At 42.6% G+C, this 55,971-nt stretch overlaps 1 protein-coding gene across 1 annotated transcript; it reads left to right on the plus strand.

The window, feature by feature from the left end:
- The first annotated feature begins 806 nt into the window (after positions 1-806).
- ddx46.L (DEAD-box helicase 46 L homeolog) lies at positions 807-50,601 on the plus strand. The gene is made up of 23 exons (XM_018252018.2): positions 807-963; positions 4,278-4,472; positions 17,473-17,610; positions 19,211-19,313; positions 25,808-25,973; positions 26,056-26,198; positions 26,321-26,434; positions 26,597-26,762; positions 26,906-27,026; positions 27,894-28,069; positions 28,289-28,410; positions 30,462-30,540; positions 34,713-34,795; positions 41,438-41,602; positions 41,695-41,857; positions 42,124-42,317; positions 44,994-45,131; positions 46,095-46,244; positions 46,573-46,803; positions 47,514-47,732; positions 48,225-48,369; positions 49,780-49,853; positions 50,303-50,601. Exons 1-23 carry the CDS (start codon positions 947-949, stop codon positions 50,348-50,350), a joined length of 3,150 nt encoding a protein of 1,049 aa, XP_018107507.1. The 5' UTR covers positions 807-946; the 3' UTR covers positions 50,351-50,601.
- Positions 50,602-55,971: the final 5,370 nt, after the last annotated feature.

Genomic DNA, 55,971 nt, shown 5'->3' on the forward strand with positions numbered 1-55,971 from the left:
AATCGAATTCGAACTAAATTCCAAGTCCTAGAGGCACATTTATCAAGGGTGGAATTTGGGGGGTTAATAAACCCTTGAATTCGACCCTCGAAGTTAAATCCTTCGAAATCGGATATCGAATTCAAAGGATTTAGTAAAAATCGTTTGATCGAACGATAAAATCCTTCGAATCGAAAAATTCGAACGATTTTAAGCGATCGATCGAATTATTTTTATTCGATCAAAAAAATGTAAGAAAACTGCTGGGGAAGGTCCCCATAGGCTAACACCTCGGTAGGTTTAAAGTGACGAAGTAGGTAGTCAAAGTATTTTTTTAAAGAGACAGTACTTCAACTATTGAATGGTCGAAGGATTTTTACGTTGAATCGTTCGAATCATTCGATTCGATTGAATTTGATCGTATTTGACCCATTCGATGGTAGAAGTACCCAAAAAAATACTTATACTTAGAAATTTGAATTTTTTATCAATCAAATCTTTCACTCGAGCTTAGTAAACGTGCCCCGTAGTAACCTATTCGATGGTCAAAGTATCCAAAAAATTACTTTGAAATTCGAATTTTTTTACTTTTAAAATTCCCTCAAATTCACTTTGACCCTTGATAAATCTGCCCCTTAGTATTTAAATGGTTTTCAAGTATTGGCCAGATTATTGTTCGGGTTTCATAAGGCTGAGCCCAGAACGGGCCTTATAAAAAACGAATTGTTCGGGTCAAAACCGACCAGGTGGCAACTCTAATGTAAAATGGGGGTTCTACTGTATTGTATGTGTTGTTGTTCACTTGTGCTTGTTGTTTTGGCCTCCGGCCGCTAGGTGGCTCACTTCTGACTTCGCTCACTTGTTCCGGCACAGCAGATATCACTATTCCGGTAACAGAAGGTTGAAGCGTGAGCTGAGCTCGGTGAGAGCGGATACAAGTGCTTGTGGTGCTTAGGCCTGTGCAGCCATGGGAAGGGAATCCAGGTGAGTGGATGTTCCGGCTCCTCTTTAGTTGCTGTTTTATGAAGGGGAAGTTGTGCGTACAAGTTGCTCACGCTCTTATCATGAGACACGTTGATGCTGAACGTACGAAAGCGGGGGAAGCGTATACAGGCCAACAATTCTAGAGGCACTGGATGTGGAACGTAGAGTGTAGGAGCCATGGTTTCCTTCAGTGCAGATTTAGCTGGAAAGCCGCACGCTACACGCCTTCTGTACAAACAATAATGGAAAAGTTTCCATGTTGTGGCGCAGACTGTTTACGTGAGCGAGTGAGATTGTGGCAGCTATACAACGTGTGTGTTTTGCTCTTTTCCCTCCTGTTTGTTTTGCCCCTTGAACATGTGTGTGTGTGTAATGGCTTCTCTCTTCTCCTTACCGTATTGAGGTGTAAATGAGTCTAAAATAAGGCATCAGAATATTCCAACTGCGATAACTATTCTGGTTTGTTTTTTTTGTTTGTGGGTCCCCTGATCTGTCTGCAAAATAGCTGTTTGGTTAAAGTACTTGTTAGCTTTTAGTATGTTATAGACAGGACAATTCTAAGTAATTTTTCAATTGGTCTTCATTTTTTATTTTGTAAATTACGTTTTTTTCCTTTTTTTTTTCCTTACAACATTACTTTTATTTTTTACAATTATAAATCTGTATAGTTTCTAGGGATTCACCGAATCCACTATTTGGGATTCGACCGAATCCCCAAAATTTATGCAAATTAGGGACTGGGACGGAAAAAAATCTTAATTTGTGATGAAAATTCATGTGATTTCCCTACCTGCCCCTAATTTACATATGCAAATTCGGACTTGGTTTGGCCAGGGACAAGGATTCGGCCGAATCCGAATCCTTCCGAAAAAGGCAGAATCCTGGATTCGGTGCATCCCTAATAGTTTCACATATCAGAGATATACACGATATGCATTGGTGTATTGTGAGTTAGTACCTGTTAGAGAGAACGGGGAAATAGTCACATTAGGTTTCTATCGCCTGTGAATGATAGATGGTGGCAGCGAATGAGTTTTGTGGGTGTTGGTTGGTGTTTGGGGTGCTTTTGTGTTAGTCTAACCTGTGTGCAAGGTGGGTGAGAGACTTAGTGAGTGACCCCTGATAGCCACACCTAAAGTCACGTGCGGTTGGAAGTACCGTGTCCGTGACAGATTGGCACTGCGTATCTTGACAGCGCTATATAAATAAATGATATACAATAGAACCCCCCCATTTTACATTTATTCAGGGGACCAGAAAAAATTGCTGTAATATCAGGGAAATGTGTGATGTTTAATATACAGAAGGGACCACAAATAAACAATGTAAAATGAGGGGAAACTTAAAATCAGGGGACTTAAAATACGAATTCTACTGTATGTTACAATTGTCTTACTCATTATCTAGGTACAGAAGTCTTATAAGGGTTAGTTCACACGAGGAGATTTTGTCGTCTGGCAACTAATCGCCTCATCTTCTGAGCGACAATCTTCCCGAACTGCCTCTATGGAAAACGCATCGCCACGTGTGCATTAGCGCAGGCGACTTTTCATTACAGCCTATGGGAAAACACGCTGAGGCAGTTCGGGGAGGTTGTCGCTCAGAAGACGAGGTGATTAGGCGACAAAATCTCCTTTCTCTTAGTGTGAACTATCCCTAAAATGCAAATTATACATAACCGTATAACATGGGGTATAAAGGGATGAGGATGCAATTGTATATAAGTAATGCCATTTTAATTAAGACGAAAAATTAAAAAAAGAGAGAAAAAAAGGGGGTGGAGATGGATTAAAAACCTTCCATTAACTGCACATAGTGTTGCTTAATCAATACAATATTAGTTCAATACGGTAAGTATTAGTTCCATTGTTATACAAACAGTAGAAAAAATTTGCCGAGCACTCCATTCACCCGTTCGATTAAAAGAAGTAAATATTTATTTCAGCATGTTAAAAACATATATTCCCTGACGCGTTTCGCATCATCCGTATCATACGTAGTCATAGGTATTACAAACACTTGCAGCCAATGGCTTTTTAAACTAACGTTCTGGACATGATCTCAGCAGTTGAGTTCAAAATTAGGGCATGTTAACCCTTTTGCTGCAAAAAGGCTATTTAACAAGTGAAAAAACTTTACTTCAATATTTTACATTTGGAATAATAAATATATTCATTGCATTTTAGCGTTGTCTTCTTATTTCTGATGCGGTAAACCTTCTAATAGATATTCATTGAGGTAACAATCTCATCAAATAAATAAATAAGTAAATTCATTGCATTCTTGCGCTGACTTCTTATCTCTAATGCCGTAAAAGATTTTTTATGTGACAGAGGTCCATGGAGGTTACGATTCCATCCACTAACATTTCTTCTAATTACAGTCCTTATAAATTAAGTTTCAGTTAAAGTAAGCCTTATATAAATTACATTTTCCTCCTGACATGTTTTTCCTGACTTAACCGATCTTTCTAAAGCGTTTAATTCATCAAGTATTTTAACGTTAAGTATTTTAACAAAGCGCAACTTAAAGTTCGTAAAATATTGAGGCACTAGTGAACCCAGGAGCCGGACTCGGGGTTTATACACCTGGGTCACCATCTATTTTGGCTGAGCGGTTTAAAAGTGCATTTTTGAAAGAGCCCGCTAAAGAAACCTGCATCATTTAGCATAGGCTTAAATACAAAGGTGTTTTGGAGCATATTATTAGCGTTGTTTATCTGCGTTTAATATATGTAAATGGAACCAAATTTAGCACACAATCTTTTGTATACGCCATTGTTATCCAAAGCCTTCTAATATGATAAGTGTTCCGATCAAATCTATTTGGATAGGGATATTGGTTGTAAAGTTTTTTTTTTTTTAATTTATTTGATTTCTTCTTTTGACTCTTTTCCAGCTTTCAAATTGGTGTCACTGACCACATCTAAAAAAATAAATACTCTGTGAAGCAACACATGTTTGATATTTCAGCAATCTGGTTTCTGGGGTCCAAATTACCCTAGCAACCAAGCATTGATTTCAATAAGAGACTTGAATATGTATAGGAGATGGCTGAATAGAAAGATGACTAATAAAAATTCGCAATAACAATACATTTTGTAGCCTTACAGAGCATTTGTTTTTAGATGGTCAGTGACCCCCCCCCCATTTGAAAGCTGGAAAGAATCTGAAGAATATAGCAAATAATTCCAAAACTATAAAAAATAAATATATTATGAAGACCGATTGAAAAGTTCATTAGAATTGGTAATTTTATGACAAACTAAATGTAATGTAACCGTTAAGAATTTGAACCTCGTTTTCTATCCATAGGCATTACCGAAAACGCTCTTCGTCAAGGGGACGATCTGGCAGCCGGTCTAAAAGTCGCTCCCCACCTGATAAGAGAGCTAAACGAGGCGATGAGCGTCGCTCCAGAAGTCGGGATCGAGAAAGAGATCGTCGGAGGGAGCGATCTCGCAGCAGAGATCGTAGGAGATCCCGTTCCAGAGACAGAAAACGCCCAGGGTAAAGCAAATGCTGATATTATTACACTTATAAGGTAGCAGGTAAAACCATACCACATACAGTTCACACATACAATACATGAAATCACATAGAAACTGATACACACCCATCTATTATGCTAATCCGTGTCTGGCCCTGCTCGGTTGAGTTCTTGCCTAAAAGAATTAGGGAGTAAGCTATAAGATGGGGATAACCTCTGTGCTGTGAGAGATCCTGTCCCTTGAAAAAAAGTGCCAGGTTGGCCTGAAATGTTGCTGTGCTGACCTTCAATATATCATATTTTAAATAAATACAGGTAGTCCTCAAGTTACATACACCACACTTACATACTTACAAACGGAGGCGATTACAGTAATGTGCTATTGTTTGCTTGGCCTTTATTAGCATTTACCTTTAATAAACCACCTGCCCCAATCCCCTCTGGTGTGTGTTGTCTTCTGCAGAGCACAGAAAGGTAAAAATACATATGCACAGAAATGTTTTAAAGGGGATGTTCACCTTCCAAACACTTTTTTCAGTTCAGTTGATTTTAGATTTTTCTCCGGAATAAAGACTTTTTTCCAATTACTTTCCATAATTTTTTTTTTACTGTTTTTCCAAAATCAAAGTTTAAATTTGAATGTCCCTGTCTGGTGTTTCTGTCTGGCAGCTCAGTAATTCAGGTGCAGACTGAACTGTTACAGTTTTGCAACTTTTAGTTGATACATTTCTCAGTAGGATCTATAGGGAATATAGGTGCAACTATTGTATCAATTCTAACAGCTTGTAATAATGAAACCTACATATTCTGCTCAGCAGGGACAAAGATAAGAAAAGTATCAACTAAATGTATCAATTTAGAACAGTTTACATGGTCGGCGACCCCCCCCCCCCCCAGAGCTGCTTTAGAAGGTGAAAAATGAAACTTTATACTTCAACATTAGAAAAACAGTCAGACGTAGAAAAGTGAAAGTCATTGGAAAAACTCATTATTTCTGGTGATCTATCTGAAAACAACTAGTTGTTTGAAGGTGACCAACCCCTGTAAAACAAACATCTGTGTGTTGCATTTAATAACTTAATGTATATGTTTCAATTTACATTACATTACAAATTCGACTTAAACCTACAGACTCTATCTTGTACCTAACCCAGGTACTGCCTGTACAGTTTTAGTTCATATTGTTACTTTTCAGTGTTTAAGTATGACCAGTGGAAGGTGGCTGCTATAGAAGGTGCATTGGGTGGACTATATTGCTAACTACTACTACTAGTACTACAACAGCTACGGGACCTGTTATCCAGTATTCTCGGGACCTGGGGCTTTCCAAATAACGAATATTTCCATAATTTGGATCTTCATACTTAAGTCTACTAAAAAATCATGTAAAATCATGTAAATCTACTAAAACATCTTGTAAACATTACTTATATCTTAGTTGGGTTCAAGTACTAGCTACTGTTTTATTATTACAGAGATGTGGATTATTTGGATAAAATGGAGTCTATGGGAGACTGTAATTCTGACTGTAAATCTGTAATTCGGATCTTTCTGTATAACTGGTTTCAAGATAAAAAGATCTAATACCTGTTCTAGTACTGCTACAAATACTAATACTACTACAAGACATGGAGATAGATATCCAGTCAGTCTTCATTTTGGTGTAGGATTGCAGAAAAATCCTAATATTGGTCAGGGCTATCAGCATAATAAAAGGTGTTGTCATGATGTAAACCGTTTAAAGGAGAACCAAAGCGTAACTAAAGAAGTAGCTAGAAATGTACATTATAATGTTATAAACTTCGGTACCAACCCAAGACAACCACAGCCCTTACTGAAATTAGGGATCAACTCACAATTTAGTATTCATAGTATATTAATGTCACAATATAAGGCTGATCAGTAATTAATATAGATAATTAATGCATGGCAGTACAGAAACCAGTGCAACAAGCATCAGAATTTAATAATCAGCCTTATAGCATCAGTTTATATTACAGGCCAACATAATTTTCTGCTTGATCATTTGCAACGACCCCTACGCTTAGCTTCTCAACAGCTGCTCAGAGCCCACTGAGCATGTGATTGTCGCAGACACTTTTCAAGATGGAGACTCCCTATGACAAGCTTGAATTCTGGATCATTGCTGCTATTGAGGAGCTGAAACTTTATGCTGGTACAATAAGTATATAGAATACGGCATTTTTAGCCACTTTAATTGTTAGGGTTTAGTTTTCCTATAAGTGTGCATAATTGTCTGGGATGCACCAGATCCATGATTTGGTTAAATTCTAATATTTATCGCAGGATTCAGGCCCAATTTCAGTGGTTCAGCTGTAGTTCCTAAATTCAAGATACTTCAAAGGTCTGAACAAGATATTTTGTTTGGATTAATTTTACCATCCAGCAAAATCCAAAATCATGAAAACAATCACAAAAATGATACATTAAAAATGGGCATTTCTTAGCCATGAGATTGGGGGAAGTAATTCATCACCTGGTCCATGAAGACCAGACTGGTTTTATGCCAGGCAAATCCACTGCTCTGAATAGCCGTAGACTCTACACTAACCTTTCCCTCCCTCATGACAACCAGGGTCAGAGGACTGTGGTTGCGCTGGACATTGCCAAGGCGTTTGACACTGTTGAGTGGCCATATCTTTGGCAATTACTAAAAGAATTCGGATTTGGCCCAAACTAAATCAATCTAGTTAAACTACTATATAATGCTCCCACTGCATCTATTAAAACAAGTAACATGTCTACCCCTTCTTTCCGCCTCTACCGAGGTACCGGACAGGGCTGTCCACTCTCCCCTCTGCTATTCGCATTGGCTATTGAACCCCTTGCCTGCCTCATCAGATCTCATAACAATATAACTGGATTCGTTCTGGGTAACAGGGAGGATCGTATTCAGTTATACGCGGATGATACACTCTTGTATCTAGGGGACAGACGGGACTCACTGGCCAATGTCCTAAAGGTCTTGGCTGAGTTTGGCGCTGTTTCCGGGCTGGTAATCAACAAATCCAAATCCACTGCCCTTATGCTAGACCCACTTACAGAGGAAGAAAGGATGACTACCTTTCCTTTTAAAGTAGTCCCCGAATTTACTTACCTAGGAGTTAAGGTCACAGCCCTCCCTCAACACTACTTAGCCCTTAACTTAGACCCGTTAAATGATTGGTTATCCCAAAAGCTTAAGCCGTCGGCTAACCTTCCGGTAGGCCCCGCAGGGCGGATCCATCTTATTAAAATGATTATTTCTCTGTCGTCTCAGGGGGACACAGGGACTCTAGGGGTTTAAGCTCCACCCTCCAGGAGGCAGGACACTTAGAATAAAAAAACTTAAGGGGCGTGCCAAGGAACAGGCTTAACCCCACACACTGTAAGCATACCCCAGTTTTTAAGTGTCCTGCTTTCAAGGAGGATGGACTTCGCATGCTCTTCAGCTGCATTCATCATTCTGGGGTATCTCCAGGTACAGGAATGCCTGTTTACTCTGTGAATTCCCCCTTCGCGGGATTCTTCACCGGGGTCTCTACCCTAGCCATTCAGGTTATATCCGACCCACACAGTTACTACCTGCCACCCAATAGGGACAGCAGTTCTGTACGGTGAAGCACCGGGTGAGTACCATGGCAGTGTTCATGTCTATCTCCCCGGGTTGCTCTCCCTTCCCCCTTCCTTCTCATTTATTTCTGGCCTTCAGGGTATTTAGGCCCCTAGGGGAGTAATTCCCTTCCGACCTGGCTGATTTTCACAACGCGCCATTCATTGCGCCTCTGTCTCTCCGTCTCCCGCTCACAGACGGCTCGCGCGCGCAGCTCCTTCCTGCGCTTCAACCCTGGAACGCATCGCATTCATGCGTTCCAGGCGCCATTTTCTTTTAGCGCGAACAGGAGGAGCTGCGGCGCGCGATCACTAAGCGCGCCATTCTCTGCCAGGAGTGGGATAGAGAGGGACACGGCACAACGGTTTTTCATTAGATTGTTTAGTGAAGCCCCCCTACTTCTTTTAGGGTTCACTCACCCCTTCAGGAAGCAGTCCTCTACCTGATCACTGCAACTTAACCCCTCCACAGCCATTCCTCAGCAGGTACCATTGACACTGCATTATGGCGGAAGGTAAGTCAGGGGGACTTTTCCCAAGGGCGGGGGGGAGAGCACCAACAGCACAGGTTACCTATTTTGCCTGCAAAAATTGTCAGTCCAAAATACCAGGGGGTCAGGCTGAATCCCTCTGCAGATCTTGTTCCAAGGGACAGGGCCCTGCACCTGCCCAGGAATCTACTGCACCAGAGATTTCTCAATTTGGCGAATCCTCACAAGATAATTCTGCACACGATGGGATCGCAGGTACATCATCCGACCCCCCAGCTCCCTCATGGGCTATCCAGCTCTCACAGTCTCTAGCATCCTTGCAGAGTTTACCTTCAATTGCTGACAATCTAGGCAGGGCCATAGCTAAACTAGCCCACAAGCCTAGCGGGAAGCGTAAAAGGCCTTCCAGTCCCAAACCGGACGACGACTCCCATACCTTTTCTGAGGGCTCGTCATATGGAGGAGCCGCCTCCCATTCAGAGGGCGAACTTCCACTTTCTGATATTTCCTCTGATGAGGAGGGAGAAAATGAGGGGGAGACCAAGGACAGAGAGGTCCCTCATGATGTGGAGCACATAATCAAGGGAGTGATGGAAGTATTGAAAATTACACAGTCAGCAGAACAGCACACTTCTTCTGCAAATCTGTTTAAGAGGAAACATAAATCCTCAGCTTGTTTCCCATCTCATGAACAACTTACCAGCATTATTCACGATGAATGGAATTTCCCTGAACGAAAATTCCAGGCTACTCGTAAATTTTCCAAGTCCTATCCGTTTAATAAAGAATCGGTGGAAAAATGGTCTATGCCGCCAGCGGTAGACGCTCCAGTCTCTAGACTCTCTAAGTCCACTGCCTTGCCCGTTACAGACGCTGCAGCCTTCAACGACCCATCTGACAAAAGACTAGAGGGATTCCTGAGGGCAGTATACTCATCTGCTGGCTCTACCTTTCGCCCAGCACTGGCGTCCGCCTGGGTAGCCCGAGCCATACAAGCCTGGTCCGAAACTCTAATTTCAGACATTCAAGAGGGTGTCCCCAGAATAGACCTCATGTCATCTGCACAATCCATCGCGGAGGCAGCAGCATACTTGTGTGACGCAACTCTTGATACCACTCAGATTACCGCTCGCACCTCAGCACTATCTGTGGCTGCCCGCAGGACGCTCTGGCTTAAGAATTGGACAGCTGACATCAGTTCCAAGAAATCCTTAACTTCACTTCCATTCAAGGGACAGAGGCTCTTTGGGGAAGAACTTGAAAAGATCATCTCCCAGGCCACTGGGGGGAAAAGCACCTTCCTCCCCCAAAACAAGTACAGACACACATCGTCCTCTAGACGGGGTAAGTTTTTTCGTGGCCCCAGTGGAAGATTCTCCAGACGAAACAGCCCCCCTCAACGCTCCCAGTTTCGTTCCAAGCACAGTGATAAGGGCCGCACGCCTTGGAAAACCAACAAGTTTCACAACAAGCCTTCAGCCGACAAATCCACTTCCGGTTGACGGGGCACCCCCTCCGGGGTCTCGGCAATCAATAGGGGGCAGATTGCTACGATTCCGGGAGGTTTGGAACCATTATTCGTCAGACGCTTGGGTCACCGAAATAATTTCCGAAGGCTACCATCTGGACTTTTCTTCTCCCCCTCCCAGAAAATTCCTCATGTCCAGACTCCCATCCAAAATCGACAAAGCTCAGGCCTTTCTGGACTGCATTGCCAACATGGAACAGATGAGTGATCATCCCTGTTCCCCCGTCAGAGAAATTCTCCGGTTTTTACTCCAACCTGTTCCTAGTCCCAAAGAAGGACGGTTCTTTTCGACCAGTACTGGATCTGAAATTTCTCAACAAACACATACGCTCAGTACGGTTCAAGATGGAGACCCTTCGCTCAGTCATCAGAGGTATGGAACCGGGTCAGCTATTGATGTCCCTGGACATAAAAGATGCCTATCTCCACGTGCCCATCTGGCCTCCTCACCACCGCTTCCTCCGTTTTGCCTTCAAGAACCGCCACTACCAGTTTGTGGCACTGCCATTCGGATTAACCTCAGCGCCCCGAGTCTTCACCAAACTCATGGCGGTGACAGCAGCAACCCTCCGACTCCAGGGAGTCTCGGTGACTCCCTACCTCGACGACTTGCTCCTGAAGGCCAGAACGGCAGAACAGTGCAGAGCACATCTTCAGACCGCAATATCCCTGATCCAGAGTTTCGGCTGGACCATCAACTGGATCAAATCCAGTTTGACACCCAGTCACCAAATGATGTTCCTAGGCCTTCATTTCAACACTTTAACGCAGCGGGTGTCCCTACCCCCGGACAAGCAGAAGAAGATAAGGGACCAGATCAGGCTTCTTCGTTCCAGTCAACCTCCCACAGTCCACCTAGCTATGCGGGTGCTGGGACTGATGGTCTCGTCCATCGAAGCGGTACCGTTTGCTCAGTTTCACCTACGGCCTCTGCAAGCCAACATCCTATCGGGATGGAAGGGAGGACCTCTAACCCAGAAAATTCACCTGCAGCAAAAGACACGGGAGTCCCTCCTTTGGTGGCTAACCCAACACAACCTATCCACGGGCCAGTCCTGGGCCGTCCCAGACTGGACCGTCATCACAACAGACGCAAGCCTTCTGGGCTGGGGAGCAACGTGGTACAAGCTCTCCGTTCAAGGTCAATGGGCCCCCAGCGAAACCAAGCTTTCCATAAACATCCTGGAGCTTCGGGCAGTGCGACTGGCCCTCAGACACTGGTCTTCACAACTCCAGAAACAAATCGGTCCGAGTGCAGAGCGACAACTCCACCACAGTCGCATACATAAACAGACAAGGAGGGACCCGCAGCAAAGCGTGTCTAGCGGAAGTGGACCAAATTCTGACGTGGGCGGAAGCCAGCTCAGTCCGACTTTCCGCCATACACATCCCAGGTGTGGACAACACCCAGGCGGATTATCTCAGTCGCAATCAGCTGGATCCGGGAGAATGGGAAACTGCATCCCGAAGTGTTTGCGGATCTCGTGCACAATGGGGTTGTCCTCAAATCGACCCTCATGGCCGCCAGACCAAATCGCAAAGTTCCCAACTTCTTCGCTCGTTCCCGGGATCCGATGGCGATGGGTGTGGACGCCATGACACAAGAATGGCGGTTCAGACTGGCTTATGTATTTCCTCCAATTCCCATGCTTCCTCGGGTGCTGAAGAAGATCGACAGTCTCCCTCAACTGTGATCGTGATAGCTCCATATTGGCCCAGGAGAACTTGGTTTTCGGACCTTCAGGAGATGTCCATTGCACACCCACTTCGACTTCCAGCCAGGGACGACCTCCTCCAACAAGGTCCCATCGTTCCACCACAACCCGGGGCTGTTCGCTTTGACGGGATGGCTGTTGAGGCCACCATTTGGCGAAGACAGGGTTTGACAGAAGAGGTCATTGCCACGATGCTCAGATCACGCAAGGCCACTTCCTCCAAAGCTTATCATCGGGTGTGGCACAATTACTGGAAATGGTGCAAGGAAGCCCACTACTCCTTCCTTGAATGCAACGTTCCCAGAGTTCTCTCCTTCCTGCAAAGGGGACTTCAGCTAGGTCTCAAGTTAAGTTCACTGAAGGTTCAGGTCTCAGCTCTTTCGGTCTTACTCCAGACTCGACTTGCCATGGATGACTCGGTCCGCACATTCCTACAGGGAGTGGCCCATATTGCTCCGCCATTCCGTACCTCAGTACCAAGATGGGACCTCAACCTGGTGTTGGAGGCTCTTCTCGACCCTCCTTTCGAACCATTGGCGGTCATTCCAGAGAACATTCTGACTTGGAAGGTGGCGTTCCTGGTTGCCATCTCTTCTACCAGGCGGGTCTCCGAACTCGGTGCCCTTTCATGTGACCCTTCACTACTAGTCTTTCACAAGGACAAAGCAGTACTTCGTACAGTGCCTTCCTTCCTCCCCAAAGTCGTCTCATCGTTCCACATCAACCAAGAGATTGTCGTCCCGTCCTTCTGTCCGGATCCTAAGAATGCCAAGGAACGGCGTCTTCACAGTCTAGACGTGGTCAGAGCACTTCGCTGGTATCTTGAACGCTCCAAACCTTTCCGACGTTCTCAAGCTCTCTTTTTGCTTCCATCCGGCCCCCGTCGGGGCATGGCAGCTTTCGAAGACGACAATTGCAAGATGGCTTCGGGAACTCATTCGTCACGCTTATCTTTCCAAGGGGAGACCTCCTCCAACATCCATTCGAGCTCACTCCACGAGAGCCATGGGAGCTTCCTGGGCATGGCGTAACTCGGCTTCTTTGGACCAGATCTGCAGAGCAGCCACTTGGTCCTCGGTTCACACATTCACCAAATTCTATAGCCTTGACACCTTTTCTTCTGCGGAAGCCGCCTTTGGCCGCAAAATACTGCACTCTGTGGTGCAGTAAGGTGTCTTAATTGCTATTCTTCCCGATTTCGCTCCCTCCCTGCTGTTCTGGGGCTGCTTTGTTAAGTCCCCTAGAGTCCCTGTGTCCCCCTGAGACGACAGAGAAAACAGGATTTTTTGTTCCTCACCGTTAAATCTGTTTCTCTGTAGTCGATAGGGGGACACAGGGCTTCCCGACCCTAGCGAAATGTTGACCGTTTGGTCTTATGGAAAAGTTTCCTTGGTTTACCTGTTGCCAGTTGATTTTAATTTTTTCTGCAGTCTCTTTGGTACCAACTGAGGTATGCTTACAGTGTGTGGGGTTAAGCCTGTTCCTTGGCACGCCCCTTAAGTTTTTTTATTCTAAGTGTCCTGCCTCCTGGAGGGTGGAGCTTAAACCCCTAGAGTCCCTGTGTCCCCCTATCGACTACAGAGAAACAGATTTAACGGTGAGTAACAAAAAATCCTGTTTTTTGCCCAAGCTACTCTATGTACTACAGCAAGCCCCCATATGGATACCCAAATCCTATCCTATTTCCTTAAACTTAATGCTATATTTAGGTAACTGGTGTGGGCTCATTCCAGGCCAAGACTAATGTGTGCTAAAAACAAAGCTGATTTGGCCCTTCCAGATGTGTATCTATATTATTTGGCAGCACAACTGTCCCACCTCACTACATGGGTGGAAGGCTCGCATCACAAGACGCTACATTCACTTTGGGCTCACTTAACTGGCTTCACTGATAACCCAATAAGCTGGATCCTAGGGAAATCTGTCAATACGTCTGTCATTGCTTCCCCCCCCCATCAGCTCCCTACGTAAGGTGTGGAAAATGGCAAATGCACTTCTGAAATCTCCTATCACTGACCCACTCACACCATTATGGAACAACCGAGACTACCCCTTGTTGGTAAAACTGTGTCCAATGAGTCTTTGGTCGGGCTGTGGGGTGAATACCCTTGGTGATGTATGGCGTGATGGCAAATCTCCTTTGCACAGTTGAAAGATCAATTCCAGATCCCACATAACCAATGGCTGACCTTTCATAAGTTCAACCACCAGAAATAATCTGGATGGGTTACGATCTAAATGGGAGGTGGATGTGGGCACAATCCTAGACGATGAATGGCAGCAAGCGCAGGAATCCCCTCAGCTAGTATCCCCCAACCATAGACTACGGCTAATTCAATTATATATTCTTCATAGGGCTTACTACACCCCTGTCAGACTTCACTACATTAATGCCAGCACCCCGGATGTTTGTACTAGGTGTGCTTTAGAAAGGGGAACTCTGTCACACATGCTGTGGAGCTGCACTAAGCTTTCCGCATACTGGAGGGGAGTACTGGACGCCTTAGATGCGGTGCTCCAGGTGACTATTACCAGGACACCAAAAGTATGCGTCCTGGCCATAATTCAAGACCTAAAGCTGTATCATTGTCAGTCACTTTTCCTTCTTGAGGCATTACTACTTGCTAAGAGCTTGATCACCCAGAATTGGAGAGCTGTGGCTCTTTCTACCTTCTCTACCTGGAAAGCAATTATGTAGAATACCTGTAATACTGAATACTTAATGTACCTAAAAAGGGGAGTCCCCGCCAAATTCCAAAAAATTTGGGGACCCTGGACTGACATTTACCCCCCAACATCCAAGACAACTTCCAGCAGTTTAGGTTAACAGGGTTCAGGGAAGGTGAATGGTGCATTAGCTTTACTCGTCCAACTAGGTCTGAATCCTTAGTTGGAGGAAGACCCTGATAAGGTTGTAAACTGTTGTTCCTATGACGCTGTATTTGCTGCATAATATGCTTTATACACTTTGTTTTGTACAAGACATGTCACATGTGATGCAATGTTTTTCCTTCTTTTGACTTTATATTGTAAACTGCTTACTTTATTCAATCAATAAACTACCCGAATTTAAAAAAAAAAATGGGCATTTTATAGCAGCCACAATCAAGGTCTACAGCGCTGGTTAGATAATCTGGGCCTGGTAGAACAGTGGAGGTGGAAACACACAGCGGAGAGGCAATTCTTCTGTCACTCACTGCTGGATAAACCTCCTTCTCCCAAATAGACCTAGCGTTAGCTTCCGCAGACTTTACCCAACACGTAGTTACTGTGGAATATCTTCCTAGAGCCTTTTCAGACCACTCCCCCGTAGCTGTATCTTTCAGGGCCACAGGCTGTGGCGGCAGGGCAAGCTGGAGGCTATGTCCCCTCTGTTTAGCCAATGCCCAGGTGAGAGAACAAGCAAGAGAAATATGCTGCATACTGGGTCCAAAACCATTATACCGTAGCCCCTGATGTATTATGGGAGGCTTCCAAGGAAGTGGCCAGGGGCGTACTAATTTGTGAAATAGCAAATGCAAGTAAACAGGCAAAAGGAGTTTTCTGAGGTTGTATCTGAGAATAAACTCTGTCTTTATGCCGATGACTTGCTATTATTTCTGGAAGACCCCCAAGGGTCGTTGCTATCCATTATAGAGAACTTTGCTGTCTTTTCAGGATTAACAATAAATACATCTAAATCTGTCATTCTCCCCCCTCGATCATATACCCTCTCACCCCCCCTCTACTCGGGGCCTCAAGTGGGTGGCCAAATTCAAATACCTGGGCATCACTATATCTGCAGAGCTCTCCTCATACATTGCCGATAATATTGTCCTTCTAGTCAACCAATTTAAACATGCAACCAATGTTTGGTCCAAACTACCTATTACTCTGGGGTAGAATTAACTTGTATAAAATGTTCTATTTACCTAAACTGCTATACAAGTTGCACAATTCTCCTATATGGACCCCAGAGATCCTCTTTCGCAAAGTGAACGTAGTCGTACTCCCCATTTTGTGGGCCAATAAGTCTCAACGTATAGATTGGGCCTCTCTTACCGCCCCACTGGACAAAGGTGGCTTAGCCTTACCTCACCTACGCTTATACTTTATTGGTCAGCCAAAATTACCATGTGACACAGACGACCCTGGTCTCATGCTGCTGGCCACAAGAGTGGGCTCTCTACAGGCGATCAGGAACTTGCCATATAGACAGCTAGCTGGCCATAGCAATTACCCTCCAACAATATCTACCCTATTCAGAGCCTGGAAGATAGCATGCTTCTACTCTGGGCACAAACCACCAATATTCTCCCCCTATCTACCGCTCTGAAGAAAAACTGCACCACTTGAAATCTCTGCAGGATTTTGTATACTGGCTTAGGTTAGGAATTAAATTCCTAGGGGACATCTTAATAGACCAGTCATTTCCTTCATACCAGCAACTAAAGACAAGAGGCGCTGGCATCGACTGCTACCAGCCCTGAACGAGGAGCAATGGGAGGAAGCCACAGAAGTCCTCCACTGCGACCTGATCTCCATACGTGATAAACTCATTCAATATAAATCCACCAATTATATATCACTCCTATAAAGCTTCAGAAAGTCGTCCGACAATCTGAGGCAGGGTGCCAGAGATATCAATTACCTGAGGCATCTTTCCTACATTTGGCGTGGCAATGCCCTCTGATACAGAGGTTTTGGCAAAGGGTGATGAGATACTTGGCAGACAATTTGTCTGCCAAGTATCTGCCCTGAGGTCTGCTTACTTGGATTAGTAGAAGAATTACTGCCCCTAAATCGCGCCAGGTCGCTCATAAGAACGACCTATATATTATGCCAAGAAAGTGGTAATTATGGGTTGGATGGGCAACAACCCTCTCTCAGTAGCTCAATGGATCAATCTAATTAATTAAGCCCTTCCATCCATTAAACTTAGCTAGAGGTTGCCCTGGAAAATTCAAAAAGATATGGACCCACGGCAAGACATTAATCCACTTGAGCTCCCAGAATTCTAACACGTAATGTGTTGTTCACAAGCAAGGTGTTATGTAGGATGGATATTTCTTATACCAAGTATTGATGATTATGTATTCCTGTCCTCACCAAATGTTGACTATTAATATTATCTATGAAGCAAGTTGTTGTATGTACTCCCCTACCCCCAACCCTGAAAATCAAAAAATAAAGACTTTAAAAAAAAAAAAAAAATGGGCATTTTAGGGAAATTTCTGAAAACGCCTTAAAGGGGTTGGTACCTTTGAGTTCACTTTTAGTATGATGTGGAGAGTGATATTCTGAGGACAATTTGCAATTGGTTTTCATATTTTATTATTTGAGGTTTTTGAGTTATTTAGCTTTTTATTCAGAAGCTTTCCTTTTTGAAAGTTGGAAGAAGGCAAATTATTTAAATAAATAATGAAGACCAATTGAAAAGTTGCTTAGAATCCATCATTCTGTAACATACTAAAATTTATCTTAAAGTTGAACCATCCCTTTAAGCTTGCAATTTTACAGAATTTTCTGTCCTGTCTGCAAAAGATTGTGAAATACAATTTCTAGGTGACTTTTGATATTAAATATACATAGGCTTATTCAACTGTATGATATCTAGAAATTTGAAAATAATTCCTGGAAAAGGGGGGAATATGGGCATAATAGTTAACCTTGTTAATTTACCCTTTATTCGTAGACGGCGCCCTAGTAGGGAACGAGAAAGGAGTCGAGAAAGGAGAAGGTCCCGCAGCAGAGAACGTAGGCGATCCAGGAGTAAGAGCCGCAACAGAAGATCCCGATCAGCCAGCCCAAGCAAGAACAAAAAAGAAATAAGGTGCGGTGCTTTGTTTAATCTTTAACGTGCCTTATTTACACTTATCTCTGCTCCTATTATTGTCCACAGAATTCTTACTCCCCCATGCCTATATTAAAGGAAAACTATACCCCCCAAGCAATGTAGGTTTCTATGAAAAATACATCTGCATACAACAGCTCAGCTGTAAAAACCCTGCTTCATTTATAGAATATTTAAATATATTTTTATAGTAGTACCGTATGTGCCATTGGGCAATCCTAAATAGAAATTTGCCATTATAAGTACTAAGGGCCATCCCCTTGGAATCATACAATTCACAATGCACACATACATGCTAAGTCACATGAGCCAATTATAGGAAAAAGTTCTGTCTTTTGCTCCCACATTTCTTCCAGTCACAATTAGAGCTGCATTGTTTATAGTCAGTTGATCGCTGAGGGAGAGCACAAACCATTACAAAATAGTGGCTCCAGGTAAAAGGTGTTAAAGGAAATGCTTCATATATTGATGCAACTACAAAGAAACCTTGTGAAATGTGTGAAAACATAAAATCAGGGGATGTATGATTTAGTATTTAGCCTTCTCTGTACTTAAAGGGTTTTATTTCACCTTCCGACACTTTTTCAGTTTAGTTGTTGTCTGATTGTTCACTGGAAATAGACTTTTTTTTTATTTTTCAATTGCCTTCTATTTTTCGTTTTTTACTGTTTTTGTGAGATCTAAGTTTAAAGTGTAAAGTTCCTGTCTCTGGTGTTTCATTCTGGCAGCTCAGTAATTCAGGTGCAGATTCTGAGCTGTTACCATTTGCTCCATTTGTTGATACATTTCTCAGCAGCATCTGTGGGAATATTAGCAACTATTGTATCAATTCTAACAGCTGCCTTTAATGAAACTCAGGAATTCTGCTCATTAGGGACAAAGATAAGAAATGTATCAACTAAATGTATCAATTTAGAACAGTTTACAGCAGGAGTGCCCATACTTTACTAATGTGAGGTCTACTTTTAGTCATGATTTCCCATTATGATCTACATCCATTAAAGTATTGTTAGCATTCTGTTCCATGGAAAATATTCCTTAAATATTGATTTATTTAACAAACATCAATTTCTTATGTAACCTTAACTTAATAAATATCTGAATAAAAAGAATGAAACCGGAGGGTGATTAAGACAAGTGTCTTGAGATCTACTGATCACCATCTAAAGGTCTACTGGTAGATCCTGATCTACCTTTTGCGTACCCCTCGTTTACAGAGTTGGTACCCCCCCCCCAAGCTGCTTTAGAAAGAAGGAGAAAAATGAAACTTTACACTTAGAAAAACACAGAAAACCGAGAGTTGCTTAAAGGTTATTTGCAGTTATTTTTAAATATAATATATTTTCTTATCCTATGGTTTAGGACCCAAAATTCTGTTGTATCCCCTTTTAAATATTTATAATGCTAATGTTATTATAATTATTGTAGCCCCTTTTTTCAGACTTAATCTCAGGTCCATCTGGAAAAAATCTAAAAACTACTCCTTTTTCTGTATCTGTGATGCATGATAGTTTAAACATATGTGCTATTAAACAATTAAGATTTCTTTGCAAACCAAAGCATTGTTACTTTAATGTAGATCAAAATCTAAAGAGAAAACAGACGGCACAGAAGCATCAAAAGAGAAGAAAAAAGAAAAGGATGACAAAGAGGAAGAAAAAGAAAAGGAGAAGGACGTTGATGTATGTTAAGTAGACATAAAGTTCATTAGTATTTGCTGAACTTTGAAAAAGTACCAGTGCTCTGTTGATTGTGTTAGAAACACAGTTCCATTTATAATATAGCGGCATATATAGCGAATCCGAATACTAATTTGCATATGCAAATTAGGGGCGGGAGGGAAATCTCATGACTTTTTGAACAACAATGAAGAAAAAAAATGTTTTCCCCTTCCCACCCCTAATTTACATATGCAAATTAGGATTTGGTTCGGTATTCGGCCGAATCTTTCGAGAAGGATTCGCGGGTTCAGCCGAATCCAAAATAGTGGATTCGGTGCATCCCTAATTAAAAGATAATGTAAAGGGGAAAAATCATTTACCAACTGAATGCAGATTCTTGTTTATTGCCTGCTCTGTGTGGCTCTTTAGAATGAACATTTCTCAAAGTCAGCTTGGGGGACACAGGGACAATGGGTATAGCTAGTACCATTAGGAGGCAGGACACAACTACAAAAAAGACAACTGGCTCCTCCCCCACTGGCTATACCCCCAGCAGGCTGGAGAAGAGCTCAGTTTTAGTTGTGTCCTCAGGAGGTTAGGACAGAAGAATTTTTTATTTTATGCTTATTGTCTTTTAGTCAGCCTTGCTGACACCAGGGGGTTGCTTGAACCTTTACACTGCGTAAAGTACCTCATTGGCACCTTCCAACGTGGGATCTGTCTCTGGGGTCACAGGTGTTTTACACAGACCACTCAGCCATTTCCTCTCCTCCCTTTACAGGAGGAGACCAGGCTGGCCGGCAGACAGAACTGGGAGAGCGGTCTACAGGACAGGTAAGTCCCAGTGGGCTCCCTCTCCCCCTTCCCTTCTCCCTCCCCTAGCTATGGAGGGCAGATTGGATTCCCTTCACCCCCTAACAAACTCATTGGAGAGGTAAGGGGAGGGGTTTTTTTCCCGCGCTGTGTTTCCCCTACATCCCTGGGGGCAGCCACAGCGAGCAGGGAGGCACTCCCTGATATCAGCGCAGGGGCCTCCTACACACGCGGTTCCAGTCGCGGCCCCTACACATAGGGGACTCGCCAGCCGCAGAGAGCTCTCTCTCTCTCTCTGCCGCTCAGACGCGGTTGGATGCGCTCCGTAGGCGCAGTTTCCGGACGCCATTTTGGTATTGCGGAAGTATATTCCCGCGGTCCCTGGCCTCTCGCGTGATCTTGAGCGCGCCCTTCACACTCGCGGCCGCCATTTTGGATCGCGCACACGGGACTAGCCACGCACAGACGCTGCTCCCAGACTACCATTCTCTGGCAGCAGAGACACAAGGCACCACTGCAGAATTGACAACTCGATTCTCTCCTACTGCTAAGCTAAGTGTCAGGCTCTATTCTACTGGGTTATTCTCCCAGGTATTTTATATATTTTTCCAATATGTCTGATGGACCCAGTGCCAACCTCTTCTCTAGGGGGGCAACCACAGCCCTGGTCACTTTTCTGTCCTGTGCCAAATGCCGCAAACATTTGCCCACAGGGCACAAATCAGCCCTATGCAACCAGTGCTCTCCACAGCAGGTTTCTGAATCCTCACCACCTTCTCCACCTCTGGTGAATCAGGCTGCCCAGGGGGATCCCTTGGCATCCAGTCCTGAAGCCTCCCCACGCCGAGTACAGGCAGCACCTGAGTGGGCGGCCCAATTGGCCACAGGCATTCCAAAACTAGCACAGTCTCTAGACAAATTGCTTTCTCGCCTTGACAGTCATAAACCTAGACCCTCCAAACGCAGGGCCCCCTCCCCGTCAGATGAAGATAGCGATTCTCCACCGAGGATTTTTTCACCTCCTGATTCTGGGGATGAACAGGATCATTCAGACGGGGAATGTTTTTCTGATTCGGACCACGATGATCCTAAAATCTCTTCTGACACCGTGGACTCCCTTATCTCCTCGGTACTAGAAACCCTCCACCTCCAGGAACCGGAGGTCCGTGCGGAGTCTTCCAAGTCTCTCTTCAAGCGACGCAACAAGACTTCACCGATGTTTCCTTCCCACAACCAGCTTGAACAAATTATCCAACAAGAGTGGGACACACCCGAGAGACGTTTTCAAACAAACCGTCGTTTCCTGAAGTTGTATCCTTTTCCACCTGAACTTACTGAAAAATGGGCTGCTCCTCCATCCGTGGACGCCCCAGTATCCCGCCTCTCTAAGAACACGGCCTTACCAGTCCCTGACGCGTCCTCCTTCAAGGACTCTATGGACAAAAAGTTAGAGAGTTTACTACGCTCATCATTCGCAGCTTCCGGATCCTCGCTGAGACCGGTCCTAGCGACGGCATGGGTTAGCCGAGCTGTTCAATCCTGGTCTGACACTCTTATCACCGCCATTTCAGACGGAGCACCACGGCACGAACTCTCACAGCTGGCATCTCAAATCAAGGAAGCCAATGACTACATGTGTGAAGCCTCGCTTGACGCCACTCAAGCTATCAGCAGAGCCTCCGCTCTCTCGGTGGCAGCCCGCAGATCCTTATGGATGAAACTATGGTCAGCGGATCTATCCTCTAAGAAGTCCCTGACCTCCATCCCGTTCAAAGGGAAGCTCCTCTTCGGACCTGATCTTGACAAGATCATTAGTCAAGCTACCGGGGGCAAAAGCACTCTTCTCCCCCAACCCAAGGCACGTCCCTCCTTTCGGAAGAACAGGTTTTTTCGTGGCTCTCAGACCAAGAGCGCGAGATCCTCTCCTCCAAGACAGTCCTTTGCAAACAAGGGGCGTTTCGCCAACAAACATCGAACTCCCTGGCAGAACCGAAAGCACTCCTCCAAGCCCACCGACAAGACTACTTCGGCATGACGCCGTACTCCCCGCCCCGAACTTTATAGGGGGGAGATTGTCCCACTTTGCAAACACGTGGGTATCTCTAGTTCAGGACTCCTGGATTCACGAGGTGGTTACTCGAGGCTACCATCTAGAGTTTTCATCTATCCCACCTCACCGATTCTTCATGTCAAGACTTCCTCAAGAACCAGGCAAGCGTGCAGCTTTTCAGAGGGCCATCTCCAACCTTCTCCTAGCAGGAGTGGTTACTCCCGTCCCCCCGGACGAACACTTCAGGGGCTACTATTCAAACCTGTTCATAGTCCCCAAAAAGGACGGCTCAGTCCGGCCGATCCTAGACCTAAAAGAACTGAACAAGCTCATTCGTCCAAGGAAATTCAAAATGGAATCCCTCCGGTCTGTCATTGCAGCGATGTCTCCAGGGCAATTCCTCATGTCTCTCGACATAAAGGACGCTTACCTTCATGTTCCCATTTTCCCTCCTCATCAGAGATTCTTGCGCTTTGCCTTCCAAAACTTCCACTACCAATTCACAAGTTTACCGTTCGGACTCACGTCAGCTCCCCGGGTCTTAACGAAGATCATGGCGGCTGCCACTGCACTGATCCGCAACGAGGGGGTCTCGATCACCCCGTACCTGGACGACCTTTTGATCAAAGCGCCTTCCCCCCAGGAGGCCCAGCGGTCACTCCAGGTCTCCATGGAGAAGCTTCGGGAATTAGGTTGGGTTCTCAACCTTCACAAATCCTCCCTAATCCCCAGTCAATCCATGAACTTTCTGGGCATGAACTTCAACACTCTGACTCAGAGGATCTCCCTCCCTCAGGAGAAGATTGTTCATCTCCAAGCATTGGTTCGGTCACTGCTGCAGAAGCCTCAGCATCCAGTCAGGTTCTGCATGAAGGTGCTGGGTGTCATGGTTTCCACAATAGAAGCGGTCCCTTTCGCCCAATTTCATCTCCGGGAGCTCCAGTGGAACATCCTCAGCACCTGGAAACGGAAGTCCTTACTGCAAGAGATAGTCCTCTCTCCTCAAACTCGGACGTCCCTTCTGTGGTGGCTCAACTCCACTCACCTCTTAAAGGGAAAGCGCCTCGGGGACCCCAGTTGGCGCATTCTCACGACCGACGCAAGCCTCTTCGGCTGGGGAGCGGTGCTCGAAGGCAGGTCGGCCCAAGGGCAGTGGAACCTCACCGAAAAGAAGTTGCAGATCAATCTGCTCGAGATCCGCGCAATTCGGCTAGGCCTCATCCATTGGCAGCAAGCCCTCACGGGCCAGGCGGTGAAAATACAGTCGGACAACTCCACGGCGGTGGCCTACATCAACCACCAGGGCGGCACAAGGAGCAGGGCGGCTCTAAGCGAGATAAAAATCATATTCCAGTGGGCCGAGGCTCACAGCGTACAGCTGTCCGCCATCTTCATACCGGGACTACTGAACTGGGAAGCCGACTTCCTAAGCAGGCAATCCCTGGATCCAGGCGAGTGGACACTAAAGGACGAAGTATTTCAAGAGATAACTTCAAGATGGGGTATTCCAGAGGTGGACCTCATGGCGACCAGGCACAACAGAAAGGTGCCACACTTCCTAGCTCGTTACAGAGACCCACTAGCCCTAAACGTGGATGCTCTGACAGCCGACTGGCCCTTCCAGCTGGCGTATGCCTTTCCGCCCACTCCGCTAATCCCCAGGACGATCAGAAAGCTCCAGCGGGAACGGTCCACCCTCATCCTCATAGCACCGAGGTGGCCTCGACGAGCTTGGTTCACGGACCTTCTCAACCTCTCCGTCGCAGAACCGTGGCCTCTGCCTCCTCTTCCAGACCTTCTCACTCAGGGTCCGATTTTGCATCCAAACCCGACCTACCTCAATTTGACGGCGTGGCTCTTGAGACCAAGATTCTAACTCAAAAGGGCTTTTCTCGAGCCGTGGCACGCACCATGTGTGCGGCTCGGAAACCGGTTTCAGCCAGGGCATATCACAGGGTCTGGTCCACCTACCGCCAATGGTGTTTCACTCGCAAGGTTAGCTTCCGGCTATTTTCTCTACCTACCTTACTGGAGTTCCTGCAGGAAGGCCTATCGCTAGGACTCTCTTTGGGTTCCCTCAAGTCTCAAATCTCAGCTCTCTCAGTGCTTTTCCAGAAAAGACTTGCCCTGCTTCCCGACGTTAAAACCTTCATGCAAGGAGTGGCTCACGTGACTCCGCCTGTCAGGGCTCCCGCACCTACCTGGGACCTCACGTTAGTGCTCCGGGCACTTCAACTTCCTCCCTTTGAACCCCTGGGATCGGTGCCCATTCAGTTCCTGACCTGGAAAACAGTTTTCCTCCTGGCTATTGCTACTGCAAGACGGGTTTCTGAGCTCGGCGCTCTCTCCTACAAGTCGCCTTACCTCGTCTTCCATCAAGACAGAGCGGTCCTTCGTACCATACCATCCTTCCTACCTAAAGTGGTCTCGGATTTTCATATAAACCAAGAGATCGTGGTTCCTTCCTTCTGCCCGTCTCCAGCGAATCAGAAGGAACGGGCACTGCACACTCTGGACCCAGTGCGGGCCTTAAAGTTTTACCTCTTCAGAGTTCAAGACTTCCGCAAGTCCGATTCCCTGCTGGTACTACCCTCAGGCTCCCGTCGAGGCGCATCGGCTACCAAACAATCCATTTCTCGCTGGATCAAACAAGCTATACAAGGCGCATACAAAGCCCGGGGTCGCTCACCTCCGTCCAGGGTCACAGCCCATTCGACCAGGGGTGTGAGTACGTCTTGGGCCTTCAGAAACCAGGCATCAGCTGACCAGCTATGCAAAGCAGCGACTTGGACCTCTGTCCATTCATTTGCAAAATTCTATCATTTTGACACCTTTGCGGCATCTGACACTCGCTTTGGCAGAAAAGTGCTTCAGGCCGCGGTGGCTGACACCAATTAAACCTCTTCTTCCCACCCGGTTGTTAGGGGACAGCTTTGGTATGTCCCCATTGTCCCTGTGTCCCCCAAGCTGACTTTGAGAAAAGGAGATTTTGTGTACTCACCGTTAAATCTTTTTCTCTTCAGTCACTTGGGGGACACAGGGCTTCCCTCCCTGGGTTGAGGTTTTTCACTTCCGTCAGACAAGTTAACCGTTTTTTCTTGTTAGCAGTTATTGGCTTTTTTGAAAAGTTTTCATTGCGTTATGTCATATCCTGTTGACTTTGGTACAAACTGAGCTCTTCTCCAGCCTGCTGGGGGTATAGCCAGTGGGGGAGGAGCCAGTTGTCTTTTTTGTAGTTGTGTCCTGCCTCCTAATGGTACTAGCTATACCCATTGTCCCTGTGTCCCCCAAGTGACTGAAGAGAAAAAGATTTAACGGTGAGTACACAAAATCTCCTTTTCTTTCCCACTCACCTCTAGGTCTCAGGCAGAAAATGAGGGGGTTTTATTATTCGGTGGTGGTTAAACTGGGCGGTAGTAACTGATTAAATGCCTTTTCCACTCTTTGATGGAAAGAAGCAAAGTGTGATGTGTAAACTGAATCATACGTATCATAGCAAACTGCTTTTTTTGTTGTTTACAATAAAGCAATGGTCAGAACATATTTCTAACAAACACCCTTTTGGAAGGTTTAATTTGAATAAAGGATTTGTTTTCTTTCTACACCTGCAGCAACTAGTTTCTCTGCTAAATCTGCCTTTCTGTGTATTTAGAATTTTGATCAAAATAAACTGGAAGAAGAAATGCGCAAACGCAAAGAGAGGGTGGAAAAATGGAGAGAAGAGCAGCGCAAAAGAGTTGTAGAAAGCATTGGAGAGCTGAAAAAAGAAATTGAAGAAATGAGACAAGGGAAAAAATGGAGTTTAGAAGATGATGATGGTGAGCATCAAGGTTTCACTCTGCTAAAAAAAATATGGGTTGCTTGTATGCAATGGCATAATGATTTCAATTCTGTTTGTAGATGACGAAGAGGAACCCACTGAGGGAGAGAAGGAAGGTGAGGATGTAGAGGATGAGCTGGATCCTTTGGATGCTTATATGGAAGAAGTAAAGGAGGAGGTCAAGAAGTTTAATATGGGGAGTGTGAAAGGTGGAAGTGAAAAGGTTAGTAGTGGAGCTCGTTTATTTTAAAGCTACCATATTTCTCATTGAGTTTGTATAGTGGTTCAAAAAATAGTAACCAGTTATGAGAAATTATTTGTCTTGTTATATTTTTTTCCACTTAGAAAACTGGCCCAACTGTCACAAAAGTAGTCACTGTGATGACAACTAAAAAGGTTGCTATGGAGACAACAAAGAAGAAGGGAGAGCTAATGGAAAATGACCAAGATGCTATGGAGGTAAAGCATTATTCCCTGTTTGTTTGATTTTTTTCTATAATGCATTTTTAACTGTCATATCTACAACCCCTCCACAAAATATGTATATTTTTACATCTAGTACCCATACTTCAGGTTGGTTTAATATTGACTGTAAATCTACATGTTGCCTTTTACTTGCAGTATTCATCTGAAGAGGAAGAAGTAGATCTTCAGACTGCTCTTACTGGATTTCAGACTAAGCAGCGCAAGTTGTTGGAGCCAGTCGATCATGGAAAGATAGAGTATGAATCCTACAGGAAGAACTTTTATGTGGAGGTTCCAGAGTTGGCCAAAATGACAACAGAAGGTAAAGTACAGTAACATTATTTGGATCTTTTTCTTAAGGTGTGTGTGTATTAACGAGTACAAACATATCCCTAAAAATATCACTTTCATCGCTTTATGCTGCTGTCACTAATTAATAAAGCTTTTTTTTTTTTTTATATCTAGAGGTGACTAGTTACAGACTTGAGCTGGAGGGCATCATTGTGAAAGGAAAAAACTGTCCGAAGCCAATCAAATCCTGGGTTCAGTGTGGTATATCTATGAAGATTCTGAACTCACTTAAAAAGTATGTTTATTTCTTGTTTAGGTTTTAAAAAAGCCTTCCAGTAGCATTAGCTACTTGTAAAATGTTGTTTGATGGAAACAGTTATCAGTGTGGGTTAGCTATAAATACAGCAATTCTACAAGTCTAATATAAGCATTTAAAGGTAATAGATGCAAGACCTATCAGGGTGGTACGAGATTCTGAAAAATGACTATTTACAGAGAAATAATTTCACAGAGATTTGTGAAATATTGGCACCCTTGGAACTCTTGAAACTCTTGGGACTGTGCCTAGCCGTACATGAAACATAGGTTGAAAAACTGTTTGAGCTCATTTACCTTGAGTGGGCGCAAGCCCTCTGCACAATGTATTTAAAGGTTTTGCCTCTTACAGCTCCTATGCTCTGCAACTTGTGACAGCTGAACCTTTAAAAGCACTTCAGACTCAAGGTGCAGAGCACGTGCAAGTAAAAGGCTCGGGATTCATCTTGTTTTCACAGGTGCTTCAAACAAAATGGACTCTCTTTTGGTCAGTGGCTCTCAGGGCATTCTCACTGTCATTTGGTGGGGTAAAAAGCAGGGGCACTCACTGATAATTCTCGTCATCCTCTCAAAACTGCTATTGTCACTGGAGATCCACCTGTCGCTTATCTGTGTATATCATTCATTAATAATGTTGGAAGAGGTGAAACACTAATTGAAGCTGTTTTTTGCTCCATCTGCAGAGTCAGATAAAATGCCATCTGTTGCCAGTAGTTGCATTTTACTTCCTTTGATCATTGATTGCCTCCTTTACTGTGTTAATGCCCAGCTTTCTCAAAATGTGTTCCAGCAGAATGTAAAGAACTAAATCATACTGATTTTCTTTATTTTTTCTTTTTTCCCCTAGACATGCATATGAAAAGCCCACTCCAATACAGGCACAAGCCATACCTGCCATCATGTCTGGTAGGGACCTTATTGGCATTGCCAAAACTGGAAGTGGAAAAACAATCGCATTCCTTTTACCAATGTTCAGGCATATAATGGACCAGAGACCTCTGGAGGAAGGAGAGGGGCCAATAGGTAAAAATAACTGAATCTGTGTTTTTATATGTGCATGTATATTTTTATTCTTGCATCAATGGGGGACTCGCCATACCTCGGGGTCTCCAGGAGGCCTGCTTCATTTTCTCTCTTTCTGAACTTAGCAGTTAACTTCAAATCATTAGTCGAGGGAGGGCACAGGACTATAAACTTCAGGTGATATGCTAAAAAATTGCTTGTTTTTTTTTCCCTTCCCAGCTGTCATCATGACTCCTACTAGGGAATTGGCTTTACAAATAACAAAAGAGTGCAAGAAGTTCTCGAAGACCCTTGGGCTGAGAGTTGTCTGTGTCTATGGAGGAACAGGCATAAGTGAACAGGTAATTATTATGGATACTTCATAATATCTTTCTACAATCCCATATAGATAACTCTGAATGCCGCAAAAGTGTGCGATTCAGTAATTGAAAAGTTTCACTGGGACACCTGTTATTGGGTGCTTTGAAGAGATACACTTTATATAGGTAGATTCAGTCTCTCTGCTACTTCTATCCTTTAAAAACTTCAATGCAATTCTAGTTGAAATCCTTTTGATACAGTCATATGAAAAAGTTTCGGATCTCCTCTCAGCCTCCATAATAATTTACTCCACTTTCAACAAAAAAAGATATCTGTGGTATGTCTTTCATTTTCCAGGAACATCTGAGTACTGGGGTGTCTTCTGAACAAAGATTTTTAGTGAAGCAGTGTTAGTTGTATGAAGTTAAATCAAATGTGAAAAACTGTCTGTGCTAAAATTTGGGTAATTTTGCTAATTTGAATGCATGCAACGTCTCCATACTGGTTACTGGCAACACCAAATTGGTTGAATTAACTTGTTAGGCCTTGAACTTCATAGGAAGGTGTGTCCAATCATGAGAAAAGGTATTTTAAGGTGGCCAATTGCAAGTTCTGCTTCTCTTTTACTGTCGGAAGAGTGACAGCATGGGATCCTCAAAGCAACTCTCTTTCTGAAGACAAAGATTGTTGAGTATCATGGTTTAGGGTAAGGCGACAAAAGCTATCTTAGAGGTTTAAACTGTCAATTTTAACTGTAAGGAATGTAATCAGGAAATGGAAGGCCACAGGCACAGTTGCTGTAAAACCGAGATTGGCAGGCCAAAAAAAAAAAAATACAGGAGCGGCATATGTGGAAGATTGTGAAAATGGTTACAGACAACATGAAGATCACCTCCAAAGACCTGTAAGAACATCTTGCTTCAGATTCTGTATCTGTACATCGTTCTACAATTCAGCGCAATTTGCACAAAGAACATGTGTATGGCAGGGTGATGAGAAAGAAGCCCTTTCTGCACTCACGCCACAAACAGTCACTTGTTGTATGCAAAAGCTCATTTAGACAAGCCACAGTCATTTTGGAACAAAGTGCTTTGGACTGATTAGACAAAAATTTAATTATTTGGTCATAACAAAAAGTGCTTTGCGTGGTGGAAGAACACCACATTCCAAGAAAAACACCTGCTACCAATTTGGGGGAGGTTCCATCATGCTGTGGGGCTGTGTTGCTAGTTCAGGGACTGGGGCCCTTGTTATAGTCGAGGGTTGGATGAATTCAACCCAATATCAACAAATTCTTCAGGATAATGTTCAAGCATCAGTCACAAAGTTGACGTTACGCGGGGGTTGGATATTCGAACAAGACAATGACCCTAATCGCACTTTCGAAATCTACAAATGCAATATTCTGGAATGGCCATCACAGTCCCCCGACTTGAATATTATTGAAAATCCATGGGATAATTTGAAGCAGGCTGTCCATGCTCGGTAGCCATCAAATTTAACTGAACTGGAGAGATTTTGTATGAACGAATGGTCAAAAATACCACCATCCAGAATCCAGACACTCATCAAAGGCTATAGGAAGGTGTCTAGAGGCTGTTACATTTGCAAAAGGAGGCTCAACTAAGTATTGATGTAATGTCTCTGTTGGGGTGCCCACATTTATGCACCTGTCTAATTTTGTTATGCATATAACATATTTTCTGTTAATCCAATAAACTTTGTCACTGCTGAAATACTACTGTTTCCATAAGGCATGTTATATATTAAAAGAAAGTTATTTCGAAAGCTCAGCCAATGATAAACAAAACTCCAAAGAATTAAGAGGGGTTCCCAAACTTTTTCATGTGACTGTATGTGAACATTTTGAGCTAGGCAAAAGTTATTGCTTATTAGTTCCTGCACAGAGTTCTACAGATGCAGTGTGGGTGCAGCATCTGATGCACCCCCTCAGACGGCAGTAGAATTTGTTATAGGAAAAACTGAGCAGTAAGTCTTTTCCTAGAGGTAGAACCTATACTCACAGTTCATGTAATGGCGAATAACTTCAAATCCTATATTGTATGGACTTCTACATCTAATTTTCTTTCAGATTGCTGAACTTAAACGAGGTGCCGAAATAATTGTGTGCACACCAGGACGTATGATTGATATGTTAGCTGCTAATAATGGTAAGTTTTCTTTTGTCTGGGTATTTTATTTTCCAATATCAATTTTTTTTCCTTTAAATAATATTTGTAATCCTTAAAGCTGTTAAGGATGTAGAATTCTTTATTTCTATTTAAGTGATATTTGCTTCTTTTTAGAAATAAGAGCGAATATTCTTTAATATTACACATAATATTATGCATCTGTGTTACAGGGAGTATGCAAATATCTAATTTTGTGCCCATTGTGTTTTCCTGCATCCCCGTGCTTTACCTCCATTATATCGAGAGTTGTGAAATGAACATTTGTTTGCCATTGTTTTTCTTCTTATGTATTGAACCTTGCCCTAACAAATTTATTTTTCTTCAACTAATTGAAGGAAAATGCATATCCATGTGCTCATTTGCATTTGTGATAGACAGAGATCTCACGTGTAAGGCACCCAGTAAGACACATTCATTATTCAAAAAAACCATTGAGAAACGGGATACTGAATTAGTGGTATAAGTAACATATCTTGTGTATTCTTTAAACCTACACCAGTTTTATTGTGTCTCCCAACATAAATGAATTCTAGCTATACCTCTCTACAGCCAGGCACTCTATAGATCTTGGGACCCATATAGTCTAGTCTTATTTTTTTTTCCATCAAGTTTTGATGCTAAGTTATAGGTAAAATGGCAATCACTGAATCTTGTATTTCTGTGTTGTCTAGTGAAACCATCTTAATGCAAAGGCCTTTTATTTCAGGACCTTTCTCATGCTTATTTTTGGTGACTAAATGACCATTAACTTTCAATTGTATCTCTTATACCTAAAATTCAGTTTTTCTATTCTTTGCATGTAAATATCTTGTTCAGTCAAAGAAAATGTGCTGTTTTAATTGCACTGATTTTGCTTTACATTCTGTGGTAGTCAGCCATCCTTTATCTAGTAGAAGCATCATCTTATTAGTTTTGTTGAGTGAAACCTTAAGGTGGCCTTACATGGACCAATAAAAGATGCAGACTGTGTCCTTTCATGCCAAGTTGATGCTATATTATATGGTGCCAGCTGACAGGCCCCCCCAACCAATATATGGCTGACAATTGACCGGCTATTGTTCACAGGTTTGATTTCGCCATTGGGTTGGAGAATGCATCTACCTGACAATACGGTTTTCCGCTTTCAAATCTTAAATTATACAGGAGTCATTTGGGGTGCCCCACCACAGATGCTTAAAATACAGTTCCAAGTTCTGAAATGTTGCCTTTGTGCATGAATGAAACTGCATACAATACAATACATACAACATACATACAATATAGAACAGCTATTTGGACATCTAAGTAAGGGCAGTTTCAAAACTAGCACTCATGAACTTTTTTTATTTGGAGAACAAAAACTGAACTTTGTAATCTAGAAAAAAAGCCATAATCTTCGGCTCATTGGTTTATGGTACACAGTGCATATTTTTCACTGGCTGTAAACTGGCTGATATTAAGGTAAAGCCGCTTGTCACTGATAACAAGTGCATTTCATTTAGCTAAAGGATACACTGGACTGATATCCCTCCCGATGGTCTTTATTTTCATGGGATAGTCCCCTGTCGGAAAGTGGACAACTCGGGGAAAACCACGTTGTCCTTTGTTTGAAGCAGAGTACAGTATCTTTTGTATGCGGTTCAGTATAGTAAAACTTTTGCTATACAAGTATAGGATCCCTTATCCGGAAACCAGATTTCCAGAAAGCTCCGAATTACGGAAAGGCAGTCTCCCATAGACTCCATTATAATAAATGAAATTAACAATGATTTCCTTTTTCTCTGTAATCATAAAACTGTAGCTTGTACTTGATCCCAACTAAGATATAATTAATCCTTATTAGAAGCAAAACCAGCCTATTATCCCTTATCTGCAAAACCCCAGGTCCCAAGCATTCTGAATAACAGGTACCATACCCTGTATTATAGTTTTGCCCATTCTTGGCAACTTTTTTATATTTTATCTAGTATTTGTCTTCTAGACGTCTTATTCCCATGAGGCTATATATTTACTTTTTTTTTTTTTTTTTATATCGGATTGTTTTCCTAATAAGGCTTATTTATTTTATGTTTTGAGTATCGAACCATTGCCTTTTTCCAGAGAAATTAAGCTCCTTAAGCTCTTTTTAAAATCAAAACAAAAAAAAAAAAAGCCCAAAATGCTCTTCCTACTACCCACGTCATATTTAGAGTTTATCCTAGAATTTATAAGTTGCTGCCCCTTTATTTCTTAGGTCAGCAGACTGAATTTTTCTTTTTCCCAATGGACAGTGTTGCTTTGGTTATTGCAATCCTTAGCAGGTTGTTGGGTTTCCTTCTATTCTGAGCAAGCGTTTAAGTCAAGGACTAGGATAGGGAAACTCCGCCATCTAATTTGGCCATGTATGAGATGAAGCCCCACACTTGTTTTGTTAAACTGAATTCCAAAAGTAACTAAACTGCAATAAGTCCTGCCATCCAGAAGCAAAAAAGCCTTAACAGCTTTAAGGATTTTCCAAATGTTTTATTTGCATGCAGTTCTTGAATACTTTTTAATTCCTTTTTGTACCATGGCAAAATCCCTACTAAACTGTTGACATTGTTTAACTTCTGTGGAAAATATATATCCGTGCAAGATTTATAGAACTGGATGCCCAAGACAGTCGGCCTTCTGAGGTAGGTTCATTCTACTCTGGCCAATTTCCCAGAATGTGACTTTTCAAATGGCACCACGTTGCTGTATATATGGTAAGCTGTTTCTGTGGATCTCGGAGTTTGATCAGCTCACTCGTGACTAAACGCTTTTTATACTTTGGGATATGTAATTAATATTGTTGTTTAACATGTGATCCTCTCTTATTGGTTTAAAAAAGTATAGAATCGCCCATACGTTTCTTAGTTATTTGTAGATGAGAATGATCTCCGTAGCAATATAATGTGAAATGACATCCCTCACTACTACTTTGTAAGAGTATAAAGAGTTGCTTAATGTTGGATTAAGATTTTATTGTACTAGTGTTCAGCAGTCATTCCATATGTGAAGCTTTTTTTTTATATAATATATATAATCTAAATTACAGAAATATGAGTTATCCGGAAAGCCCTAGGTCCCCAGCATTCTGGATAACTGGTCCCATACCTGTACTAAAAATGTTATTGAAAGGTGAACAAGTTGCAAGGTGAATAGTGGCCGGATAGGAAATCATGCTTTTCAGAAACCATATACTGAAGATCAATTAAAAAGTAAAAAAAAAAAAAAATCCTTTGTGTGTAGGAATCATTATGTATAACCTACTAAAAGCTATTTAAAGGTGAAATTTACTTTAAGCTTGATGTGATGCACTGAAAGGTTTCTTGCTCTTTGAGGTACTGGAGATACTACTTTTTCCATTTGCCAAAACTATACGTTTTGGAAAGCCATATAGTCTCCTCATTAGTCTCTGTTATGGTAATCCACATGCAGACATTACTTAATAAAAACAACTTTTTCTTCGAGTTAAGCTTTTGAACATGTAAAACAAAACCTTGCATAAAATAATGGTTTTCGTGCTTGATGAAATGAGCAGGTAATACATTCTGCTTCTATAAGTGGCTGATTAAAATAAATATAAGGCTTGTGAAACCACACTTCATTATTGTTGCTTTCCTTGCAAATGGTCTACCAATTCTGTAAATTAACACAGAAGAACTCTGTTGCCAAATTTTTTTAGCTGGTCACCCTGTGAAAATGATTAAGGTCCCGCTCATCCGATTCCTCAAATGGGTCAAAGGTTCAGAACCTGTTTAGAGAGGCCGGCTCATTTGCTAGTGGGTCTTTGCCTCTCACACATGCGCTGTAATCTCTAATATGTTCTTTCCTAGGTGACTGCTGTCAGATAATGCCTGATGTTGGTCCAGGCTCCACCTCAGTCTTAGTTTTATGATGTGTTTGGAGAGGGCTGAATTTAACAAGTCCTCCTAGCCATGTGATGGTACGCAAGAGTAGATTCCGCACATCCAGTCCGAGCTAGGGCTTAGTGCATCCATACAGGGCTTAAGTGCTTCCAGACTTCAGCTAAGCACATGCACTGTTTGGGCCATAACATTTGTCATATTTATGTAATCAAGAGGAAAGAATTTTAACATCTTACTCTCACATTAGACTTTACATTTTGGCTAAGTATCCCTCCACCTTTTTCCCTTTCTGCTGTGCAGGTAGAGTGACCAACTTACGTCGTGTTACATACGTTGTGCTTGATGAAGCAGACAGAATGTTTGATATGGGCTTTGAGCCACAGGTATGTACAACTGCATGCTCTTAAAATCATCTTAACATTTGTTTTATTCCCAAACATCTACTGCACAAACTTACTGGAATCTGCTACATCACCTTCCTTGAACTCCTGCTTTTGACACTAACCCTCTCCTCCAGTTTCTCCATTCCTGCCTCATCCTAATGTTCCTCTTCTTTGTAAATGCTGCTTTAGTATTTTGTGCCATTTCTACAGTGATCAGAGGTATCTTCCTAATCATCGATTTGGCACAGGGACAGTAAATCCACTTGTTAAATATAAGTTCCCTGAACAGCAAAAATTTGAAAATTTTTACCACTATTCGTTAAACTATACCGTCCACTCCCCAGGCCTGTGATACTTGGCTTACAGTCATATGCAAAAGTTTGGAAACCCCTCTCAGCCTGCATAATTTACTCCACTTTCGACAAAAAAGATAAGTGGTATGTCTTTCATTTACCAGGAACATCTGAGTACTGGGGTGTTTTCTGAACAAAGATTTTTTAGTGAAGCAGTATTCAGTTGTATGACTAACTCAAATTTGAAAAAACTGGCTGTGAAAAAATGTAGGTACCCTTGTAATTTTGCTAATTTGAATGGATGTAACTGCTCAATACTGATTATTGGCAACACAAAATTGGTTGTATTAGCTTGTTAAGCCTTGAACTTCATAGGCAGGTATGTCCAATCATGAGAAAAGGTGCAGTATTTACAGTAAGGTGGCTAATTGCAAGTTGTGCTTCTGTTTGACTCTCCTCTGAAGACTGACCGCATGGGATCCTCAAAGCAACCCTCAAGATATCTGAAAACAAAGATTGTTCCGTATCATGGTTTAGGGGAAGGCTACCTCAGAGGTTTAAACTGTCAGTTTCAACTGTAAGGAATGTAATGAGGAAATGGAAGGCTACAGGCACAGTTGCTGTACAACCCAGGTCTGGCAGGCTAAGAAAAATACAGAAGCGGCATATGCAGAGGATTGTGAGAATGGTTACAGACAACCCAAAGATCACCTCCAGAGTGATGAAGAAGCCCTTTCTGCACACATGCCACAAACAGTCGCTTATTGTATGCAAAAGCTTATTTAGACAAGCCACACTCATTTTGGAACAAAAATTTAGTTATTTGGTCATAACAAAAAGCGCTTTGCATGGTGGAAGAACATTGCATTCCAAGAAAAACACCTTCTACCTACTTTCAAATTCAGTGCTGGTTCCATCATGCTGTGTGGCTAGTTCAGGGACTTGGGCCCTTGTTAAAATTGAGGGTCGGATGAATTCATCCCACTATCAACAAATTCTTTGTACGCAGGGGTTGGATATTCCAACAAGACAATGACCCTAAACACACTTTTAAATCTACAAAGGCATTTATGCAGAGGGAGAAGTACAATATTCTGGAATGGCCTTCACAGTTCCCCAAATTGAAAATCATCGAAAATCTATGTGATTATTTGAAGCAGGCTGTCCGTGCTCGGTAGCCATCAAATTTAACTGAACTGGAGAGATTTTGTATGGATGAATGGTCAAAAATACCGCCATTCAGAATCCAGACACTCCTCAAAGGCTATAGGAGGCATCTAGAGGCTGTTAAATTTGTAAAAGGAGGCTCAACTAAGTATTGATGTATTCCTGTTCCTTTCACATGGCAGTGGGCACTCAATGGGTTAATCCCCCCCTGCCACGTGGTTGGACAGGAATTCCTCTATAAAAAAAAACGTACTTCCGCCCCTGGCTGCCATTTTTTTTCCTCCTGTCGCTCCCCCCTGATGTCCAGCAGACTGCCTTTCTTCTGCTGAAACTCCGGAGCCGAGGCTTTAGTCCTTGTGTGAGCTCACGGAGAAGCCAACGGGCTTATGCTCAAAGTGTGCGTCCGGTGCAGTCAGCCGAAATGCTGGGTACTCTGGGCATGCGCAATAAGACGTCTGTATCCCTCTTCCAAGATGCCCCCGGTGCCCGCGACTGGTCGCAGGCGTGTTTACGCCAAATTACTCCGGACGAGTGTTTTTTTGGTGCAAAAATGCAGCGCCTATTTATTACCCCTAAAAGCTGCCAGATTGGCAAGACAAATCTGATTGCCTGGAGTGTGTGCCTTTGTGCAGTTCAGAGGGTACAACTGTGAGTACACCTCTGCTGGTCACGTTCCAGGTGCTCTCACTCAGTTCCAGGTGCTCTCTGGCTCAAGGGGGTGAGTTTTTTTATGAGAGGCAGAAGATGGGACACTGCAATCAAAATAGCTTATCTGACGCAGGGAAAATTATTCATTAAATTGGAACAGCATTAATTATTTTTTTCCTCTACAGGAGTTCACAGAGAGAAGGCCATAGAAGGAAATCTACTAGAAGAGAATGCAGGTCTTGCAAAGATAAATGCTTACATGACCCAGCAGGGAATGCGGCTCAATTTAAAGAATTTATGTCTTGGATGAAAGACTCTTTTAATAAATCAGTGGCTGATATGGTCATTCAAGTCACAGACAATGTGCTCAAAAATATTAATCCACAGCAACCTAGTTCCTCTACTCTTGATCGTTCCATTACTATGGATAGGCTCATCTCAGATTTAGAGGGAGAACTTTCTTCTGCAACTTCTATCACAGAAGATTTTAATCTTTAGCCTTTAATCTCGACTTAGTGGAGCCCTTGATAATGGCACTAAGGAAAACTCTGGATCTGGAAGAAAAATCACCCACTAAAAAAAGATAAGATGTTTAAAGTAGCATCTAAAAAGAACCATCTCTTTCCCATACACGAGATAATCAAGAAAACGGTGGATTCAGAATGGGAAAATCCTGACAAAAAATTTTCTCTTCCAGACGGAACAATCTAAAACTTGGGATTTGGCCCCTAAAGTGGACGCCGCTATCACTCGAGTGACCAGAAGAACCACTCTCCCAGTGGATGAAGGGACCCAATGAAGAGAAGGCAGAATGCTTCCTTAAAACAGGCATATGTGGCAGGTGGAGCTACCTGCAAAGCAGCAATAGCGATCACTTTGGTTACCAGAGCCAACAATATTTGGCTACAAGAACTAGAAGACGCTATTAAAAGGGGTGAAGACAGAGGAAAACTCACCCACATGCTACGAGACGTCAAAGTAGCTAACGACTTTGTAGCAGAAGCATCCATGGATATGGTAAAACTTGCTGTAAAGTCCATGGGACTATCCATTTCTGCAAGGAGGGGACTATGGCTGAGACCCTCAATCCAAACATAACCTGTGCTCCATCCCTTTTAAGGGAAACCTTTTGTTTGGTCCTGAACTGGATAAAATTATATCCAAAGCTTCCGCAGGAAAATCTTCAGAGAATTCAGGGTGAAATAAAAACCTACAGAAGCTCAACCGCAACCTCCATGTCCCTTCCTTCAGAATGAAGACTCTGAGGTCCATATCACATTGCTTAAAACAGGGAGACTAGACTTGAAAGACGCATACCTACATATTGCAATCAGAAAGGTTCACAGGAAGTATCTCAGATTCAAACTTCTAAACCAACATTATCAGTACCGGGCTCTTACCTTCGGACTCGCCACAGCATCAAGAGTGTTTACAAAGATTCTGGTACCTGTTGTGGCAAATCTCAGAATGACAGGTATACAGATGTTCGCCTACTTAGACGACCTTATCATGGCCCCCTCCAGGGACCTTCTGAATTCGCACCTTCTGACGACTACATCTTACCTGCAACGACTGGGCTGGTTAATCAACTGGGAAAAGAGCCATGATAAAAACTCACTCTTTCCATCAGTCTCCCAACCAGAAAAATCCCGGACATCATGGGATCAGTTCGCTCTCTCACCAGATTTCCCATGAGTACTGCAAGACTGTGTTAGCAAACTTTGGGGAAACTAAGTTCCACCTCAGAGTGCGTGAAATGGGATTGAATTCACTCCAGACCTCTCCAGATGTATTTCCTTTCAAAATGGGACCACGATTATGCGAATCCTTACCAACTAATCAGATTGAGCTCGGAAGTCAGAGTCCCTCAAGTGGTGGCTACTCAAAGACAACCTTTCCCAACCAATATGTCTCCTTCCAAGAGAATGGATAACTATGACCACGGATGCCAGCAAGAAAGGCTGGGGGGCCCATCTGGGGGAATTTCAGGACACAGGGAGCCTGGCTACAGGAAGATGTATTCAGATCCTCCAACTGGAACGAATTAAAAGCTATACACTTGGGCCTACTGAAATTCCAACACATAGTCCAGGGAAAGGCAGTACGGATCAAGTCTGACAACTTGACAGCGGTAATGTATATCAACAAACAAGGTGGAACAAAATCCAAAGAATTATTGGCCTTGAGCACTCTTGTACTCCTGGGCATAGTATCACCTGCTAGAACTGAAGGCGGTACATGTCCCGGGCATTCTCAACTCACTGGCAGACAAACTTTGAGTCGTTCCAGCATAGTGCCGGGAGAATGGGAACGACACCAAAAAGCGTTCCGGCAGATCCAAGCGAGATGGGGTCCGTTCTCCCTACACCTGATGGCCTCAAGCAAGAACAAGAAATTAACAGCCTTTGTGTCCTGGGGCCCGGACAAAACTGCAATCTTCACGGATGCCTTTTCGAGGAAGTGGAACTTCAACAGGGCCTACCTGTTTCCCCCGTTCCCTCTAATCCCTCGCATTCTGCAGAAAATCAAGGAAGAACAAGCAGAGGTGGTGTTAGTAGCCCACCCTTTGGCCAAGGAGACCTTGGTTCCCTCTTCTCCTACGGTTGTGAATAGAAGATCCTCTCAGCCATCCAACCTCCCAGATCTCCTCAGTCATGGAGTAATGGTCCATCCTCATCCAGAAAGACTGCACCTGACTGCATGGCTCTTGAAAGGCTGGATTTAAGTTCCTCAGGGCTATCGGCCAACTCCATTTCCACCTTGTTGACAGCCAGAAAAACTTCCACCATTCAGAAGTACTTTACTGTCTAGGAGAAACTTATCGAATAGTCAGAATTATCAGATATTATTTCTGAAGTCAAGCTGAGTGAGTTTCTCCAAAAAGGGGCCGAAAGAGGCATTTCGCATTTGTCTGAGATCTCCTGGGCTCAAAAACCTCTGGTCAAAAGGTTTTTTCAAGGATTAAGAAGACTCAGACCAACCATACTATCCCAAGTCCCACCCTGGGACCTAACTTTAGTTCTCAATTCCTTAACCAGAGAACCCTTTGAGCCATTGGAACTTGCTCCACTAAAACTCCTAACTCTTAAGATGTGCTTCCTTTTAGCCATTACTTCAGCCAGAAGAGACAGCCTTCTACTAATTCAGTCTACTATTGCCAACTGGATAAAGCCGTGCATACGTTTAGCTTACGATGTCCAGTCTAACTCAGTACCCTCCTCGGAAAAAGCATACTCCACTAGGGCACTGGCAGTGTCTGGGCATTCCAGTCCAGGGCTTCGGCAGAAGACATCTGCAAAGCGGCCGTCTGGTCCTCACTTCACACATTTGCAAAGCTTTACAAGTTTGATGTTTTCATAAAAAAGTGCTCGGCTTTTGGCTCAGCGGTTCTGCAGTATGCTGTACCTAATGATTAAAAAAAGTTTCCCTCCCTGCACTTTGTGTCAAGCTTTATGTCCTTTTGAGTGCCCACTGCCATGTGAAAGGAACAGGAAACAAGAAAATCAATTCATACTTATTGAGATTTTCTTTTCCTGGACTGGAACATGGCAGTGGGCACAGCTTCCCACCCTGTTTTGGGGGAGACTCCAGTTGGTCAAAGATGGCAGCCAGGGGCGGAAGTAAGTTTGTTTTTTTTTTATAGAGGAATTCCTGTCCAACCACGTGGCAGGGGGGATTAACACATTGAGTGCCCACTGCCATGTTCCAGTCCAGGAAAAGTATATCTGTGTTGCTGTGCCCAAATTTATGCACTTGTCTAATTTTGTTATGATGCATATTTTCTGTTAATCCAACAAACTTTGTCACTGCTGAAATACTACTGTTTCCATAAGGCATGTTATATATTAAAAGGAAGTTGCTACTTTGAAAGCTCAGCCAATGATAAACAAAGCCCCATAGAATTAAGAGGGGTTCCCAAAGAGTGCACTTGTTCAGCGTCTGAAGTAAGCAACTGGAATCGCTGGTGGGGATGCACAACAATGTGCCACTTCCCAATGATTCTACTTTTCCTTGTCCTTTTAATGGTGTATTTATTCATTCTTCTGTTAATGAAAGCAGGCCCGTTCTTGGATAGGAAGTTTCACCTTGAGAAAGCAAGAGCTGCATAAACCAACTCAGCCAAATACTTTTTTGTTTCTTAGGTTCATTTTTATTTCTCTTACAAATGGGGTGGTGGTTGGGCACTTGAACAAGTTAGAGAAACACCGGCAATATATTCTATATCATTTTACATGTTAACGTGAGCATGGCTGGGATTTATTTGCATCCTTAATGTTTCTGTATAAATTCAATACATGGTTATTAAACACAAAGCTAATGAGAGCCAGCTTTTAATTTCAGTATTAATGGTTGTTCTCTTTCTAAATAACAATTAGAAAGAACTGTCATTCAGGTAGTTTTTATTTAGACAAATAGGTTGAACAGGGTGTCCATGTATCTATTTCTCAAACTAAATTACATATTATATCCGTAGGACCAATGGGTTAAACTGTCTTAAAGAGAAACCTATAAGATGTACGTTTTATTTTGACAGGTCATGAGAATCATAGACAACATTAGGCCTGACCGACAGACTGTTATGTTTTCTGCTACATTTCCAAGAGCCATGGAGGCCCTAGCTCGAAGGATACTGAGCAAGCCCATAGAGGTGCAAGTGGGAGGGAGAAGTGTGGTGTGCTCTGATGTGGAGCAGCATGTGGTAAGCCAAAAACTTACTATATATCTGTGAGAAATGGTTTTAATTACAGAATTAAACTTGCCGTTAACATGGATTCAATTCTCTCTTTTAAGATTGTAATAGAGGAAGAGAAGAAATTTCTAAAACTGTTGGAGCTTTTGGGACACTATCAGGAAAAGGGGGCAGTCATTATATTTGTTGACAAGCAAGAACATGCCGATGGATTACTGAAGGATTTAATGAGGGCATCTTATCCCTGCTTATCTCTCCACGGAGGTATAGAACATTTACACAGTATACTTACTTTTAATAGCTGTTTGTGCTACAGTCCCAACTATGGAGCAATACTTTCATTTTGTTTTTTTTTTGTTTTTTTGCTACTTTGCAAAGTTTGTATTCAGTGGTAATCACAATGCAAATAGTGTTTAGTGTTCCACTTATTTCTACACTAGTAAAGTTAGCCATTACTTTACACTTATTGTTGGCTTTTGCTAACCAAAATGTGTGAGTATATTATATTAAATACTTTTTTCTATTTCAAGGTATTGATCAGTATGACAGAGACAGCATTATCAATGACTTCAAAAATGGTGTCTGCAAGCTGCTGGTTGCTACCTCTGTTGCAGCTCGAGGACTTGATGTTAAACATTTGATATTGGTTATCAATTATGCATGTCCAAACCATTATGAGGACTATGTGCACAGAGCTGGGAGGACTGGTAGAGCCGGAAATAAGGTAAATGCATAACCTGAACATATTTATATGAATCCGCTACACCAGGGGTGTCGAAACTTTTTGCAATGAGGGCCAGATTTGGTGAGGTAAAAATATGTGGGAGCCGACCATTCAGCCCGACATTCTTTGAACCATTAACATTAAATTACAAGAATCGCGTATCCGTAGCAGTAATATTTGGACACTTTAGAGAAATGATCTGCCACTTGGTCTATACTGCTGCCTGTGTGCTGAAGGTTTTAGCAATAGAAACATTCTGGCACATAGTGATGCGCCTCTCTTGCATACTTCTTTAGTTTAGTGTACTGGTACATCAGAATGTCTATTGCACCTTCAGCACTAAAGAAGTATGCGAGAGTTGGGCATCACTATGTGCCAGTATGTGTCTATTGCTAACACTTAACACCAAATATTACTGCTATGGCTATGAGATTCCTGATCGCACTATGCTGGCGGGCCGCAATATTATTCATTTCATGAAGGAGGCTGAGGGACGTTGTAAATTAGAAAATGGCCCGCAATTGGCCCCCGGGCCTGACTTTGGACATGCCTGAGCTACACTATATTACCAAAAGTGACTGGACACTAGTCTTGACAACTCATTGTGAAACCAAGGGTATAATTTAGGTCTTTTGCGGAGTGTCTCATCTGACTGTGGACGTATAATTGGGGAAGGGTGGTAAGATTCATAAAGCATGTTACTGATATTATAGAAAATCAGTTTATATGTTTTAAAATTAATTACAAGTGGAGTTTGTCATGCAATGCTGTTGGTCTATTCATAAATACCCAAAGTAATCCATTATTACTAAAGGGGTGGTTCACCTTTTAGTTAACATTTAGTATGTTATAGAATGGCTAATTCTAAGCAACTCTTAGGTTGGCCTTTATTTTGTCAACTTTCTTTTTATTTCAACCATTTTTCTATTCCCAACACATGAATAGTACATTACATTGCTTTACAAGAGAAATGGTACAATTAAAAAGGAAAAGGAAAAGATAGGGAAAAAGCAAATAATAAATGGAAACAGTCCACTATGTGTGTACGCAGCATACCGTACGCTCACGGCTTATACCTTTACTGCAAGCTATTGCCTTAAAGCCCAGGTACCAGACTCACATATTCTCTAACAAAATGAACTCTGCCCATCGGCCCTGTTCCAACTCATAGGAGTGTAAAAGTCTCTCTATTCAGAATCCACGTGTCCCATATCTCTGTATATTTCTCCAACTGGCTATCAATTTGGTATTTCAAACGCTCATTAATATGTATCTTTTCCAAAACTATAAGGAAATAGAGGCAAGGTGATTTCCACTGTGCCACAATATGAATCCTCGATGCCATGCAAATATAATGTGTCAAATGTTATGCCATAGGGTTTGTGCTATAGAACAGTTCCACCAGGTATGCCATACAGTTCCTCTAGTTGAACAGTTCCCAAAGCATTGAGGTGAGATAGTTGGGTACATACGATGAAGTCGCTCTGGAACATATGCTCTGTGAAAGAGTTTAAGCGAGGTTTCCACTATGGTGACATTATAGCTTTTGAGCCATGTTTCTGGGGAGAATGTTTTCCCCCCCAAGTCCTTTTCTCAGTCCAGCATGTGTTGGAGTTTCTCTGGTACAACAGCATGGTTCAAATGGCTATAAATGGCTGAATATACATGCCTACCCATCGGGGAGGTCATGCAGGTAGCTTCCAAAAAAGTTCTAGAGACCGTATTTTTATTCCAGAAATGTGCGGCAAAGTGTGATCGTTGCATCGCCCGGTAGCTTTCAGTAGTCGGGGCCTCCTATTTCTGGATGAGTTCCGCCATATGTTGCGGCCTAGATCCATCAGTAAGCTGATGAGTGGATGTCACTCCTCTGTTTTTCCACCATGTAAAGGCTGAATCAGGCCGGCTTGGGGGAAAGAGGGTGTTTCCATGTATTGGCACCAGTCCAGAGGGCTTATATGCCACGCGATATTTGAATTTAAGTATGTTCCATAGTTGTAGCATAATATAGGTCAATGGAGACACAGTTCTGTAAATTTTGGTATGAGTTTTGGTTCCAGAGTAAGCTCTGTAGTGAAAAAGGTTGCACCATATTTGTCTCCATGGCCACCCACAAAGGTGTGTGGGGTCCTCCATGTATCGGGGGGAATTTGGGCACAGCGTGCTGCTCTGTAATAATGGAGTCAATTTGGGACTCCTAGTCCTCCTCTAGTCTTGTGGAAAAACATAATTTGGTTATTAATACTTTGTCCCTTGTTGCCCTTTACGAAGGCCATAAGTGTTTGTTAGAAACTTATCAAATCCCTTCTCAGGATGGCAATGGGCAGAGTTCTGAAATACAACAACAACCTAGGCAAAGTCATCATTTTGATACAATTTATCCTCCCTATCCATGAAATCTGTTTCAGCCTCCACTCCTGTAGTTTGGGTGTCAGTCTCTTATACAGTAAAGGGTAGTTACCTTTATACATTGTTTCTAGACTGGTAGTGAGATGTATACCTAGATATGACAAATATATTGGTGCTGTCAGTCGTTGCCCATATTGCAGGATTATTAGGGAGCTTGGAAACAGGAGCCTTTCACTATGAAAGTCTGAGAAAAGAAATTAATGATCAGTGCGAAAATCCCCTCTTGTGTCTTGCGTGGAATCCTACAACTGTTCAATCTTACATTTACAGGGGTATGCCTTTACCTTCATCACAGAGGAGCAAGCCCGGCATGCTGGTGATATAATCAAGGCTTTAGAGCTGTCTGGCACTGCAGTCCCTTCTGAACTTGAGCAGTTGTGGAATGAATTTAAGGAACAGCAGAAAGCGGTAAGTTACACCCCCCTTTCCCCTTTTGAATCTAGGTGTGTGTGTGCGTGCGTGTGCGCGCCAATAAATATTTATTTAATTGTTAAGTCCTGAGCAGTGCGGTTTTTTCCTATGTGTGTATATATCCCCCCTTTCCCCTTTTGAATCTAGGTGTGTGTGTGTGTGTGTGTGTGTGTGCGTGCGTGCGTGTGCGCGCCAATAAATATTTAATTGTTAAGTCCTGAGCAGTGCGGTTTTTTCCTATGTGTGTGTGTGTATATATGTATGTATGTGGTTTACCTTTAACAACAAATATGTTGTAACAGATTAAGACAAGATTTATAGCTGCATTTCACTATTATACCAGTGTTTTGCCTTCTCAGGGTTCTTAGATGAAATCTGTATAAAAATCTAGTGATATCTGCTTACAAATTAGTCATTGTTAGTGATATTGCAAAGTAAATGACTGTTTAAAGTAATTAAGAGCATGGTCAGGACCCATCCTAAACATCATGAGGACTGAATATTGGGGTGGTGAATTAAGAATTTGAAAAATATATATTTTTGAAAGCAGTGTTGGTCTGTTCCTTGCTATTTGCTTCACTGTTGGTCCTGGCTATATTTACAGTGTAGATTGTCTACACCTCTTTCCACCTCTTTCAAATTTTGTGCTTAAAGGCCATTAGAAGGAGAGATCCAAAAGTGTGCAAGGCATTGTGGGAATTTGTATCTTAAATGCTGGAGAGCTGGCTACATTGTTTCAGTAGTGTATGTAGTCAAACAGCAGTGGGCAGTCAAATACTGCTTTCAATAGAATTTATAATTTTACTGTATATTTGTATTTTTGCTCAAAATTATATCTGCATTAGTTATTTTTTTGTAAAAGTTGCTCTGTAAAGCAGTGATAGCTATTCACAAAAATGTCATGTTAGGGCTCTTAACCGTTATCCTGTACCTTGTATTATAACTTTGGTGTTTCATTAGGAAGGAAAGATAATTAAGAAAACCAGTGGATTCTCTGGTAAAGGATTTAAATTTGATGAAACTGAGCAGGCTTTGGCCAATGAGCGGAAAAAACTGCAGAAGGCAGCCCTTGGCTTGCAGGATTCAGATGATGAGGATACAGCTCTTGATGTGAGTAATAAACAAACAATCCAAATGGAAACCACGCATGAGTGTTAACCATTGCTACTATAAAGATATTGTTACTTTATTTGGCTTTATAATATGTTGAGACCAGATATAAATAAATGTATATAATCTATAGCAAATTAATTCAGCAATATATCCTATATCTATAATATATCTATGAATTGAAAAGTCCCTGTTTTGTTTTTTCCTCACACTATTATACTGTCACTGTTTACCATATTTGCAAATAATTTTATTTGAAACCTGATATGGGCACGATTTGCCTGTTCATAGCATTTTGGGTTAATTCGAACTTTTAATTACACTTTAGATTGATGAGCAGATTGAAAGCATGTTCAATTCGAAGAAGAGAGTAAAGGACATGACTGGACCTGGTGGTGCAGCAGCAACTGGCGCCCCTGGAATTGTTGGCGGTACCGTAGGAGCAGGCTCTTCAGCTAATGCGCAATTACCCACTGCAGGCAATGCAGAGAAACTGGAGATGGCAAAGCGTTTGGCTAAGAAGCTCAGCGTAAACAAGAATTTGGGAGCTGAAGCACAGGTGTGTATATTTTCCTATATTTTGGCTAATATAAGGATGGTATGTTAGATGTTGGGGATGCACAGAATCCAAGATTCGATTCGGGATTTGGCCAGGCGTTTTTCAGCATGGTTTAGTGAATCTTTGTGCCTGGCCGAACCTACTCCAAATTTGCATATGCATATTAGGGGTGGGGGAATCGCATGACTTTACATCACAAAACAAGTAAAAAAAAAAGTTTCCACTTTTTGAGATGTCACTTCTGGTCCCGAGTCAGTCCTACCCTGAAATACTGACGTCGGTTTCAGTTTGCAGGGACTTTCAACAGGGTGCGGGCAAGTTCGGGAAGTCACTTCTTCTGGCAGGTTCAGTTAGGGGAAGACATCATAGGCAATATGGGTGGGAGGCTCCGGGTCAGAGAGCAGATTTGCGGGTATTTGGCCGAATCTTTCACAAAGGACTCAGGGATTCAGCATAATCCCAAATACTGGATTTGGTGCATCCCTAGAAGATACTTGTATTTTTATTATTTTTATTCTTATTTGGGTGAATGTTCCTTTACTGAAAGCTGCTCAATGGGTATTAACAGCAACATCGTTATAATAGTTATAACTGGCTGGAAGAACACTTTACATGCTTCTTCTTGGCATAGAATAGTTAGCTGCTATTGTTCCTTGCACAAAAATGTCTGTTTGTGGATAAATCCCATTATTTGTTCTGTATTTTGCCAGGATGTGATGCAGCAGGCCACCAATGCTATACTTAGGGGAGGTACCATACTGGCACCCACTGTCTCTGCGAAAACAATTGCAGAGCAACTGGCTGAGAAGATCAATGCCAAACTTAATTATGTCCCAGTGGAGAAGTTGGAGGAGGAAAAGCAAGATGCAGCAGCCAATGAATCCTTCAAAAGATATGAGGAGGAGCTGGAGATCAATGACTTTCCACAGGTAAGTACATACTCTTGTCTGCAGTTTAAGGGTAGGTCAATCATTTTTTTAAATTAATTCAGAGTTTCCTTCCTGTCAAGTTATTATTGAGATGGAAGTGACCACGTGTTCTTTCATGTGGTGTTAAACGGAAACTTCTATTTATTTTATTAATTTTTCCCCACCCTCTCCCATATAGTATAAAATGCATACCTTATCTTACGGCTTTCTTCAGAGCAGGAAATATCTGCAGATATGGCAGCTTCTAAATATGTGTAAATCAACTGAGAGACACTTTGTGCACTCAAAATGCTGTAGTTATACTGTTTTATAGAAACTTTGAGTTTGTTTATTATATTTGCCTGAAATTTGGGACTCCCTTCTGAATAGGAAAAATCAATATCCTTATACAGTAGGAAAGCTGGATCTTGCATATGCTGTATCAGCTAGCTTGTTTTCATGGTAATGCCTCTTTAAAACTTGTTGCTTGATAAACCTCTCCATGTTTTACAGACGGCCAGGTGGAAGGTGACCTCTAAAGAAGCTCTGCAGAGGATAAGTGAATATTCTGAAGCAGCCATTACTATCAGAGGAACATATTTCCCACCTGGCAAAGACCCCAAGGAAGGAGAGAGAAAGATTTACCTGGCAATAGAAAGTGAGTGAATGGGCGAGTCACCTTAAAAATGATTAGTTCACATGGCAAATTATTTCTAACACTGCATTGTCTGGTATTCGTGATGGGCAATGAAACTTGAGAGAACAGTAAGGCTGGTGGAAGTATAAATAAGCAATTTGTGCAAAAGGAAAGCTAATAAAACTTCTTATCAACTATAGCGTGCTATAAACAGAAATTTGGGGAGTAGTCTGGCTGCTTTCAAGCAAATTTTAACTCCACTGTTTGAGTTTTTTTGGGTTTTTTTAGGGGAAATTTTAATTGAGTATCTAGTCTGTCAAGAATGAAAGTCCCATGGGTACATGAGGCTGACATGGAGTCATGGGGTCAAAACTGCTGCCTTTCATTTACCAAGAATTGCACTGGGCCATTGATTCAGGCTTCTCATAATGGATCTACATAGGCTGCTAAAACTGTTGGAACAACCAGATTTGTCCAATTTAGTTAACAAAATGCTTTTTTGACCTCTCCAAAACAGTCTTCCTTGTATGGGCAGCTACATTCTGCTGCCCTGGATCTATGTGTATATACACTTTTAGCACTTCTCATCCTAATTAGATTAGCTTCTCTGCTTCAATGCTTTCCAAGTCCTACCCCCTCAGAAGCCAGGTTCCAATATCTTGCACTGATGAGACCTAACGAAGTTGAACAGGCTGCCTGCAAGTTTGGATGTATGGCTATAAACTAATAGGCTCTAACTGTACTATTAAACCATGGATTTAAGGAGTGAATTGCTTGTCTCTGCCCATTATTCCTTACATGAGTTAAAGAAGAATTCAACCCCCCCCCCGCTGTGATAAGTCCCCACTGGCCCCCTCCCTGCCCCCCCTGCACAGTCTTACCCCTAAATGCTGTCCCCTCTAGAATAGTGACCGCACATCCAGAGTGAGTGCAGCAGAGCTCATGGGCGCCATCTTCTTTTCTTCGGTAATCTCCGTGAAGTGAGCGACGTATTGGCGCATGCGCAGTTGGAGCAATCTTCCGGTTCGCGACAACTGCATGCACCAAAAAAAGACAGAAATTGACAAAGGGGAGGAAGAAGACACGAAGATTACGGAAGAGAAGAAGCGTCTGTGAGCTCTGCTGCGCCAGTGGGGACTTATTACAGTGGGGGGTTGATTTCTCCTTTAAAACCAAAAATGAGAGGATTTAACTCATGTAAGGAATAATGGGCAGAGACAAGCAATTCACTTCTTAAATCCATGGTTTAATAGTAGCACGAGGCATGTGAAGGCTTTCCACTGCATGTGTATATAACACGCAGACACTCTATCCAACCAGTTTGGCTTACACCACCACGCCTTTTATGTTTGCTAAAATATCAAATTCTGCCTTATCTGAAGCAATATTTTTTTCATTTTAGATAATTTAACATTTTCACATTTGTTTAAGGTGCAAATGAACTTGCCGTGCAGAAAGCCAAAGCAGAAATTACCCGGCTTATCAAAGAAGAACTCATCAGACTGGTTAGTATACATTATGAGGCTGTAGTTTATATTTATTCATATAGAAATGTATACCTGTCCTTCTTTGAGATAGCTGGCTTGTTAATTATACATGTTAATCGGCATTTTCATTATACTTCCTCTTTTTTTCCATAATAGCTGAAATTTGCAATAAAGGCAATGCTTCCTTTACCTCTCCTGCAGGTATTGGACCAGACTGCACAGTAATTGGCCTGTGTGCGCCCAGCTTTATATTTCTTTATATATTTATTTGTGGCCCTCAAATATAGACTTTCTTGTGTAATCTTTTCCCAATTCCCATTACTGGGTCCATCACTTTGCAACTTATCTTCCACTGTTCTACATGTTTTCCACTATTCTACACTAATGTTGCCAACATGCAGTATGCTATATTCAAGCTTTTGTAATGAATCCTTAATAAACATAAACTTTTTTTTATTGTCTTGCAGCAAAACTCCTACCAGCCAACAAACAAAGGAAGATACAAAGTTCTATAAAGCGGACAACTGTGATGGCTATGTCACCGGTTTTGTCTATTCAGTTTCCACCTTTTGTTGTAAATTAAATTTATATTTCCTTTTGTCTTCATTTTAAAAGTTAGTGTCAGGTGGTACAGCATTTGTGAAAGAATGGAGCACGGAGTCAATCTACATTTGGATCGCCTTTTTTTATTTCTCAATGAGTCACGCGTTTAGTAGGAAAGTTTGTACATTTTCCAATGTCGTAAATAAAACTGGATTTTAATTTACAGTTGAAAAGCTTGTCAAATTCAAAAAAATTTGGATGGGACTTTCTGGGTCACATGGGAAGAGTTAGGCTTACCTTCAGGTGTTCTGAAGCTGGTGTTTATGCCAGTAGTTTGTCCATCAGGGCTATTTGGGCCCATGTATACTTCAATTGCCAAGGCCTATTTCTACTTGGTCAGGGCCCATATCCTTTGTATTCTGCAATAAAGATTTACCAATTTGTGACAGTAATATGTCAACAGTCCAGCAGCTAATAAAAACATTGTCATTTGGTAGTTTACACTAATATTCTGCGGTACTCTCATCCAAGAATTTTAAAGGAGAAGCATAGGTTAAAACGAAGTAATCCTTATCAGAAAGGTCCACCTAAATATACCAGTATGCCCTCAAAGTAGTGCTTCTCTGAGTCCCCTGTCAAAAGAAACACTGCATTCCTTTCCTTCTATTGTGTACACATGGGCTTCTGTATCAGACTTCCTGCCTTGCTCAGCATGCTTAGTTTGCTCTACCCCCCCCCCCTTCTCTGCTGTAATCTGAGCCCAGAGCTATAAGTGAGCAGGGAGACACTCGGCAGCTCACACCAAGCTAATACTGCAGCTGCTATCCTAAACAAACAAGAGCTTCTAGAACTTTTTACTCCGGTAAACTCTGGTTAAACACTCTACAGAATAAATATAGCATTCTAGCTTGCACTGTTGCAGCTAATCTATTGGCAATAAAACGCCTCTGTACCTTTCTTTCTCCTTTAAAGGAGAAGGAAATGTTAAAACTAAGTAAGCCTTATTAGAAAGGTCCACCTAAATATACCAGTAAACCCTTAAAGTAATGCTGCTCTGAGTCCCCTGTCAAAAGAAACACAGCATTTCTTTCCTTCTATTGTGTACACATGGGCTTCTGTATCAGACTTCCTGCCTTCAGCTTAAACATCATTGCCCTGGGCAAGAGCATGCTCAGTTTGCTCTTCTTCCCCCCCCCCTCCCTTCTCTACTGTAATCTGAGCCCAGAGCAGGGAGAGACTCAGGCAGGAAGTGATGTCACACCACATTGATACTGCAGCTCCTATCCTAAACAAACAGAGTTTCTAGAGCTTTTTACTCAGGTATGGTAAAACATTCTACAGAATAAATATAGCATTCTAGCTTGCACTATTGTGGCTAATCTATTGGCAATAAAATGCCTCTGTAGCTTTCCTTCTCCTTTAAGGGCTAGCTCATAATTTACTGTGTTCTATGCAGTAATAAGCATATGTGGATGACAAAAGCTGTAAGATAGTGTGGAAGTTGTAGTTCAGAAATAACTGCACTACCGTGCAAGTAAGATATCATTATTCTGCAGGGCAAATGCTAAAGTGGACAAATCAGATGGGCTAGGCTGTTATTTCTCTTTCCTGAGCTGCCACCATAGTGTCCCTGAACAGTACATGTTGCTTTCACAGAAAACATTACAATATTTATAGCTGGCTTCTGGCACAGGCACATATTTGTGGGAAATGTCTATGGCTGGCACAGGTACATATTTTGGGTCAATATTTATGGCTGGCACAGGTACAGATTTGGGGGCAATTCTTATGGAGGGCACAGGTACATATTTGGGGGCAATATTTATGGCTGTCACAGTTACAGATTTTGGGCAATTTTACTGCTGGCACAGTCTCAGATTTTGGGGCAATATTTATGTCTGGTTGCTGTCATGTTGTCGTGTTTTTTTGTCCAGATACATTACTACCTTAGTCGGTCATCTTGTTAGAAATAGGCTTACTATGTCAGGTTGTAACAAATGTGGTGACCTAGGGGGACTGCCCATTGCCCAATTAGTAATCAAACAGGAGAAGGTTGCTCTATATTTGTCCCATATTCCAGTGTATAGCTCAATCTGGTTATCCAGCTGGTATTGTAGTTAATTTCTGTATATTTCCTTTATTTTTATAAATCATGTGCATTTTATGTGCGGCCCCAGAAAATTTTTCTTCTTCGTATGTGGCCCAGGGAAGCCAAAAGGTTGGACACCCCTGCCTTAGCCCATCTGAAATCTCTACCCAATTGGTAAAATCTCAGAAAAAATACTCAAATGTTGAAAGGCAGGTGATTAGTGATGCTCATGACTTTAGCCATGACCCTCCTCCCTGCCTGCAATCCCTGTCTTCCATTATGTACTCACATCTGCCTACCCACTCTGGTGACATCACTGGTGGTTGGCTGGAGGTATATAAGCCATGGTAGGTTGGTGCTGGCTTGGAAATGGTAGGTTAGCGGCCAGTGTGGGTTTGTCTTATTAAGGTATTACAAGTAAAGTTTTTGTGGATATTTAGGGACTATGCTGCATCTGTCAGGCCCACACATTGAGCAGCTAATATATTTTTTGCCAGTAATACCTCTGCAGAGTTGGGGGAAACAATGAGTACTTAGAATCAAGGTTTGCAGTTGTCTGCTACATGTGAACTGTGAAATGCTACCTACACCATGTGAGGGGAAGATGCCAGTTCTAAGCCCTGTGGGCTTATGTTACTGGCATATCTGCTGTAGACAACACGTTTTCCTGGTATACAGTGGTGTGAAAAACTATTTGCCCCCTTCCTGATTTCTTATTCTTTTGCATGTTTGTCACACTTAAATGTTTCTGCTCATCAAAAACCGTTAACTATTAGTCAAAGATAACCTAATTGAACACAAAATGCAGTTTTTAAATGAAGGTTTACGTTAAGGGAGAAAAAAAACTCCAAATCTACATGGGCCTGTGTGAAAAAGTGATAGCCCCCCTTGTTAAAAAATAACTTAACTGTGGTTTATCACATCTGAGTTCAATTTCTGTACTCACCCCCAGGCCTGATTACTGCCACACCTGTTTCAATCAAGAAATCACTTAAATAGGAGCTACCTGACACAGAGAAGTAGACCAAAAGCACCTCAAAAGCTAGACATCAAGCCAAGATCCAAAGAAATTCAAGAACAAAAGTAATTGAGATCTATCAGTCTGGTAAAGGTTATAAAGCCATTTCTAAAGCTTTGGGACTCCAGCGAACCACAGTGAGAGCCATTATCCACAAATGGCAAAAACATGGAACAGTGGTGAACCTTCCCAGGAGTGGCCGGCCGACCAAAATTACCCCAAGAGCGCAGAGACAACTCATCCAAGAGGCCACAAAAGACCCCAGGACAACATCTAAAGAACTGCAGGCCTCACTTGCCTCAATTAAGGTCAGTGTTCACGACTCCACCATAAGAAAGAGACTGGGCAAAAACGGCCTGCATGGCAGATTTCCAAGGCGCAAACCACTTTTAAGCAAAAAGAACATTAAGGCTCGTCTCAATTTTGCTAAAAAACATCTCAATGATTGCCAAGACTTTTGGGAAAATACCTTGTGGACCGACGAGGCAAAAGTTGAACTTTTTGGAAGGTGCGCGTCCCGTTACATCTGGCGTAAAAGTAACACAGCATTTCAGAAAAAGAACATCATACCAACAGTAAAATATGGTGGTGTGATGGTCTGGGGTTGTTTTGCTGCTTCAGGACCTGGAAGACTTGCTGTTATAGATGGAACCATGAATTCTACTGTCTACCAAAAAATCCTGAAGGAGAATGTCCGGCCATCTGTTCGTCAACTCAAGCTGAAGCGATCTTGGGTGCTGCAGCAGGACAATGACCCAAAACACACCAGCAAATCCACCTCTGAATGGCTGAAGAAAAACAAAATGAAGACTTTGGAGTGGCCTAATCAAAGTCCTGACCTGAATCCTATTGAGATGTTGTGGCATGACCTTAAAAAGGCGGTTTATGCTAGAAAACCCTCAAATAAAGCTGAATTACAACAATTCTGCAAAGATGAGTGGGCCAAAATTCCTCCAAAGCGCTGTAAAAGACTCGTTGCAAGTTATCGCAAACGCTTGATTGCAGTTATTGCTGCTAAGGGTGGCCCAACCAGTTATTAGGTTCAGGGGGCAATTACTTTTTCACACAGGTTTGGATTTCTTTTCTCCCTAAATAATAAAAACCCTCATTTAAAAACTGCATTTTGTGTTTACTTGTTATCTTTGACTAATAGTTAAATGTGTTTGATGATCAGAAACATTTTGTGTGACAAACATGCAAAAGAATAAGAAATCAGGAAGGGGGCAAATAGTTTTTCACACCACTGTATCTAGGAGTATTAGTGACAGCGGAAAGGGAACTGCTTACCACATACATAAAGGGCAAACTGACATGGTGGTTACCAGGACCTGATTTACTCAAAGGGTGCCCTAGGCTTGTGGTCCCCACCACCCTTCCCTTGACATGTGCACATGCACATATCTTCTTCAGGTCCTGGGGAAATTTTAAACTCAAATCTCCTGCATTTCCCCAGTGTTTCAGAAGCAATGTGAATGCAGCTGGGATTGTATGCTGCCACTAAAATCCTGGCCTTAGGCCCAGGCCTTTGTGGCTTTCCCACAAATCCAGGCCTTGTAGTAACAGTACGAGCACCATACTTCTTGTGGGTTTTCCTGTCATCTACGTATTTATACCTGTTTTAAGGTGGCCGTAGACGCACCTATAATATCTTTCAAAACGCATTTTTGTACAATATCCGGTGCGTGTATGGTGGGAGACAAGCTGACCGATATTGGCAGAAGATATTGGTCGGCTCTTCGTTCGGGCTGGCTAGAAAATTTTGATTGGGTGCCTTTGAAGGCACCAGAACATCACCATTGTGATGCTGAATTCTATTGTTTCTCCCTGTATATGTACACGGGAGTGTTGAGATGGAATGATCTTTCCTGGAAAGATCGTAATTGTTAGTGCTTCATTATTCACTATTTGATCTCTCAAAAAACAAACAATAGACAACTGGTAATTACAGGGTCAGAACTAGAGTTCTAAAATTTGCACCGGCTGGTGCTGGGGGCAGTAAAAAGAGGCGGGGAGTGACTGCAAAGGGGGCCGAGTCGCGGTGTGCAATCTGAACGGACGTCAAAGGTAGCGGCGTGCAATTGGCCAGGCGCCGAAGAAAAGGTAGATTTTGTGCAGATTGGGGCAGGCCAAGGGCTTTAGTTAGGGATATTACACATTTACCGGCAGCTACATTGCCGGTAAATTTGTAATACTGGCCCCGGCCTTGGCGGGTGTCTTACCGGCTAGGCCAGTAAAATGCTGGCCAGGTGGCAACCCTACCACCAGGTCTGGACTGAGAATTAAAATAGGCCCTGGATTGCAAATACACAGAGGCCCAATCAGCCCCCACCAGCCCACTAAATACTGACTTGCTATGACACCATATAGCAGCCCCTCTGGCATTTTCCAGAACCCGCAGATTGCTCGTCCGGGCCTGGTTGTGACCTGGCTAGTATTTTACCCCCTGACAGGAAAAAGATGCTTGATCCCAATGTTATTAATAGGGA

The sequence above is a fragment of the Xenopus laevis genome, chromosome 3L (genome assembly GCF_017654675.1).
Source record: "Xenopus laevis strain J_2021 chromosome 3L, Xenopus_laevis_v10.1, whole genome shotgun sequence".
Classification (NCBI taxonomy): domain Eukaryota; kingdom Metazoa; phylum Chordata; class Amphibia; order Anura; family Pipidae; genus Xenopus; species Xenopus laevis.

Bases quoted from the DNA above. Each gene is read 5' to 3' on its own strand.
- ddx46.L (XM_018252018.2), top strand. The intron at 19,314-25,807 runs GTATGTTAAGTA...CTGTGTATTTAG, and splicing joins AAAAGGAGAAGGACGTTGAT to AATTTTGATCAAAATAAACT. The intron at 26,763-26,905 runs GTAAAGTACAGT...TTTTATATCTAG, and splicing joins GGCCAAAATGACAACAGAAG to AGGTGACTAGTTACAGACTT.